Below are 72,089 nucleotides of genomic sequence, written 5' to 3'. Positions count from 1 at the left end.
CATGAACTGGTGAATCATACTAAGAATTATTTAAAACCTTATGTAGGTAAAATGCTTTGCTAGGTCCCAGAAAAGAACTAAGATTTAGAGGTGAATGTTATCATTTGCCCATCTGAATAAACCATAAGACACAATAAAAGAATTTGAGAGATAAAATATCTAGACTGTAAATGCAGATGGTTGATTAGTACAAAGGCAAAAACATGCAGAAAGTGTATTGCAAATATTGTTTTCTTTCAAAATGTTCCTAACACACATCCTTTCTGAAAAGGAGCAATGGAGATTTAGAAATTAAAATATTTTGTGTCTTTTAAAATGTAAGTATTAAACCTGGAACTCATAAAATTTTGGAATATTGTTTCTGTAAATAGTGGATGAACTCTTTCATGCAGTGGAGCTGACTCACTGTTCTATATGAGTAAGAGGGGGTAAGGATGTGATCAAAACAAAGCCTTTGGAGTTTTTATATTTATTCTGCATATTTACTGCTGCAGCAGTCTTGTTGCTGTATATTCTGCGTTTTTTGAGATTTTATACTCCTTCACCTGAAGGGGCCCATTTAACTCTCTTTGCAATGTTTGTCCTGTTGGAAGTAGATGAAAAATAGTTTTCAGATGTCATGAGAGGGACTTTTTACAAGTGTGTGTAGTGACAGGACAAGGGGCAATGGCTCACCTGTGGCAGGGGAGTTGGAACTAGATCTTTAAGATGCCTTCCAACCCAAACAATTCTATGATTCTGTGATCATGAACTTGTTGGACTGGGTCCAGAGGGGAGTGCCATGATGATCAGAGGGCTTGAGTACCTCCTGCATGAGGACAGGCTGAGAGAGTTGGAAGAGAGTTGGAGAGTTCTCCGAGAAGGCTCCAGGGAGACCAGTACTTAAAGGGAGCCTACAGGAAAGATGGGGAGGGATTCCACTAAGGAGTGTAGTGATAGGATAAGGAGTAATGGTTTTAAACTGAAAGGGGGCAGATTTTGATTAGATCTAAGGAAGAAATTCTTCCCTCTGAAGATAGTGAGGCACTGGAACAGGTTCCCCAGAGAAATTGTAGCTGTCCCAACCCTGGAGGTGTTAAAGACCAGGCTGGATGAGGCTTTGAGCAACCTGATCTAGTGGAAGGTGTCCCTGCTCATGGCAGGAGGGTTGGAACCAGATGATCTTTAAGGTCCCCTCCAAAACAAACCATTCTATAATTCTATAATCACATCAGATGGACTAAAAGGCATATAGGGGATGCTTGATACTTAACAGGACTCTGAAAGCTACTGTATTCAGAGCTGTAAATAGTAAAGCGTGGTGCTAAATAACTGGTTTTTATGGACCTGAGTTTTCTAGTAAATGGAAGGGCAAAATAGTGCATTCCTGCCATAGCCACTTGAGTCATGGCTTGGCTCTTTCCTCATTCACTAGGAGGCTAACCAGTGGACGTTGACTTTATTCACTGTCTTGTACACCCATACCTGTGGTAAATTACTGTATTTCAATAGACAGTAAAACTGCATGATAAGATCTGTAATGAGTGTCTCCCTCTGCATTCCTCAGGGGAAAATACCTGAGGTTCTTTCAGTTGTGCGGCTCTAGGAAGCAAAGGCTGCCAAAAAATGTCAAAAGTGCTTGGACTTGAGAGTGCTGAGGGTTGAAACAGGCTTTAATTCTTCTGTAAATGAATTCCCCACTCTTTGGACTACCTTCCAAGAAGGCTGCAGCCTGAGATCAATGCCTTCAGCTGGCTGCAGTTCTGATGAAAGCCTGTGAGGAGTGGGAAGAATAGCCCATATTACTTCATTCCTCACATGTTTTGAATAGTACGATTGCGCTTTGTCTTTGCCACCAGTCCTTCCCCTGGAAGATCTCACTCCCTGCATGGTATGCCAGTGTATGGAAAGCTGCTTCTCGTTTGAATTTGAGGTCACTGAATCAAAGGAAGCCGGAAGCCAACAGAGTAGTGGCTGGATGCTCCTACGATGTAGGTGCAGATATGGAGCCAGCTGTGCCTCCCACCAGCACCCAGCCACCCAAGCCATCACCAAAAAAATGCTGCAAGGCAGCCAGCACAGAGGGAAACCACAGGCTAGGGGAGGCTCCAGCAAGAGAGTGGAGAATAAGCACAGAGATGTTTATCTCAGCTATCTGAACCTGGAGGACCTACCTAACCAGTCTGTCTTCAGCTAATTGCATCTCTCTCTGCCTAGAATATTTCTATTAGGGAAGAGATGACCTGATGCTTTTGGTGACTGCCAGGGAAGGGCTGGCTTTTGTTTATGCATACAGGGCTGCAGCAACCCAAGGGCTTGTCCTTCCCAAGATCTGATAGTGCATGCAAGAAGTACAAAGGAGTGCTCTGCCTCCTGTTTGCATGCTCCCCTCGCTTCTGCTACAGCCCCATCAGGATGATCAGCGAAGGAGCACATCATGCTTCCTGCTGTCCTCTGAGAAGTAATTAAAGTGATTCTTGCTAATTTTCTGATTTCACAGGATAGGTTCAGGCAGCCAAAGAACCAGAAGCAACGCTGTATGACATATTCATCTTCTTCAACCTGCCAGACAGGACTTTTGGAAAAGTAATGTGATTATTCTTGATGTGGTGGGGCTTTTTTTTAAGATAAAAAGATACTACCTTTGAATCGAAAGGTAGTAATTTCACAGCAAGGAATACCCCGTCTTCTGAATATAGTAATTTTGTTAAAGAGCAAACGTTCACTTAAAAAGAGCCTAATCATTGATATTTCAGCCAGGCATTTCTGAAAATGAAACACCACGTTTGCAAGGGCACTTGGGAAGTTTAAACAAGTGTCTGATGGGATTCACAAACTCCAGAGCAAGCAAAGAACTAACAAGCAAAAGAAATTTTACCAGTCCCGCTTTGGATTCACTCATATCTTTTAAATTCTACACAATTTTTAGGAAACTTTAGATAATATGGAAACCCCAATTCTTCTTTTGAAATAAGTCAGTAATACACCTGCATCTGGTTTACATCATGTACAAGATACGACTTTTATGAGTTAACTCTTCTAGTGATTATTTGAAAATGGATTGACAATGTGATTTGTCATGTAGTTTATCAATAGGATATAGAAATGCAAGCCATTTAGATCTTTCTAGAAATCTTTCCGTTTACATTTTCTAACCTCCCTTTTCACTGTTCTTTTTAAAGAAACATTCGAGTGTCTTCATTGCTTTTAACATACTCCTGCAAATTATTGCCAACACTGCTTGAAACACTTCATGGGTCTTTATTAACCACTGTAAAATTTCAACTTGTAATATAAGTACTTTTTTAAAATTCCACATTTAGAAAACTGAACAATACTTTGTTTGACATATTGACTGACCAAAGACGAGACATATATTGGAAGAGATGCTTAATTTGGTCCTTTTACATGAGCCATTCAGTATAATCTCTGAAGTTGGAAACCATTCAGAAGGGTACATCTGAAAATCTGTTACACTAATTACTTATGCTGTTAGTGAAAAAGCCAAACTGATTAACTTGCATTCTCTTGTGACTCTTCAAATTCTCATATTTAATATCCTCTTTCTTCAGTTACTCTAAATGTGAGGTAGGGTTAAGGCCTAACAGCCTGTTATGACTGTGAACATGTAATACTTTACCTCAATGGAACCACCTGTAGAATATAATGCAATTTATTGCCAGAAATATTATTAAAAAAAATCAAACTGTTAGGGCCTTAGTTATGTTCAAGACTTGCTTCTGTAGATAGAAAAGAAAATGCGTTCTCTGATATGAGTTCTTTTAGAATCTCAAAACACTTTTGCTGGATTACTTTTCCAGTGGGCTTCCCAGTATGCCCCAGGAAGATATAAGAGAGTTCAAGTACTGGAAATACATAATTCCTAAAGCATATATGAACATGTAATCTTAATTCATTTCTTATGTGATCATAGGTACTCCCAGACACGCTTTTGAAAAGCGAAACTTTATATTGCTGCAGGAATAAGATGGGACAAACGGAAAGAAGGAAAGGAACTTTACATTATTCCCTGAGGATTCTTTTCATCCTGAAAAACGGATTTGCACTACATAATAGCATTAAATCACTTGTCTCTGCAAGTAAATTAATAAAACTCAGGTTATTAGCAATAGAGATTGTAGAAATTAAAATAAATTGAAAGAAAATATTTATTTTTAAATTATTCAGTTAAATGTAACAATTGCTGTAAAATATTCTGTCTGAAATACTTTGTCTCATGTTACACCAAGGGTCAAGGCAGAAAAGTGTAATTATTTCTATGAATTCCTACTCATTTAGCTCTACAGGGCTTTTCCTTGGCACAAAATAGTCTTTATCCATCCTTTACCCCTTAAAAACTACTGGCTGTAACTGTACTAATGGAATCTGATTTATGATAGCTAACATTTAAAATGATTTAGCAAGTTCATTTCACTATTGTATTTCACATAATGTCATTATATGACACTTATTAAAGTTTGGTTACTATTTCAAAAAAAGCTGGTGTGTCTAATGATGGTGTCAGAAATCTAATAGTTATAATAGAGGCTTAACGCACATGCTACACAACAAGTGGATTCAGTTCTGGGAAAAAGTGATCAGAAGATTTAAGTATAATCTTCAAATCTTGGAAATGTATAGATCTAAGGATCTTTATCTTTGACAAGTCAGTAAGTCACATTAAAAAATTATTTCAGAGCAAATGATTTATCTTGCACATTAATTTTCAAATGGAGAAAATGAAGCAATTCTTAAACTAACGCTCTTTTAAATGCTTCTATCAGTCTTCTATCTATGGCTGTAGATCAGGCATCTCTGCATGGTTGGTTGACATTAGGTAATCACGTTTCCTTAGCCTTGTCTTCAGATACTTTATTTACATTGGAAAAGGTGAGTATGTTTTGCTGCTTGCCTTGAAAAGAGGAACTATATTTATGAAAGTATGCACCTCCTTCCTAATGAGGCTTCTGAAGACAAGCATGTCTCATGCATTCAGGCAATCTTCATGTATGTATGTCTGCCAGTCCCCAGTTGATCACTTTTTGCCACTTTACAAAAGTGGCAACGGATGTGAATCCATTTGCCACTTTACATCAGATATGATGGAAGACTAATAGCCCTAGAAATGCAAAATTCTTGCTGGTGCTGTGGAAATGGCAAAATAAAGTATTAGTGTCTGCACTGAAGGCAGGGCTGTGGCGTGAACTGAACCCCAGACAGTTCTCATGGAGGACACATGAACGTCTAGCTGATGGGGAAACCTTTGGTTATTGCATTTTATTGGAAAGCAAAGCCATAGGAAACCATGTTTTCTCCTTCTGTTGCTGTAATATATGTGCAGTTGGCTACTTGATTAAAGTATTAAACTCTGCATTTGCTAAAGTACATAGGTCTCTCTCACTTCAGAGTGATGCAGTGCATGCTAGCTATTGCTCTGACTAGAGGTGATGGCTTTACATCCCAGCTCCGTCCTCTATAGTGGAAAAAAGGTTTGAAAGTACTTGTTCAAAGAGAATGGGAAAATGTTTGTGGAAGATGTCAGGCACAAGAACATGTGTGTCATCAGACAAGTAGAAATAAAGATATGAAAAATATATCAGAGTAATTGAGATGCAACATAATATCTATGATTATCCTTAGTGGTACGTTGAGGGGATTCCTCAGTGTGGTTTACTCTCAGACCAGCACAAATGAGATAAATTATATGTGTGAGTTTTTGATGAGTGGAATTGGGTAACTCATTCTCTGAGGTTTCATTTTTCTCTCCCATCTTGCACTCTGACTATGCATTTTGCCTCGAAGTCTGTAGGAATGTTGTGACTGATTTGCTTCCAGATGTTTGATTCAAAGCCTTTTCCTCCAGTAACTAGCAATACCCAACAAGGCTTAAAAGAAGACTTTAGCATGTCCTAGAAGTACCTGACAGGTTTCCTGATTTTTTTTTTTTCTACAATTAAATGGGTTATAGAATGCTTTCCTGGAAGACGTGGAGTCTGCTAACCCTAAATCTATGTCCAGTCAAATAATTCCTTCTTTCCAAGAATGAAACACACACACCAACACTGAGCAGCCAACCAGACATACAAGTCAACAAAGAAATTACGAGCAAATATTGCCATATCATTATCTGATGTTAGATATGACAAAAAACCTTAAATATAGAGGTTACCTTCTTATCCTCAGATATATAAATAGTGATTTTTTTCCCCCCCTGGACACAGCTAATTGCAAGGGACAGAACTCATGTCAATGAAAAACAGAAGGTTTGTTTTACTACAGATAGCTGAATTCTTAAGAATGTGACTAAGCACTTTACATGCTTAAAATGCCTCATTCATGAATGACCACAAATTTTTGCAGTGCTGGCAAGGTTATAAATGTACACATTTTTATAACCTTTCCAGACTGACATGTATGTGGGGGTAAATAATAGTTTTATTCCTCAGAGCTCCTACAATCTATTCAGAAAGTGCCAAATAACTTTCATTGCATCCCAGAAGTGCAAAGACAACTGTCTGAGAAAACTGATGCTGGAGATCTGTGTTCAGAGGTAGAACTGTTCTTTCATCACTATTTTTGTCACAACCAGCAGTATCACTGCCACCAGGCAAGGGTGGTTTTGCTCCAGAGCAGACCCAAAAGAGGTATAGAGATTATTACGTTCCAGTCACAGTGGGCTTAAGGAAATCTTGCATGTATTGTCCTAGTTCTCTTGTGTTCACTGATGGTCAGTGTCCTTCTTGTTACTACAGCCTTAACCATGCAACTCTGATTTAGGATGTGTGTATCTCATGGGATCTGCCCAGTCTCCTGCTTTTGTCATCTGAACTATTTTGTCTTGTCTTAATCTCATCTGCTTCCCTGTCCAAAGCCTGTTCCTATCACGGTTGGCGTCCTTCAGTCACAGATCACTGGCTGCTCCTGATTGTGGTGGTGTAACATCAGGACAAAGTTCATCAGAAAAACCCAAACTGAATAGAAATATGGCTCCAAGAAACAGTGAAATTCAAAGTGTTGACTAGCAAACAACAAATCTTTGCTATGTTCCCTTTCCCACTGCTTCAATGACAGGCATTTTCAAATGTCATCACCAAGAACCTGTTGTTCCATAGTTCAAAAATGGACACTTTTTGCCAACTTGACTGAAAAGACCCAGTGATGATTTACCACTGAGAACTCTGTTCAGATATGATTCCTGCATAAAGATAGCGAGCACGCTTTCTGCTCTTCTGGCTGACTGCTGTTTCAGATCACTTACTACTAAAGGCAGTGGACTAAGATCCTTGGCTAAAGTTTAGTAAGCATGTTCCTGCTCATGTTATGGATGTAGACACGTTTAAACTGCATGAAGAGTTGGATCAATGCTTTAATTGTGGTTAGGTACATAATCAGAGCAAGCGAATTAGTCTTTGCATGGGAAGAAAATTGTCCTGAATTGCCAAAAGTAGTGTCTGAGTTTTATCTGAATCAGGCCATTAGTCTGTTTTCTTTCCAATACCTCACTCCAGACCCAGGGGGGAAAAATAAACTGAGCCTATGCATCAAGATTTTTTAGATTTTTCTTGGATACCACAAAGTAATTTTAATTTTTTTATTGCCTTTGGGTTCAGCATAAGGAGAAGTAGTCCCACTCGGCATCTGTCAGAGTATTTTCCTCAGAGAAATCTGCAGGGCTGTTACCCAAAATTCTTTTCACACATTTACACAATTCTGCACTCATCCTTGCCTCTTAAAAATAATGATTGATTTGAAGGGCCAGTTCTGTGTTCTCTGTTTAAATAAAGCCAGTGCTGCCCTTCTTTTTTTGCTATACTGTCTTCCATGTCCCAGAACTCTTTGCAAAGTGTGTGATTGATGCCGTAATTAAATTCTCCCATTCCAGGATCTTGTTTCTTGCTATTATTAACCATATTTTTTCACCTCTAGAATGAAGCCTTGCAAATCCATTCATATCCTTTAGTATAGACTTCACATATCCCCACCAAGGCTTCCTTACTTCTCTCCCTCTCAATTTTCTGACTCCAAAGACCTTTGGTACATCAACAGCCTTGGTACACTGCTCTTGCCCAGACACACTTGTAGGACACTTGCTTGCCATTTTATGACCATAAAAAACACCTTTCCAGATATTCCCATATTTGGCTTCTCTACAACTCATCAAAATACTTGCCTAGACCCTTGACAGTGTTCGTAGTTTTTCGAGTCCCAAGTTTCTTTAAGATATCCATGTTCTCGATGCTGCAGTGCTGTATCTTGCCTTACCCCAGTGCACACTCTGAGCATTTTCCACAGATAAATGCATTTACCAGCATCCCTTTAGTACAAGAGTGTTGGTGTTCAGCAAGTGCTGGTTCATAAATATTTCTCGCTTTTGCAATGCTGATGTTGGTATGTTAAGGGACACTTGTTCTAAAGCAAAAATTTGCTGGTTAATAATCTTTTTTTCTTTCACCAAGCAGTTTTTAAAGTTTTCCTATTTGTATTGCAAATAGACTGTGACAGAACAAATTTAATATTAAAGTGATGTTTTAAAGGGCTTTAAATTTCAATGAAGATTCATAGTATTTTATGTATGAATATATTTAACACATAAAAATGTGAATAGCTGCATACACTAAATAGTAAAAGAAAAACACTTCAGCTTTAAGGATCGAATTTCTAATAGATGTCTAAGCCATCCACAGTATCTTCAGTACAGGTATTCTTTCATGAATAACCTGAGTTCTCACAGCCAGACAGATATCTTTGCGTGGCAGATAAGCACACATTAAATGTCTGTCCATGCATAGCTTCCTCTGGCACAAATACACATATATACTCACAAATGCTGGATGCTCCTCCACAGGTGAATATGTACAGAGCCATTTAGGGTACATAGCCAGATCCAAAGCCTTATGTGTGAACCTCATGTTCAGCTTTAAAGGCCTTAAAGTCCAATAGGACTCTGAGACTACTTGTTCATGCGGTTAGACATGTGAGTAAGAATTAAAGCAGAGAGGCTACAAAAACACAGCTCTGTGTAAAATATGTAAGTCAATTTTGAAAGTGAGCTGAAGCCTACTTCAGGCTAACACTGCCATTCTTCAAAATTAACTCCACAAAGGGGTCTTAAAATGCCAATTTTAATATGAAACCTTTAGGAAAAATGGCAATTATGCTATTTCTTTATATATTTTCAGACCCCTACACTGAGCACGATTAGTGTAGCTTAATCCATTTTTCATGCACTTTTATCTCTCTTCTGTAAGCTGGCTCATTACTTCATTATGGGAAAAAGATTTGAAGTTACACCATCCCCTCTGCTTTAGCTTCTACTCTAAATTTATACTCTGGTTAAGGTAGCGAAAACAACAAAACCAATACTGGACGTAAATATTAACAAATTTGAAATGCATCAGAAAAAACACTTTTTCCTCTCAAAGTATTCTATAATTTCGAAAAACTAAATATAAAAAAAATTATACTGTGATTGACAATTTCATTTTTTTCCCTCAATTTGCTAAAAGGCGCCTTTTCTAACTGCAGTGAGCCCAGCTCAAATAATCTGAAACTGATTAAAACAAAAAAAGTGATGTCTATTTCACTATTTTAAATGAAATATTTGAAGTATCAAAGGCTTAAATAGGAGAAAGCAGATTTAAATTAGCATAGATGCGACTCCTAATAGAATATAATTTTGTAACTTGCTGACAATGAGAATAATGCTTACTTATTAACTCAGCAGGATTTAGTCCAATGTGGAACAATATTATTTGATGTTTGTGTTCTACATATTGACAACTTCAAGGTGTGATTTGAATAAACTGAATTGTCACAATGTAACATTTTTTTTTAAAGAAATGCTGTTTATAATTCTTTTTAAGCCTGACATAGAAGAATCTTCAGTGACTGAGGCAGAATTTATATATTCATGACACCTGTTCCTCAAAAATAATGGCTAAGTTGAGGTTTTCCTCAAAAATAATGGCTAAGTTGAGGTTTTTTTTCTGGGTTAAGTAATCCAAAAATACCTGGCAACTGTGAAGAATGATATGACTGAGATTCCAGCTTCCCTGGGATTTTGCTTCTGTAGCTACTGTAATTAATAACTATGCAGTCATTAAGATTAAATGAAAATGTCATGTTGGTGTTATTCTTAAAGTAGATTTTCACAAAGGTGACAATGTGCCTTGCTTACAACCAGCGTGATGACAGCCATTATATATATAATTTTTCTGTGGCTACTGGTGTGGTCCAAATTTTCTATGCTCCTAGGAACAGCAGCAGCATTTGTTTGAGTCATCTGGCCATATAATCATTACATGAGTATAGTTATATACACACATGCTCTCCTCTGACTCCATAGCCACCAGGGCAGTGGTGGCTGCTACTGCTACAGTTCCTGCAGCATCTCAGGCCACCTCCTTGCTCCAGCTCCATGCTACTTCTAGGGCAGGGACTGCTTTTATACTGACATCTTGTCCCATTGTGGAGCTGGAAACAGTTCCGTAAGCTGAGGGAAAAATCTGGGTCTAGGTTCCTAAAATACTTGTGTTATGTCATCCTAACTCCGCATGTGCTCACTATCTCTCCTCCTTCCTGGATGCTGTCTGTAAAACCAGGCATTGGCTTCAGTGTATTTAGGAATCTAATTTCCTGGGTTGATTGCAATTCTAATATAGCTAATAATGTTCCTCAGAAAGTTGAACTACACAACTAATTATTATACATCTATAGTGAGCTAATATTGAAGCTGTCAGTCAGCGTCCAGTGATGTTGTATTTATTAAGAATTTACTCTGTTTTTGCACTCTTCAGCTTGGCTTAAAACAGTGATTGGAGTAGTTTTTTGTTTTAACTGCATAGCTTCTACTAATCTGCTTCTCATTAAAAGCACCAATGCAAATCCTTCCTTTCTGATTTGGCTGGCAGTTTCAGAGTAGTCTGCACATACAGTGCAAACAAATTTTGCCTTTTCAATATCAACCGCCTACCTCCCCAGCATCTGATTAATCCATCTAATCTATGGCATTCGACAAAACACCTATTGCCATGGTGTAATTAAATTTCCCGATTAAATATAATTTGATTTCATTTGGAGGGAATTACTCTTCATGGTGTGGGTGGGTCTCAAGAAGTGTTTAGAAAAATCAAGCTAGCTACTTGATAAGCTAGTAGGGGATTTAGTGGTTGTAACCCTCTGTTGAGAACACAGCCAAAATGCTAAAGAACATAACCAGCCCATGGCTGTTGTTAAGGTGCATGGCTTAAGAAGAAAATGTAAGTATGAAATGATGGAAGAAATATTTCTGCTAAATGAGAGGATAGAGTATTGCTGGTTGACAAAGCTGGGACAACTGCTGTGATCACCACTGCATGTGTATACTGTTCACATCTGACTTCAGCCTATGTCAACAGGATTATAAAGCAGTTAATACACATGCATGCTATTACTGCCAGTAATGAGACTCTGAATTAGTAGTAAAACACTAATCCTCTTCCACTGAATTTAATGCTGTGAATATAGTGCAAGAGAAAACACAGATGACTCTCAAACTCCTTGAAAACAGCCACTTAACTCTTCACTTTCTTTAAAAGCTGTTGCAAAGTAGAAAGTGTCTACTTGACCTTCTATCAGTGATTCCTGGAATGTGGAATGCTTGTCAGAAGGGGGAAGCAATTACTGTTTTTCTGTTGCAGCAATGCCACTAATTAGTGTTTTAACATGTGGAGTTAATATAGTGACTTAACACAGGGCCATAATTTATCATTCTTCATTAGAAAGTCATTGAATTTATTTTCTATTTTTCTGACAAAACCTGACAGAACTTCTGATAAACCTGGCTTTAACATGTTCATTTTGATTTATTGTAAGGGTAATAGTGACTACCCTCTTGATTAGTGGTTAAAGGGGAAGAAAATAAATACATGCTAAAAACTGTAGCAAAATGTGGCCGATACAATAATGGAGTTGCAGCCACCAAACAGATTCTTACCACTTGAGAAATACAGACTGATAGGAAAATAGTTACAAAAGTATTTTAAAATTAGACTCTCGGTGATGAGATTGAAAACCTGTCAATGTCATGAATACATAACTGACTTCTTCCAACATTTGCAGCATGTCTCTCCACTGTATAGGCAGCTTCCTCAGTTATCTTCAGGCTACTTTCAATCCTCTCCGTTACAGTGAGGTGGTCTGCCCTGGTGACTGCTGACTTTTTCCCTATGTATGACAAGGTTTGTCTTTCTGCAGCCCTTATGTTTCACTTTGTTGAGTCTCTAGTGAGACACTAAAGGTTCCTCCTCTTCTCACACTGAGAATTATTCCCCAGTCCTTAGATAATACATACAGGGATAAACACAGCTCCAAGCATTTCCACCACTGTGACCGTGTTGCATGAAGGGGAACTTATCTTACACCAGCAAATACAAAAATCCCTTTAGTCCCTGCACTTCCCCAGTAATTCACACCTGCTTCCTACCCAGATAATTTAATCTGTGGAGGCTTCAGGACTCCATTTATCATCTCTCCCTCTTCTCATTTCCTAGATAGCTAAAGTTATCTCCATCTCTTTCTGCCTGAGTCCCATCACCCGCTTAATCCATTTAAATACTTCTTTTTTTTTTTTCTTCTGCTAAATCCTCAGCTCCAAGGTCCTATGTGCCACCTCTTATTGTTCCTAAGGATACCCAGCACCAAGGTACTGGAGCGTTCTTGCTAAGAGTCAGTAGAGCCAGCAAAGACAATTTATCTTTTGCCCTTTGTCTGCTGCTTATGACTGTAACAAAATGGACTTTCTGGGGTTTTTTCCCAGTCTTCCTGCTGGTTCAGGATCACATCAATTCACCTATACGGAGTTGAATAGGTCAGATAGGTCATCTGTTTAGTTTAATGTCATTTTCAACACAGACTACTATTAATTTTTTTGTATCATCAAATTAATGCTTTTTTCTCTTTTAAATTCAACTCCACATGTATCACTTTTTTTACACTTTCTTTATGAGACTTGCTTTCAAGAGAAAGCTAAAAAAAATGTCTCTTGCTTTATATCTAAATATCTTTCAATCCTTTGGGGCAGTGTATTCCATAGTCATAAACTATCATCATAAACCATCTGCTGCATTAGCCAGATCTTCATCTCTTCTCACAGGTTTCAATTTCATTGTCTGCTTCACAAGAGCATTAACAGGACTTTTACAAAGATGAGATGCTCATGGAAACAACCTGTACCCAAACCCTTTGAGCTTTAAAGATGTGGCCCGGATTTGGACTTCAGTTTGGATTTCTACAGTGTGCCAATGCAATGCAGAAAAATCAGGATGTTTGGCAGGAGACAGTGAAGAACAGTAGGAGATAGTGAATAGTGAGCAGGAAGATACTCAGTAACATATCATCACACTCAATGGTGCTAAAGAGCTGTTTCAAAGCCATCATCACGTTTGTCTCCCAGGTTCCCAGTACACTGACTGGTCCAAAACAAACACCACTGAAATCCAAACTACTTTGGAAAAGTCCATGTCTGTTTATTTAGAACTTTTTGCCAGTTACTGCAAAAGAGGGTATTTGTGGAAACTGTTGCTGTTATTGGTAACACTACTACTATTTAGGTTGCAGTGGCCTCCAGAGTTACCTTCAGCTTGTAAAGTGTAAGTAAACGATGTGAATCCTGTATTTGGTAGGTGCAGAAAGATCTAATTTTACAATTATGATGCCAAGTTAAATTTTAGCCCATAAACCACCAATTTTGTCATGTTGGAAAATCGCAAGTGGAAAAGTGAGTTGCTTTGATATGAGTCTTCCCTTCCAGTATGCATCTAAAGTTTTGAGTTATTTTACTGTATTGCATGAGGAAACATAGTTTGATTCTTTCTTTTTTTAAATTTCTTTTATAAAACAAATTATTTTTGATTTTTTAAAATCTGTTAGAATAGATAGTCTGGAAGAAGGAAAATAGTCAGTTTCTTATTTAGGGTAAGTGAATGAAATTCTGCTTATCAAAGGACATTAATGATCAAACTAAATTCACTTCCACACAAAATGCAAATGTTATTTTTCCATCAACATTAACTTGTCTTTCTCATTTTATTTTCAAAGTCTAATAGGACATTTCTAGGAATATATTTTCACTTCCTCTTCTAGATCCAGAAGATCTGCTATTAATCTAGGCAAACTTATCCAAAATACACTCTAAAAATCCATCATCTTGCTGTGTATTTTCTCTGTGTTTAGAAATGTATTAGAAAAGGACTAATCAAGTTATTTCATAGATGCAGTGACGCAGATTTTTTATCTTTATCCCCGTTGATTACGATTTCTCAGAATAATTTTATTTTCTGAGTATCCATAACATTTTAGTGGCCTCAGACTGTAAAAGAAAAAGTTATGTTACAATATTTTTAGGGTTATGCCGACTATTTGAGTTTACTAACTTTGTAAGCATAATTCTACAAGCAATGGGTATGAATTTTCAAATAAACCTCAGTGCAGTGATGGAAGATGCTGAAGCAGTGTTTTACCCTCCTCTTCCCTGACTTAGCCCGGGCATGGCAAAGGCCAGAGCTGCCCTGTGACCATACAAGCAACGTTGCCATCAAGGGTCACCGAGACAGCCCTGAGCTTGCCCTCTTCTGCTCCCAGCTCCTCCAGTGCTCTCGCTGAGCTGTTGTACGTACTTTGTGTTACTTGCATCATCTCGTAAGAGAGGAGGATCTGTATTTGCTATTTTAAGCGTGCCTTATGTTGAGGAATAAAGATAGGCATGATTGCATTCCATATTATTTTCCAAAACGCTGATAACTCTGGGAGCTCAGCTTACAGATAAAACCAAATTTGCATTTGATAGATGTAGTAGTCTTGCAGCCGATGCAATGAACGGCAGAATGCCTACCCAGCTTCAGAGGGAGCAGGCTGCTCCCTCTTTGGGTGAAATTTGTTGAAAAGGACAGGCAAAATGAAATCCTGCCATTTTCTTACTTCTAAAATGATGAGTTACAGAGCACCTACATTCACAACAGTGATGTGCAACAGCAAATGCTTACTGACCGGGGTGGGGGGGGATGTGTCTGTCAAACGGGCAGCCTGCCTGTGTAAGGACTGCAGTACAGTGTTTAAAATGCATGAATTCACAAATAATAAGGAACTGTCTTGAGACAGGGTAAACTACACAGACAGAAAACGAGTTGAATTGATTCTTTATAGTATGCCAGCATGACTTCTCGCATAAAAGCTTATGAGCTACTATAGGCTTAAGGTAGAAGTTGGTAAGAGTGTATACAGCACAAAGTATTTTGGTTATATATTACTTACGGATAGCGTAACGCTGATTCAATGACACATCAGTCAAACACAGCCAGTTAGTGCAAATTTTCTGACTACCTTCTGTTACCCAAGTGGTACAAAATATTTTGTCAAAATCTTGCTTTAGCCTGCTGTTTGACCCCACACATAAGAAAGGAGATAGGAAAGATTTACTATTTTTATTGTCCTGATGGGGAAACAGAAGCAGGTAAGGTGACACAAGCCATTCAAGATTAGAGAGAAGGTCAGGGCAAGCATTCCGACGCTGCTTTTAACACAAACTGATGAAAACAGTGAGATTACATGAGGAATATAGAGTATGTACTTAAGCTATCTGTACACAAAATGTCCCCAAGTTTACAGCTTATTCATTTCTCATATAAATCAAATGTTTTGTTAGATTTCACTGAGTTTATACAAAATCTGGTGCCAGCATAAATTTTTCTGTTATTGCAGTAATGCTGATTATTCATGGAAGTATTATATTCTTAGGCAATTGGTTATCTTTTTCATATGCAGTCTGAGAATGATACTGAATATATTTCTGGTCCAACTCACAAAAAGTCAGATACTGAATATATTTCTGGTCCAACTCACATAAAAAGTCACTTTCTTCATTTAGTTTTCTCTTGCAGCTTACTGCTGCGGATTTTTTTTCTTTCCACTCCATAGACATTCTCATGTCATCATTTAATGACACTTAATTCTTCCCAGTGCCTCCTATGCTTTCATCCAACAGAACTGGTTGTCAACTGTAGCACCTGTTTTCCAGAATATTATACTTTATTATTAATTTTGACTGGCCTTGTGCATTGTCAACTGTTATTAACAGGAATGGTGATGTTATACTGTAATTCATATTGCATAAATCCTGGGTAACATGTTACTTCAAGGTAGGAGGAAGCTGAAGTATATTCATGTCCCTGTATACACAGTAATATTCAAGGTTCGAATGAACAGGCTGGGCAGACTATAGCACTCCAGAACACTACATCAACATGCATTTCTTAGATGCTAAGAGCAGTCATTTTGGACTTTCTTGTTTGTTTAGCTGCCTAAAATTGCAATGCATTTTCCAAACACCCGGCTAAACCCATGCCCAAGACGTATCAGAGGTTGAGTATCAATTATTAAATAGAAGATTCATCTCTTCCTAGTTCTGTGCAGATGCATACTTATGTGTATATATATTTTTTTTTAAAAAAGATGCTGCAGTAAATCTTGAAGGCCAATGCTTGGGGTTTTGCCCAAGGGGCATCAAAGTGTCTCCTAGTCTATCAGCTAAATTTAGTGTGCAATCCCGGTGTCTACATTGGGAGGATGGTGCTCTTATGTCAAGAGAGAAAGAAAAAGGCTACGCCAGAAGCAGTCTAGAGCATTTAAACCGGGCTCCTATTTCGAATTGCCATCTGGAGAAGTGTTTTTCTTGACAACGTAGTGGTGATGAGCAATTGTACTACTAGGATGATAGTATCATGTAGTAGTAGATGTTAATCCCAGTTGTAACTAGATGGGATTGATACAAAAGATACCCAGGCTACCAGGCATTCATGTAATCATGGTATCTGCAATACTGCTGCTGTGTTTTGCTCTCTTTTTGGCAGCTCAGCTTGGCTGTACTTGGATGTATTACTTCTTGCTGATACTTCAGCTGGGTTAAGGTCTAACCGCCCTGCCTCTCTGCTCCTGTTCTGGGGAGGAGGGCAAGCATCCAACTGGGTAAGTGCCTTAAGCCATGCAGTATGGGTGCCTTTTCCTGCTCACCTTCTCTTCCCACCCATGGTCTTTCCCATGCAAGGGCAGCAGGTCTTTTGAGTGTCTTAATTCAGTTTTAAGCTACAAAATGACCATTTCTCCACTGCTGGGATATTCAATGCACATACATACTTGCACAAAGGATGAGGATACGTGGATGCAAACCTTCTCCCTTTCTCTTTCTATGGCTACAGGACAGACACTGTTACTTGAAAGAAGACACACATCCCAGCCCTTGTTTATCAAAGAGCAGATAATTGCCTTTTCTAATCCAAAGCACAGCAGCCATTTTTCTACTAAAGTGCAACTAGAACACGTTGTGGTGGCAGTTCTGTAATGACCCAGAAATTAATGCTGTCAACCTGGAAATGGGAACAATTTCCTTTTCAGGGTGGAATGAGAACGCACCTCCCTCATCTCCTGGCCAAGTCTTCCAGCCACCACATTATCCTATCCAGGATCTTGTGTTTAATTTTACTTCAGCTCAATCATTCTTGCATCCTTTGTTCGGAGAGATTCAGTTTCAATAGATGGGATAGATAGTACTCCTACCCAAATTACTAGGTAATGACGAAGGCTTGAGGAAAGAGCTGAAAGGAACTATTATACTTCCTAGCTATATTCTTATGTAAAAGAACAGTATTGCCTTCATCTATTGAAAATCACAATGATGAAGGGAAGTCCCTGATAACTAGAAAAAAAACACCAAACCAGCATTATGTTCCCCTTTAAAAAAGGCAAGAAGGAGGATGCAGGGAAACTAGATGGTCAGCCTCACCTCAGTTTCTGAGGATCTCATGAAGCACATTGCCTTGGAGTCCGTTCCCAAGTATGTGACAAAGTAGTCAGGCAAACTGTGCTTTACCAGCCCAACTGACTACGGCTGACTCTGTGGGTGATCAGCAAATGGTGAATGTGATCTAACCAGATCTTAGGACGGCTTTCAACATCCCTTGTACCATTCTCATTTAGCAGCTGAAGAATTATGGCCTGCAGGAATGGACTATCAGGTGGGTTGGAAACCAGCTGCACAGCTTGATTCAGAGAATAGCAACCAGTGGCACAATATCCATGTGGCGGCCAGCGACTAGCAGGGAGGCTCTGAGATCAACACCAGGAGGCTGATGTTTTCCAATAAATTAGTTGCTAGCCTGGATGATGATGCAGTGTGCAGCTTGTTGAGGGTGTTGCGCTACACAGGAGAAGTCGCTGGCATGGCCAACAGTACCGAGGGAGCTTGTTGAAATCCAAAACCAGACCAGCAGCAACTTGGTGCCAAGTTCAACAAGGAGAAGCGCAGAGCTCTGTGTGTGGGACAGGCTGAGAAGCACCCAGTGGAGTGGCAGCCCTGCCGAAAGGGACCCACAAACATTGCAGTGGATTCCAGGCTGAACACGGGCTGCCCACATACAGGACTTGCCTCCACAAAATCATCTGGATGGATCTTATATAATGCTGAGAGGCCCAAGAGGAATGTGCATCTCACCCTAGATTTTAGGACAGAGACCTGAAACATCAGTATCAGAGAAACGCCTTTGCCTAAATATTTCCTGCCATAAGACTTCCACTATTTGCTTGGGAAATTATACAATTTTTATGTTAATGTTCTTCTGTTACACTAAGTCTACACTATCTTTATTTACCATCAACTTCACTAATTTTACTTGTCAGAGAGTGAAAGTATCTGAATTAATACATAATTATGCATGAAAATCAGTATACTTAAAGTTAGAAAAATGACTACTACGTGTTTAAGTAGATAATCACGCCTCAGGCCCACCCTTGCAAAACATTTATTTTTGAATGTGAATCACTGCCTACCAACAGCTTTCCCAAAGACATTACTAGCTTGCAAGTATTTGCAGCTCTGTTCCCTTCGCGTGCAGAGCTGGCTCCGAACTGGCTGGAACGTGCGGGCATGTCGACCGCAGGACCCACAGCCGGTCGGAGTCACGCACGAAACAGAAAAGAGACAAACTGATATGAAAATAGACCTCTGAACTACAAACAAAGCAAACAGAAGTTTACACATGCATCTGACGGCTCAGATTCGGATGGCTTTAAGTATCAGCCTCATGCTGCTGCCTTCCTCATTGTAATCAATTACGTTCTCTTGCTTATCAGGATTGACGATCAAATCCAAACATCATATTGAAAATGCTAAAAATAATTGAAAAACACGTAATAGTCTTTTCTAATATTCTGAAAAAGATGCGGCAAATAATTTAGAAAGCCTAACACATTTTTGTTTAACCTACCCCTTCAGGTTTTTCAGTGTCAACGCAGACCTCGTAACGTTACATCTTTCTGTGCAATCTTTTTGCTAAAAGTTTCTTCTCATTTTCTTGGCCTTAACTAGTATTTAAGTATAAAACTGTACTTAAAATCATGCACAGCACAAACGTCCACTGTATCTTAAAACCAGGTGCTGCAACATGGCTCAGGTTCAGCAGGAAGGTTACTATGGCTTCAGACTGCTGAAGCAAAAAGAAGAGAGAGGGTTTTTTTTTTCAGGTAGGAAATTTTGATCTGTTTTATCTTCTTCATGTCTCTTTTAGGTCTTATCTGTCAGTCTCGTAACCTGCAAGGTTGCATCCAATTATATCATGGTTGGTTTGCTATCTATGTCAAACTAAGTTATATCAAACCACAATATAAGGTTTGGTTCTTATCCTGATACTGTCTCATCAACTAAGTGTTGCACAATTGTATCAGTAATATCTGACCCTTAGCTATAATAATTCACTAGGATGATGTCATCTAAGCTGTCACGTTACATATAGGAGGTACTATGCAAATAAACTTGATAACAAAATGCTTTCCTTGCTTTTGAAGGTTGACTTCAGGGTCTTAGTTTTTTGTGTACAGATGAAAGATCCCAGCCTACGCGGCTGTGCCTCCTACTTCATGACAAACTCGGGGTTTTAATCCTTTGAACTTTTTTTAGGATTTAAAAAAAAAAAAAGGATTTATCATGGAAAGTGTCTATATGCTTTTGCTTCCTAATAGGAATTTGAAGGAGGTCAATGCAAGGCCACTACCAAATTTCACCTTTAGGTTGTACATACACCCTTTTGGAAAGAAGCATGCAGGTCGAATATTGCAGGATCTGGCAATATTTTGCCTTGTTTTGAACGAAAGACTAAAAATCCTACCAGTGATATGGATATAATTATGTCATAGGTCTGCCACATTTTTTTCCCACTTCTATTCCCTGCTCCCTTCCCCTCTTCTTCTCCCCCTTGTCATTTCCACAAGTATAATACTCATGTTAGCTGTAGAAGTGATATCCTGAAGGATTTGCTCAGAGGCAGTACCTGCACATTAGTTTTGTGGGGAGTAGTTATTTGTCCCATGCTAAAATCAAATTATTGCCAGCTGTTCAGTTGCAGGATTTCCGTACTAGCGTGGAAAGGTTAGTATTTTTACAATTGTTATCTAGAACTCCATGGTGATTACATTTAAATACCACTGATTGTAGCAAAGCATGCTACTACTCCTCCTGCTGCGGTATATTCATATGGGATGTCGTGAAATCTGACAGCACCTTTTCATGGAAATTCAGTTTTAATTTGTATCTTGGTCATCAGAAAAGCAGAAGCTGCACTTTCCCCTGAGTCTCGCTGTTGTCCAATTTAATTTATTTTTTTATTCCTGAATCATCTACCAGTCTAATGTTTGTGCCAACATCTGTCTCTCAAGGTGTTGAATCTGCAATTATTTCTTGTGGTGTTTTTACAATTTCTTTCCCTCTGTCAACCTCTGTTTTGCCTCTAGCCAACTCAGCTGACCAGACCTGCAATTCCTTTTTATCTATTGCTATTCCTTTACTGTTAAAAGAAAAAAAAAAAAAGAAGAAGAAAAGAATAGATTTTACAGTTCAAAGTCTCTTGGAACTTTTATTAGCATCAGTTTTGGAAATACTGAGTTTTCATATTTCAAAGTGGTAAGGCAGTGTAGCTGGAGGGAAAAAAAGCCTAGAGAAAGACTATTTACCTAAAATTCATGGTTAAGAAAACCCAACCAAGTAAGAAAGCTTAAAAAAAAAAATAATAAACCAATCACAACTTTTTCTTACTACTAATCTTATTTCTGTTTCTCCTCCACTCCCAATTGCTTTGCAAATTTGTAATTCACTGCTTCCAAAGGTTCTTCAAACTTGTTCTACTGGTTTTCAGAAGCAGGCAGACTTGTTTTTCTAAGCTCTTCAGTATACCAACTGAATTTATTTCATTTTTCATTTTGCTCCTACAAAGAATCTCGGGACACTCCTTGAAGGGCCCTAGAACACTGTTGTATCATATGGATATATTCAGTGTGCTCCACAATACTTTAACTACATGGTATACGAAACCATATGGACCTGTGCTAAAATGAAGGCACTATTTAGCAATAGTAAAGACCTTGATCCACCAGTTAATGGAAAAGTGCCTTATTATTAACTAATGCTCCAAGGGAAGCAAATTTTAATGAAAACCCTTCCCTCGCTTGCCAAAATAAAGGAGAGCTCTCCCTTATCCTCTCATGAGTGGAGAGGACTTCAGAGAGACCTCCAAAACGTGTCCAGCAGTCAGTTCTACCCTATTTCCCCCATTGTAAAGGCCCACGTTTCCAACGGTTTGTTGGGATGCACAAACGGTAAAGCCCGAGGGTCACTGTACTGCCGCGGTGTAAGACAAGGGGCGGCTCTAAGTCCCTCTGGCTGGGACCGGACCGCGGCCGTGGCTGAGCCCCGGTGCTCTCGGCAGCCCTGGAAATAGGATTTTCGCTTGCGTGCGTCACCAGAATGGGGGAGGGGAAGAAAAACGTTTCAAAATCGCTGCACGTTCTTTTGTGAGGCTGCGCTTCCTCCATCGGTGTAATAAAATTCCGTAGAGGACCCGCGCGCGGTTTCTCCGCCAGAGCCGGGCTCAGACCGAGCTGTCCCGGGGCTCCTTTAACGGCTCGTTTCCCTCCAACCACAACCTTTATTTTCCCAAGTTTTGCTGCTGTCGAGCGGCGCCGCGCCCACAGGTAACACCGGGCCGCAGGCAGCGCGCTCGGCCGCCCCGCCCGGCTCCGCGGGGCACGGCACCAGCCCCGCCGCCCCCCGGGGCGCTCGCTGCGGCCGTGCCCGCGGCCCCCGCTGGAGGCAGCCGCGCTGCCGCCCCCTGCAGGGCCGCGCCGGGAGCGCTGACGAGAAGCAGGCGGCCCGCGGAGACCGGGACAAAGCCCGCGGTGGCGGCGGGAGAAGCGGTGAAGGGACCGGCGCGCCGTCTCCCTCCGCCCCGGACTACTTCGCCCCAGATGTCGGGCAGCATCTGCCGCCGCCGCCGCCCCCGGCGCCGCACGCGCTGGAGAGGAAGAGGGCGGGGCGGGCGCCGGAGGGGGCGGGCCGAGGCGGGGCGGCGGGGCGGGGCCGGGCCGGGCGGAGGGAGGGGGTCAAGGAGGCGCTGAGGAGAGTAGCGAACGGGCTGAAGCAGCCGCGGAGCGGGGTAGCCGCGGCCCTGGCACAGCGGCGCCCGGGGGCCCGGAGGAAGAGGAGGAGCGCGCCGCGCCGCCGCGGGGGGAGTCCGGAGGAGCAGCAGCGTTACCGGCCGCAGCCGGCGCTGGGGCGACGGCGGAGGTGAGCGAGCAGCGGTGGAGAGGCCCCTCGCCCGGCTGCGGGGGAGGTGGCGGCGGCGGCGGGTTGTCCGTGTTGGGGCGGCGGTTGGCGGCGGGGCAGCCGTTGCACGGCGGGCGGGGCGGGCTGTACCTGCCGCCCGAGGTGGGCAGCGCACTGACACCGGTGCGCGGGGCCGGGGAGGGGAGGGGAGCGGGGTTGTCTGCCGCCCGGCTGGCAGCGGGGTGCCGCGGCGGGGCGGGGGTGCGGTGCCCGGGATCTTTGTGCGGAGCCGGGCGTGTGTGCTGGGGGAGGGGAGCGAGGGACGGGGCGTGTGTGCTGCGCGCCGGGGGTGTGAGAAGCAGATGAAGGGCGGGAGGGGAGGGGGGCGCTTCCCAGCTGCTCGCTTGACTCGGGGCTTTTTTCAACGGGAGACGATCGGGCTGCCGGGGCGCTGCCGAAGTGACTTCTGAGCCGTGCGTGTCTGTGTCTGGGCTGAAAGAAAGCGGAGCGTGAGGTTAAACCTCAGCCCGGGATAAAGGGTTGTGGTCGAGGGGGGCCGGGGGGTGTCAGGGTGGGGACGGAGCCCGGCGAGGGGGACGGAGCGGTGGCAGGGGCGGCTGGGGTGTGAAACCGTGACCTCGAGCCGGCCGGGCGCCCGGCTGCCGGCGAGCCGTGAACAAAGAAGTGTGCCAAGAGCCGTCGGCGGCTCTCCCGTGTAAAATAAACTTAAAAAAAAAAACCCTTAGCCGGCAGTGGAAAAACTGGGTGAAGAGCGAATTCGGTGATGAAGCCTCGTTAGGAAGAGTGTTTCTAAGATGAAGGGGTGTATTCAGTTCTCCTCAGGAGAAAACACAAGACTTACTGCTCCTGTGATTTTGAAGCCGCTTTCATATCTGTTTGTTGCTTATTGTTACGGTTTTTTATTTGTGACCAATCGTACCTTGTAACAACAGATTTTTTTAAGGCAGCTTTTTAGATTAATTTGATTTAATAGTGTAAGCAAAAATAGTAAGAGCCCTCGATGGTATTCTTTGTTGTCTGCATTTGCAGTTGACTGAATTACGACTTGCATGTAGGGTTAAAAGTGCTGTCTTCTTTATTTCAGAGCTTTAGGGGAAGATGTTGTCTCCTCTGACATCTTGCGATTAAGATACCTGAGAACAGGTTGAGTAAGAATCCGAGTTCCTGAAGAAGAAACTTACGAATGTATTGAAATAAGAAGCTGTAAACATTTTTTTTTTTTTTCCTGTCGTGTATACTGCATAAGAAACCGTAATCTGAAGCACTTCTCAGACACTCACCCAGATGTATGAAGTCTGCAAAGCTTGCTGTCCAAAATGACTGTTTCTTAGTAAGTGGTATTCATCCGCACTTGTGTGTACGTAGTACTCTGAAGAAAAATCACTTTATAGAATTCCCAGAAGGAACGTTTTGTTATGGACAGCTTTTTCTGGATGTATATCCAGAGAGATTAATGCCTAGAGTTGAAAGGCATTTTGTATACACTGAAAAGTTGGCTTTCCCTCAGTTTTTCCAGATGTATTGTCTCCCCTGTATACTTGGAACACACACAACTGCCTAAACTACAGATGCAGCCATGGAGCTGTATGAACTTTGAGCCATATGAGAAGTAGTGTTGAGCGTTGGTATCAGACACCGCTTCATGATGTCAGCTGAACTGTGATTGTGTTATGCTCATCATCATAAAGCATACAAATGGAGTGACACCTTTACTGAGAAGAGGCTGTCAAGTTTTACGAGAAAGGTTAACTGATTACCATAACCTCTGTCAAAGTTCCGTGTAGAAGACTTTTTTTTTTTCCTGTGCAAGATGAATGCGTATCTCCCTGCTCTGAGATGCTGAAGGTGTATTGCTGCTTATGACAAATCCAAGAGAAGCAGCTTTATAAAATGGCTCAAACCAGCTTGCTGCAGGGAAAGCAGTTTTACTGTAGGGAGTGGGTTTTCCACAAGCTTCAGCACTGCCTCCAGGAGAAAGCTAACTGCATCGGTAATGCTGCCAACAAACCATCTCTTGTAGCGAATTCTGGGAATAATACCGGTGTTGTCTCTGGGAAAGGAGCTGCCTGGGGTGTATTGTTGGTAGGAGGGCCCGGTAGTGGGAAGACGGCCCTCTGTACTGAGTTACTGTGGCCAAGCTCACCTGCAAACCTGCAAAGAGGCTTACATCGTCAGGCTCTAGCGTTCCATTTCTGCAGGGCCCAAGACTCTGACACACTGTGTGTTGGAGGGTTTATTAGAGGTTTGGTTACACAAATCTGCCGCAGTGGACTGATCCATGGATATGAGGACAAATTAAGAGATCCTGCTATTCAAAGTCTCTTGCAGCCCGGGGAATGTGAGAGGAACCCTGCTGAAGCATTTAAAAGGTAAAAACAAATTAAAAAAAATATCAAAAATAAAACCCAAATTAAAAAAATGCTGGCTTCTGTTTAGGTCTTCCTTCCAAAAAGTCTACGATGCAGACGGTTTAGAACATATTTGTTTCATGGCTTGTTATATCTGTCAGAGCTTGCAGACCTACCATGGAAAAATCTAAGTTTGTCCTTATAGCTGACATAAATAAATATTTACTTTTGAAACAAAATTTATTATTAATAGTGAATTTCTTTGCACTTGTGTATCGACACCCTCAGTGGTAACCAGTGTTTTGGAAAGACTTTAAAGTAATTGACTTCAGAGTGAAAGATACTTAGTCAGTGGCCTTCACATGCTAGAAAGGTAGGGCAGTTGTCCTTCATAGATCTGAAACAGACCTTTCAGGACCCTTGCAAAAGCTTCCAATATCGTGCTCTGTCTAAGAGGAAACTGGACTAATGGATTTCTGGGTCTGATCCAGTACATTGGTTTTATGTTTGTCTAAAAATATGTGGTAGGAAAATGTCAATTAACTCCTTATGTTACTTCTCGCAATATGCACAGGTTATGTCAAATCTTTATTGCTACTTGTAAGTATTCCAAAGTGTTGAGTGGAACAGAAATTTATCAAGAGGACTCACCTCACCCCTTAGAATATTTGGCAGCTAAGCTGAATGAAATATTTCTTATTTTTTTTTACTTAGTGTTTCCTAACAAACCGAAGTCACTATGTCACTGAGAATTGTGTTTCTGTAACGATGCTAAAGTGTATGTAAGACCGTATATCCATGGATCCCTTAGGACAATGTGATATGTCTTGAGTACAGCCTTCACAAGCACGTGTCTATCAGTCTATATGCCTTTGGGTCACAATGATGGAAAATTCAGAAAGGATAAGACTTGTTTCTAGCAACAGAGCTTCAGTTGATGGTGTTGCCAGTATAAAACTTTCCTGGAATATTAGTTAAACTGAAGTTCTTTAGTGTTGTGTAGTGATGTAACTTATCGTAGTACTTAAGGGTTTGCTGGGTGATGTTTGCAGTATAAAGAAAATTCCTGTTCCTTTTTTTTTTTTTTTTTAAATTTTCTGACTGCTAAGACTGGGTAGACAAGTACTGAGGTTGGACTGTAGTGCTTGCTCATATTGTCATGGTGGTGTAAAAGAGCCTTCCAGTTCTGATGGCTGTTATATCCTTGTCCGCTGAATAAACAGGATGCGTGTGTACATTGTTCTCAGTGTAGTGTCTTAAATCAAGTAGTCTAAACCAAGACTAATTATGGATTTTTTTGTTTATTGCTAAGTAAAGATACATCTTCTAGCAGCTCTTAAGGACCTAATTTCAGAAGTATTAAGCCCCCTCAATTTCTAGTGACTGAAAACTGGGTGAAATTAAGTGTCTAGCTGGCCATCTAGCTTTAGGCAGTTTTAAAATCATGGAACTGGATTAATCTGGTGAGTAAGAGCTGTTTATGTTTAAAAATCCATTACAAGGGAATCTTATTAATTTAGTACAGGCAAGTTCTCTAAGAGCTGTAATCCTTCTTCTATTCTAAACATGATTGTCTTCTTCCAAAGAACAGGAGATAGGTAGATATCTTTAGACAAAAATACAATATAGAATTAGAAAAGATACTTGTGAGTCAGACTCAGCTTTTTAGATAAGATTGCTTTTTATGAGCACAGAGTTTAGTGATGGGCTGTTTTAGTGTTTAGGTCAAATATACAGAGTTCTTGGTTTTGTGCTGGAAAAAAAAATTACACAGCATCTGGTACTAGTCTTTTCTTTCTCGAATTTTGCAGCAGTGATTGTGAACTCTTACTATTACACTAAAAATACTTATGTTGTAGTACAATGGTTTTGATCAAAATTATTTTTTTCTTTTGGCCCTTCATGTATTCTCTTGTTGCCCACCTATCCTGATCTCCTGCTCTCAGAAGCAGCTGTGGTAGATAGTCTTCATTCTCATATTTCAGATTTAAGGGAGATGAAGTGTTAGCGATAAGGTGCTGTAGTGGGAATATAAGTTTTCAGTCCTGTGGCAGGGGACCAGGAGATGGCTGTTGACAGCAGTACTGGGAGCTTGTTCTGCTGCTTGTATGACAAAATCACTGTCCACAAACAAGAGGAGCTTGACAACCCCCTTCCCACCATCAAATACCTCAATCATTTGTTAATTGAACTTTCATTAATACATAACGCATGCATGTTTAACAAAAATTTAAGTTCATATTTTTCAGACTTATCACTGAGCACTTCAGTATTCTAGTCCGGTGTATTTATATACACTTTCTGTTAAGTGAAAGTTGTAAGGTGAAATGAGTTCTAGGAAGACTTAACAGTCAGCTGATTGCCTTTTGCATTGTGTACAGGCACCGAAAGAGCATAAAGCTCTCGGCTCAATGCTCCATTGATTTTACCATATTTTAATTTTCTTTATTCAGTAGAAGAGGGGGAAAGATCTTTCTTTAAAGACACCATCAAATTTTTACTCTGCTTTTCATGGCCACTCCAGACCCAGCTATGTATTCATGGCCTAAAATGGGAAGACTTCATAAGCACTAAACAAGATTACACCATACCATTTTTTTTGCTAATTGTCCTAGAAACAGTGAGAAAGACAAGCTTTCTAATGCCTTGTAACGTGCCAGTTTATAAACAATGTAAAGTTCATTAGTTAAATAGTGAATCTTTTTCCGAAGAATGTTTTCTAAATAGGTTTTTCAGCAACCCTGATGGTCATAGTGATGCATATGAAAGTGATGACCTGGAGAGTTTCTCCTCCTGTTTGAATGTCTTCTCAAAAAAATTTCTCATGTGTTTATAATCTTAACATGCCCTAAAAATTCTTTTGGGGCCATATCTTGCAGATTTGAAGAGCTGGAAGGGCTGATCTGTACAAATGTATTTAACAAGCATTTGTTGCTACACTGACGGCTGAGAGAAAGAACTGCTGCTTACAGCACCGCTTCTGAGGCACTTCTCGTACGTGCAGTACTGGAGCAGAAAGCATTGTTAAACACAAGGCAGAATGCTGAAACCTCACATTCAAATTTTAGGTGAAAGTGAAGCAGAGAGTATAAAGGAAATGGCAGTGTTACAGACTCCAAAAGTAAGAAGAAATGATGTGTTAAACTGAAAGGATTTAGTTGAAAAGGTCTGTTAGGCTATTCTTCCCTATTGAAACAGAAAAGTCAAGATCAGAATAACCCAAATTTTGCAATCTAGAGTTGTGAATGGGGGTTGGTGTTGGTTTTGGTTTTGCTGCAGCAAGTTTGAACTTCCAGCGAATGGTAGGAATACAGGTGGCTATCAGTTATTCAGGGCCATGAGGACATAGAGGAACTCTGATATAAACCGTGGATAATACTGAAATTTGTGCAAACTAGGCTGTAAAAAGACATTTCCCCTTATGATCCTGGTTTATGGTTTTCATACAAAGGAGCTTAAAGACCTTTAGACAGTAGGGGAAGACAATTAATTCCCATGTGTTGTGCTACAGTTAGGATTAGTGGTGGAAGGCAGAGCTTGGTTAATTCATAGCCCAAAAAGTGGACTTTACTGGAAGTGTAGACCAAGTTTACCCTGCAGAGTGATTTCTTTTGCAGCCCTTGCTCTGAGTTTGAAAGATACTCATGACCAGAGCTCCTGAGTCAGTTTCAGAGAATTTAGAGATAGAACATGTCTGTTAAATAACATAATGATTTTAAGCTTGCACTAAACTCATCTTTAGTGTGCATTGGTCTAGTACAAACTTAAAGCAAAATCTGAATTTTGCTTGGGTGAATTGCTGAAATGAAATTCCTGAAAATGGTGAATTTCCACATCTCCCAGCACATGGGTGTAGAGGGAGCTGCTTTGCTGACGCTCACAGATTAAGTTTCTTGCTGTCTTGTGCATGTCTTTTCAAGAAACTTAAAATCTTGTGAGAATTTTCACATGCTTATTTCTCACATATTGAATTTGGGTCAATGGTCTTCAAGTGTTTTTTACTTATGAAGTGTCCTAAAACTTTATTACTACAATATTTCTAATACAGTTACTTTAATGTAAGATGGTCTGATCAAAGAGATTTTTATTAGGGGAAAATGAATCTATGAATTCAGATTTCACTTATTTGCATTGCTGAAATTGCATTCCTATGCACGTACCTTTCTCTGATCAGTAGGGACCCAAGAAAAGAACAATTTAAAAGAAGAAAAAAAGGCTGCTGAACAGATTTGTGATTGTGTAAGAACTTCATAGAAGTTTTCCCAAGCTGATGTTACATTTTGTTTACCAAAAATGAATATAATGGGAGAAACTATGCCCTAGAACTTAAGTATCCTTTTTTCAGAAAGAATACCAGATCTATTTCTGTATACATTGGTGCAAAATTCAGTGTCATGGTTCCTTTTGCAGGTTCCCAGATAGTCACAGCTTTTTTTTTGATTTCTAACTCCTGATCTCTGCTACTCATATTTGAAAAGGGAAACTTGAACAGGCGACACAATGCATCCACACCAAAAATTTAAAATAATGGCAATAAAGAATTGTTGGATGTTTCAGTTTCTCCACAGCCTAGTGCTCTGTGAAGCTGTACTAAGTATCTGTGGTATAGTTCCTATGTGTCTGTGTGCACAACGGATTTGCATTGTAATGGAACGTGACTAATAATGTTAAGTGATACAGAAAGTAAAGCAGTTTTATAGTTCTCTAGAATATGCAAATATCTGCAGACTTGATTGTAAAAAAAAGTGAAGGGTCATGTAAGGTTTTATGCTGACTGCAAGTTTGAAGCAGGAGTTTATGTTGATTAAAATTGAAAGCCTTCTTGTATGAGTCATTCATTTGGACAGCATTAAAGTACAACAAATCTTGTGCCAATAGCTGTTATCTATGTAAAGTTACTTTTACCTGTTTGGAGAACTCCAAAGGATTGAGCCTCTGGTGTTTCGTGTTTGGCGATGTGATGGAAATCTCATAAACAGCAGAATTAGAGGAAAAAAAAATACAGTTGTCAACCAATGCTAACAAAGATTTCCTCCCCTCCCGACCCTTCACCTATACGGACTTTCCATGCTACTAATTTTTTTTTTCTTTTTTTCTTCCCTGTTTCTCTCAAGAGTGGTGTATCATCAGAAAGTTGCAAATTGCAGGTGATTGAGAGAGCTTTTGCCTTTGTGTTAATGATAAGAGGAAGCAAGTTTTATTTTAAGTTCTGGATTGTTTGTCTGACAATGTAGAAAAACACAGATTTGTTTAGCAAATGTTCTGTGGCTGATATCCGGGAACTTTAAATCTGCAGTACGGAAGTGCCGTTTTTCGTGCCATTTGTTCAGCGTAGATGAAGGAACAGGTTTAGAAATTGAGTTGTGTGTGATAACAGATGAAGTGTGAAGAAGCTGTTCTTTTTAGAAATCATTATATGATCTTTGAAGCCAGTAATATAACTAAAATTATCATGGATTGTGTAGGCTTTATTGAACAATTAATTAGTGAGCTTTTCACTGTTTTGGAGTAGCTTATTCTTGATTGCAAAAACGTTAAGTGGATTTTGGAGTAAATCTGAGTTGAAGGCCAGTTCCTCTTTAGTTCTTTTTCTTTCTCTCCCCCCACCTTTGACTGTTTACTTTCGCTTTGTCTTTAGCTGACTGAAAGTTTCAAATCCCCTTTAATGGCTGAGACCTGAGATTAGAGTATCCTGACTTTCATGGGGTTAGTCTTTGATACTTTACCCTACAAACTTTGAGTTTTCTTTGCTAATGAATTAACCACAGTACATGCTTCTGCTGCTGTTGCAGCGCCCAAAGTTTTGTGACTCCTCTGAAAATAAGCAGTATTAATTTTGCTCTGGGAGGGTATGAGGTGGTAGCATGTGATATTTGGGCTACTTTTGTCTTGCTTTTATATTTATTTTTAGTTTAATGAAATTCATTTAAAAGTCTGGTTTTACTATGAGCTTAGGAGGAATTGAAATAAAAGATACACTGAAAGGCAGCACATTAGAGACAGTTATAGGTGCCTGAGCTTGGGCTACTGGAAACTCAAAAGCTGCTGGGATTTCTATCAATTTATTCTATAAGACATTAGTATTTCAATATTAATCTTTTTATAGAAAAGAAATGCCTTGACTTTTCTCATCCAAGTCTCAAAGACCATCTGGAAGAGATCTACATCTTTTTCTCTCATCTTTTTTCTTCTGGAGAGGGCTGGTACACAGCCTTTCCTTCTGCTGGTGCAGTTCCAGTACAACTTTGGTAGCTGTAGTTTTGCAACGGTTACAAGGAGAAGGTGAACATCGATCTTGTCAGACTCTGTAATTTCGTAGAGCCATAAATGGTAGAAGCAAAGCCAAGGACTAACTGTATCCTCTTTCACGTGAAGAAAGATCTGAATGCGTAATGAATTAATTTACAAGACCCTTTAAAGAAGAAAGTTGTTAAACTTCCAGTGTGTTTATTTGTTTATCACATGTAAAGTTCAGATGTGCAAGTGACTGTTTTCAGCCTTGAGAGAGCAGGTTGGAAGGGGGACCTCAGAAAATCAAGTCCAGCGTCTCCTTCCCCAGGTAGAAGAAAGAAACCAAGTCTGTTTCTGAGATTCTTGTTTAATCTGCTCTTACACTTCACAATTCTTATCAGAAAAAAATGTCCGTATATCTAACCCGAGGGTTTTTTTCCTTGCTATAATCTAAACTTGTTTCTACTTACGATGTGCTCCACAGACATGGGGAATAGATTCTTTCCTTCATTTTGGGGACAGCCTTTTATGTATTTGAATATTGCATTATTCTCTTTCATCTCATCTTTAAATTAAATAATTACAACTTGTTAGTCTTTCTTCAGAGGTCAAATCTAAGAATGTGACATTAAAAAAATCCCTTAGCTAAATAAAGTTTTCTGTATCTAAGGGAGTTTTTCTTAGCAATGTTTTAGATGTGTAAATATGCAATATTCTTCCTCTGTGTTTTCCCAGAATTTTGTCCATTCCTCCATCTTTCACTTACGCTTGACTAGAATCCTGAAGCTAGTTGGGTCCTAGCCCAGATGAGCTTGATCTGGTACAAGATTGAATTCTGCTTTTAGTAGGAGCCATAACTGTTTTCAGTTGAAAGCATGTTGTTTTGTGTTAGGTACCTTTTTGTAGACTTCCTGTGGTGCATATATGGGTTGTTCAAGATCTCAGCACCTACACTGTGCCAAAGGAGCAGCGCAAGCACTGCTCAAGCAAGGGAGGTTCTCAGTGGTCTCTCCTCTGTAGTCTTCTGCCTATTTCTAGCTTCAGTTTGAGATTCCACAGAAGCTGGGTGTTGGAATGACAAGCTCTCAATTCTGTGTGAGTTAAGGCTAGATTCGTGAGAGGATTTGTGTCTCTGCTTTTTGAAAAACTTAAGGCTGTCAAACATAGTCATGCCAAAATGTAAGGAGCACATGCCTCTCTCTATCACTCACAATACTAAGTACTCAATCATAATGGAATAGTAATAATATAGTCAAAAATATGTACCTTCAGCATCAAGTGGCTGAGGTAGTTGTTAATTTAGGAAAGTTTACTCCTGTGGATTTCATCAGAAAGACTAAACATTTTTACAGTCTTTAGCTCCCTAGTAGATCGATCTTCATACTGTGGAGGCTTACACTTAGTGATTGTGTAGCGAGAGACATAAAATATTAAAAATAGCAGACAGACTTCACAGCACAAAGCCTTTTATAAGTCTTTATAGGAAGCAGCTACATGTAAGCTGATATCTGCAAGATCAAAAGATCTTTTGAGATCTAATGAAGAAAAAGAGTGAACAAGACAGTCTGTATGAAACAACTAAGAAACAGTACCAAAAAATGTATTATGCTGAACCTTAATACTGTCTCCCATGTGGTGGTGTACTGTGAAGATGTGAACTGCAGTGTATGAATGCTAAATGGCTGGTTAAATGCTACTTGTCCTCAGTGTAGCTAACTAGTTAAAACAGTTCAAGTAATTATGATTACAGTTTCTGTGCTAACTTTCACTTTTGTGTGGTATGAGTCTGTTAATTTATAAGTATTTACATATTTGTCATGTATGTTGTAGAGACTTCTAGTAAATACAATATTTGTCTGCATTTTAAGTATTCAGAAACATAATTTTATACCTAAAAATGATAGAGGCAAGACACCAACTGAAAATCTTACTAATTTATGGGTGAGATGAGAAACTATTTCTGTAAGAGCATGCACAAGAGGTTAAAATGAATCTGCCAACTCAACTTCTATTTCCAGCTGAGTGAAAGTGACGTTACAGAAGGTAAACTGGTGTTTCATAGACTGTCTCTTGTGAGAGCATCTTGACTCTGGAGCTTCTGATTCCTAATATGCACTTGTAACGTGTAACTGATGCTTTAGACTTTTAACTGATGCTAGGTTTCATACAAAACACTGTTTTCTGGTGCTCTCTAGACTATTAGAAAGTTCAGCATTGCCTGAAGCTTAAGTACTTGGTCGCATGTTTCTCGTTAGGCTTTTCCCTTAAATCTGTGGAGTTAACGGGTCACATAGCAACAGTTAGTGTTTCTGCAAGAGCAAGTTGTATGTTCTTCTTTCATTGTATGGAAGCACTGCATATGGACTGAACATAATACCATTTAAGGTTTTAACCTTTTCAGTTTAAATTACCATTAAAAAGTTTCCCTAAGGCATTTTAATAACGACAACTTACATAGACCTTTTTGTCTTCTGCTTCTATAGGAATTAACATTTTGCCTTTAATCTTGTGTAGCTCAGTCTTAAACCTTACAGGTTTTCCTATAAGCTGTTTAGTTAGATGGACCTTCATAGCTATTCTCACTTGTTAATTATTTCCCTTCCTTCCAGTTTTCTATGCACATGTTCATAGCTTGTGCAAGGGTTTAAGTTTCTTTGCTTCCTTTTTAACGAAAAAATGAAAAGGATTTGGCGGATTGTGAAGTAGAAAGGACTTAGTGTGTCTAACACACTGGGAAAAGATAGTATTGAAATACTGCCTTCTGAAAGTGGTAGTGAAGCAATACATGGAAGAGGTTTCAATTTCTTTTGTGTGATGATGTGTACTATACACTGGGAATGGTGAGAAATTTTCTGTCTTTATCTAGGAGCAGGAATGTTTTGAGTAGTTAGTGCAGAAACATTTCATGATTGAAGAGTTACTGCTTAAAAATAAATAATTAGGAAAAAAGGCAAGTGTGATGAAAAAAGTTAAGAAAATAATTATGTGGAAATAAGAGTTGTGTTGTACGTAGATGTCCAAAGGTATTACAGAGAAGGAGCTGCAAAGAATGTAGGTGGGTGAATTCCTGGTACGCTTGATGACATGAAAACGTGACGCAACAGCATGAAAGAAGAACTGAAAATGAGATCAAGAAAAGAAGGCAAATGGAGAAATTTGCATAGCTGACGAAGTGAAAGGGGCAAAACAATTGCCAAGTCTTCTCTGTGTTGCATGTTTGCTGATACCTTCACACAAAGCAAGGACCAAAAAGTCTGTGTTGTTGATAGGAGGCAGTCAAACTTCTTGGCTCAGTTTTGGATGCTGTTGTTTAAATTGATGGGAGTGGGAGGAAGAATGGGATTAAAGGATCATACATGAGTGGATTTTTGATCTGCGGCCCATCAATGATGTCTTTTCCTTGTTGTTTTTTCTTTGTCACACACTAATAACAGTTGGTAATACTGATGCATGTGTGAAGAAGAGGGGATGAGCATCTGGCTGCACAGATGCAAGCTTGTGTGCTAAAGATCCGTGATATTTTAGTAGACAAAAGAGATTAAGGGGAAGGGGGCATGGCAGCATCTTAGTTAAGGTTATTTGAAGAATCACGGAGTTGTCCTGGAAGAAGCAGTATAGAGATGACAGTAACGGTCAGATATTAATGAACCTCATGAGGAAAAACTGTTAAGAATGGGATTACAGCAGTTAATTAACAAATCTAGGTTTATCTATGTTAGCTCTCCTGCAGTGATGGTGAGCATGATACAATCGCTAAGGTATCTTGTCCTTTTTCTACGCTTTCAGGAAGCAGAGTTCAACAGGACTTTTTTTTTTTTAAAAAAAAAAAAGCTTTTGTAGGCAAAGTGCAGCTGATCCACAGTAAGAGAAATTATGTCCTATATGATTTTAAATTACCCCCGAATTAGCAAAGGAGTATCAACTCTGCCTTCTCTAACAGATGACAACTTAAGTAGTCAACAACGCAAAGAGTTTAAGTAAGAAGAATGTTCCAAACTCTGCTGTGTTGCCTTGCTGTTGCAGTGGTGTACGTGATGGCAGTGGTACCAACACACATTAGTTTTGACAAGTCTAGAAACACTTCAGTAAACTTTTGCTATATCCTGTGGACAACTGTATGCATCAGTTTGGTTTCAGTTGCTTTGTTTTGTATTGGAGAGTGTTGCCACTTCCTTTGCTTCAGCTTTGTTCCACTTACTTTCTCTTAAAAAAATGAAGAAAAAAGATTATTGTTTTCCTCAGAAGATTTGTAGCAGATACTGCACATTCATGTTAAGTTTGTTTTTTATGACTTCAGGTATACTTTTTTCCTTAGTACCTCCTTATATTTTAAGTTATGATAAAGTTGCCATCCGCAGTAAACATTTTGTGTATCAATTGTTCTGGGGGGAAGAGGAGGATGTAGTTTCTGTCACTTGTTTTATTGTAGTTAAGGCTAAAAGTAGACCTTACTAAATAGAAAGCTGTAGAATCATTTCCAAAGCTAAACACATCACTGCTGTAAGATAACAGAATCAGGTTCTCGTGGTGCTAACCTAACAGCAGTTTGTAAGGTAAGTTACGCAGAAGATACAGAAAGGATCAATAGGAGATTTACAGTCAGATTAAGAGAAACTGTACCTGCTTGGGGTGAGAGGAGAAAAAAAAAAAAAACAAAAACAAACCACAAGGTAACTAATACAGACCCAGAGTGATGCATGAGGAACATATGCTGTGGATCCTACTTTGAGGAGGATGGGAGCATAATTTTGAATGGGGCACATGAAAGCTGCTCCATCTGTTGCCTCTTCAGCTAAGATAGTGCAATTAAAGGTTAGGACAATCCCTTTAACTTGAGAAAATAAGATGGAAAAGGATATGTGGTAACGCAAACATAGGAGAAAAGCTGTCTTAAGTTCTTGACCAGTAAGGTAAAATCTTAATAGCTTTTCATCCGGTATTTGTGCAGAGGATTATCTGAAAATGAGGTTGAACAGTATAATCTGGCAGTCAGTTCAACAGTTGAGGTGTAGGGTGCTTTATGATGATGTGCAAGAAATAAGAAAGGCTGGTATAGAGCAGCTTGATTAGGGAGCGATCAAGATTTCAAAATGTATATTGTTTATCCTGGTTCCTCCAGGCAGGCAATTCAAGAACCCCCTGTTCTGAAGAAACAGCTTACTGCTGAAATAGCCACTGCAGTACCTCTTCTTCCTGCTTCCCAATCAGTAAAGTATTGTTTATTTTCTTTTGTAATGGTTTGTTTGTTTGTTTTCTTTTGGAATCCAATGCATAGGGAAAATCTAATTAATTTGGGGATTGTCAGACCAAACTGCAGTAATAACAGTGACTGGTTTTGTCGTGTGTTATGCTGTTGTCTTTTGTTTCATGGTCATGGAATAATAGAATGTAGGACTGGCTGCATAGTAAACTAGAATATAGCCTAACAAAAGCCACACAATTGAATGTATTCAGTGCAGTTTTTTACCTGTCTCATCTGTTTGGGGTTTTTTTGGTTTCTTTTTTGTAGCTAGCATTTCTCTCATGTCAACAAATACAATCGTATGCATGGAAAGCAGTATCTGTTTCTTCAGTTGTGTTTACGCTCTGCATAAACTGAGGCAGAAGAAAGAAATGGATTTTATATATCTCCAAAACATAGAATAATACCAACAAATTCAAATGCCTGTAAAGCTACAAGAATTTCAATTTAGCTGTATACTAATGTGTTCAGGTAACACTGCTCATAGAAGAAGATATATTTTTGTTTAACAAATAAATATTAATTTTTTTATGGCTAAGGAACCAGGTAGTTAATTAGGAAAGCTGAGAAGACTATATATTTAGCTTTGCTGTACCTTTGGTTTCATAAATGGTTTAAAACTACCTTTGTAATTTTAATACATTCTGTTGCATATATAAACTTGCTAGTTTTCTTATTGTGGTACCCCAGTCCTACATGTTGCATTTCAACCACAGACTTCTGAATATTTACAAAGTAAGTTATTATCCTAACTTTACAAGTATGGAAAATAAGGTGCAATATATGTAATTGTCTCATTGCAACTAATAATAGTTTTCAGTGAGTCTGAGTTGATGCTTTCATCTCATGCATTTGATGTAAAGTGTACTGTCTTTGACACCCCTATCTTTTTCTTTTTCTTTCTTTTTTTTTTTTGAGAGAGATTGAATTGAGGATATAAGCTATGAGAACTTAACTGATGCTTGATACAAAGAAAAGCAGTGAATTCTTGACCTTAATAAAAGAGACCTTTTAAACAACACTTGGTGGATGACAAATCCCAAGGGTAAATAAAATAACAGCAACTTAGAAAACAACTCAAAAACTGAGAGTGGAGGAGGAGAGGAAATAAGGTTATTCATATAGGGTCATGGGACGGACAAAGATGAAGATAAGTGAGGTAGTAATCAAATGCCTTAGGTGTCTTTATACTAATGGAAAAAAGGTATGGGGTAAACAAGCAGAACTGGAAATATTAGTACACAGTCAAGACTGATTTAAATGCTCTGAAAGATCTGTCAGAATAATTTGTATAACTGGTATGTTTAAAAAAAAAAAGCAGCTTGTTTAGGAATTGCTTTGCATATTGTATGCTTGCTTGTAGTTATAGAATAAACTACAGAAGTTAAAGCCACTGAAAAATCTGTGAATAACAGGTAACACGCACGTGGTGACAGTTTTATGTATGTGGTATCTAGTTAAAGGTTTGTTAAGTATTATCTTTTATAAACTGTAAATAAAACAACCTACTAACTACCCTGTTAAACCATCTTGTGTATCTGAAAGTTTGCCTGCTTTGGAAAAGTGTAGTAGTTGTCGGTAACTGAAAGAGATTCCTACACCTCTAAACCGTGTCTTTCCTAAAATACAAATGTTTTACACTACCAAACCAGCAAGATCATGTGAGCTAAGCTTCTTAAAGATATCAAATGGAATTATCCAAGGCATAGAATTTGGACAATAATGTCTACATAGTTGAAAAATATGAATAACAAAACAAATGAACATGAGATGAACATCAGCTGAGAAAGCATGATATAAGCAGGAGGCTGTCAGGGACCATATTTCTAATGTCAGAGAGGAGAAAATAGCTAGTGGGACGACATAAATTTACTTCAATCAGATTGGAAAGAACTAGCTGAGAAAATGAAGGACAACTTTTGGAGATAGTGACTATGAAATGATCTTGAATGCATGATGTTTAGAAGAGGAGGATAAAGAAGGACAAACTAAAAGTGGTGGACTTGGAGATATTGGTGACCTCAGATAATTTGTGAGTAAGATCGCATTAAGACAAATATAGAGAAAGAAGGGAATTAGCTGGAAAAAATACTGAGGTCTCAAAGCAGTGTGTTAAATGTCCAATTTAGTGGAACTGAGCTCCTTATTCATGTGTTAAACACTAGAAGGAAGACTGCAGAAAAATAAAGTAGATCAACTATTGAACATGAAAGTGAAAGAGTAATGTGAAAATGAGGGTAAAACTGGAAGTTCAGGGTGTGTTGTTCATGTTTCCTGCGAGGTGGGTTTTGTTTGGTAGTAAGAAATAGTTCCATACATGTGCTAGGAGGAAGACAATATCAACCAAGTGTTGTCCTGATGCTTATTGGGGAGGAAAAACTAATAGCACTGGGAAAGTTAAAATGTTCAATGCTTGTGTATATTTCTTAAAAACAGTCATTTTGCAGTCAGCTAGCATAATTAAAACTATCAACAAAGAAGTAAGATTACAGAAAAACAGCCCAGACAAAAATAATAGAATAGGTGAGAAGTTTTCAAACTGTTCAGTCTATGAACTGTTACTGATTATCTTCAAAGGACAGGTTATCAGGATGGCTGAAAATTCAGCCTTGAAAGAAAAAGATGTATATTTAGTGCCTTGCTTTAAAAAGGGACAAAAAGTCATTGAGGAATTAAAAGCGTGTCAATTGAAGTAAAAAAAAAATGCTAGAACAAACAATCAGACAAACTATTCGCAAGCAGCTGGAAGATAACAAAGAGTTGAAGAACAGGTAATGTGGTCTGTCATGGTTTGGTTTTGACAAATCTAATCTAACTTCTTCTTGTAGGAGACAGAGTGATAGTGCTTGTGGATAAGGGATGACCATAAATGTCATTTCAACTCCAGGAAGGCTTTGATGCTTACGTGAGACTAGTGCAAACAGGCTATGTGCAAGATAGAGCTATACTTGGCTACGTGCAAAAGAGTTGAGTAACTGTACATAGAGATTAATTATCAGTAGTTCATTTTCAGACTGATACAGCACATCATGTTGGGTTTCATAGAAGTCTGTCCTGTTCAGTGTGTTCCTTAGTGGTCGGGCTGACTGAGTAGAGGGAAATGGTTATAAATTTTGGATACTACTGACTTTCTTGTAATGACTGTTGTGTTATCCATGGGATACAAGTAATAGGGCAAGAAGTACAAGTTTAACTGCAGGAAAACAGGTTAAGGTTAGGCACATGGAGGGAAGAGGAAAACTTCCGAATTAAAGAATATTGAAGCACTGGAATAGATTGCTTGAGGAGACAGAGTATTGATCAGTGGAAGTCTGTAGGAATGCCAAGACTAGTATCTTTTAGGGATGACACATGTAGAGCTGATCCAGCTGTAGGCAGGGACGTGGATTAGATAACCTCTCCATCACTAAAAAACAGAATGGGGAGAATTTGTGTAGAAAACATTATTGTTTTATATTGCATGTTCAGGAAAACGTTTTCATTGTTTCCTGTATTCTCCTCCTCTTTGCCTTTGGTAGGGCTGCAGATTTTTGTACGTCAGACTGAGTAGTTTAGAACATATTGTATACGTTAGCACATATGGCAAATAAATTCCATTTAAAAATATATAGAGAGAGTCAGCCTGTTCATGGTAGCAAGTGTGAATGGTTTTCAAATACAGTTATATGTCCTTTATAATAGCTGAGTTGTTTGCAAACTGTCGTAGGCAGCCCAACTATTATACCAAAATGTTTGCTCTTAACGTTTCTATTTTCTGAGATTTTTGAGTAAATCCACCAGTAGGTCCGCTGGGAATGCTTTGCAGACAAAAATTGCCTATATATTTCTATGTGACAGTAGGAGGTCTCTAGTCAATACACAGGGGTCCAGTGTGCTCTGTTTACGTGTGACCGATGGTGCTGGTTCCACAATAAACTCTGCTTTTGTAGGGCTGATGCCCTGGAGCTAGCTTTTGTGCTCTCCTTGTGGGACTGCAAGTCTGCTTTACAATTACAGCTAAAATTCAGGTTGCTACAGGACATTGCAAAATCAGGTACTGAATTGCACAAGACTTGCCTGCTGTTTCTAATTCACCGCTTCTGAAAAGAGCAGACCCGAGATTCACATCTGTGTACCATACCTAAAGCTTTCCTAATAGGTGATTCTCAGTTTTTTTTATTCTTTTCTGCTTTCTGCTTCTTCCTTCATAAGACTAAGTGTAGTTGGGTAGAAATGCTTGAGCCAGTTTGTCTTTCTGTGCAGTCTGTAAATAAATAATTTACTAGAAACAATAATCTGTATTATACTATAGTCTGAGAGTGTGTATAATTCCAGTATTACACTTTGTCAGAAGGTCATAATCAGTTGCAGTACGCTTTATCATGTTGAAAAATTACAGGATGGCTACCTTGATAACCTGATCGAGTCCGCCAGCGTGTACACAGGTGCGCACACATCAAACTGGGTCACTTCACTTCCGCTGTACTTAGCCGTATGTTTTACTTTGCAGCTTTTTAAGTGTTAAAATGTTCTATGTTCACAGCCCTTGTATTTCTCGAATCTTTCCACTGTTAGTTAAGGGCCCTGTGTGTGTGTTTTTCAGGATGTTGTTACCAGTATGAGCAGCTGGCTGATTAGTAAGAAGCAAAGGCCTGTATTAGACACCTATATAATGCCAAGAACTGAGGTGATGTTATACAGAAAGCAACTATTGGACTCGACCATCAGAATTTCGCTTTTAATCATTAGCCAGAATGAGGCAGGTAAATCAGCTGGTTACTGTCAGTCATCCATAAGACATGCCTTGTCATAGGACAAAGTAAATAAAACTCACTGATCTACAACCAGTACTGCAAATAGTTTGTAAAGATGCTCTGATTTTTCTTTGTGTGTGAATATAACTGCTTAAAGCCTTCTTGGAAAGAGGGTAATGTTGTGTCAGCGAGCAGCAGGAATTGTCAATTTTATTAGAAGTGAAATTTACGTTTTCTTCTTTTATTGTGTTCATATAGAGTTTGGAAAACAAAAGAGAAGAATTTAGCTATTGGTGTATGTCTGTCTTTGCTGAAGCTTCTAACAGTCTTTACCAGCTTTATCTTCACTGGCTTCATTCTTTTAAATGCAAATTGGAAACTGGAGGGGGGACAGCCTTAACAGATTGCACTCTGCGAACCAACCCCTGGATTATTATAATATACGAATGAACACGTCTGTAAACTCATGAAGCAGTGGGGAGCATGGTGGAGTATTTGCTGTCTACTTGTGAGAATTTAAGTGCAGATAATTTTAAAAAATCTGGAGTTTTGCATTTTGTTTTCTATTCTTACATTTTTAAAGCTTTAACGTTTGTTCCATGAGCATTGCAAGTAGTGAAAACTCTAGTGTGTGTAGATTTGTACTCTTAGGTACCTATGTCCTTAGGTATCTTGCAACGGCCTGGGCTCCCCTCTGCAATGTCAGTATAACAGAATTCCTTCCTCTTTTCCTGTCATGCAGCACCTCCAGCTCTTAGCTGCCCATGAGAGCCTTCTCCTTCCCTGCGTGTCCCCCAGCAGTGGGCTGGGGAAGATGGAGCTTCTGCTGCACCTGATATAGAGCTGGCAGAGGCAACATCAGGTTTCTACTTACTGGTTAAGATTTTTGCTAGGTCTCTGTGTGTGGTTTTTATTTTATTTTTTTAAGGCAAAAATCCCGCAGCTACTTACGTTGCTGGCAAAAATTACAGCAACATTCTGTAAATATAGTTGGCTTATTTGCAGTTTCACTATGTACTTCATTTTCTCTATTTTCTGATACAACATAAATGGAAATGAGTATCTTAAAAATTACATGGTAAACTGCTGTGATACATCATGTTGTAAACCACCCATAAAAAGAAAGATGCTTGTTTGCTTTTCTGGAGCTTGAGACTAGTGTTTGCAAAGATATCCATCCTATATATATATAGGCATATTCCTCTGTTACTTTCATCTTCAATAATTCTTTAGATCAAATGTGCAAATGAGGAATTTCCTTGTAAACTCTACAAGGTGTTCAGATCTCGTAGAGAGGACAGCACTGCGTTCTCTCTCTCTCCCTCTCGTGTTTTATGAAGTTCTGTTGGCAAATTTTTTCCAATAGAATAATAAATTCAGGAAAAAACGCAGTGTAACCTCGATTGCTGACAGCAGTTGATCAGCTCCATCATGGAATCATAGAATGGTTTTGGGTTAAAGATCATATAGTTCCAACCGCCCAGACAAGGACAGGATCATTTTGCTAGTAATCGCCAAAGCTATTCGTTCAAGGTGTTTTTAATACATTTTTTCAGCATATGTTTACAGTCCTCAGGGGATTACTTGAATTCCAAGGAATTACAATCCTCATGAAATTTGCAGCTATTTTCTGTTATTCCATGTGATTGCCTACTACTGTTTCTTGTGACACAGAATAGTGGTGTTAATATTAACTTAATTGTAAATATCACATAGGAACTGCTTGGAGGCTCACCACAGGCTTGGGGAAAGTAGCACTGAAGCCTGGAAGAGGACAGGAGGCTTCACTCTGTAACACTGGTGAAAACCTTTTGATTTGGGTCTGCGGATGCAAAATCAGTTTTTCGCTCCACCTTTGTGAGAGTGCGGGTTCGTGCCCACTTTCAGCATGAACACTGAAGCTGGCTCCCTAGCCGTAGCTTACAGACATTGTTTCCTCTGAATAAAAATGTTTGGAGGCATCTAATGTTTTAAAACGAGGAGGAAAAGTTAATCCTTCAGTAATTTAGGAACGAATAGGGGGGAAAGAGGCTAATGTAACATGCAGGGATTAGACATATGGCAAATAGCTGGTGAATTAGCTCAGGGACTATGATGTAGAAGCATTTGCAAAAAAAAAGCAGGAGGAGAAGGTGAAGAAGGCTATGTGTGGGATAATGATATTGTCTGCTTTTTTACAAACCGTCTTTGAAAAGAGCACAGTTTGGAAATTCCCAACGCAGACCTCTGGAGTAGTTCTTGGCATCAGCAGCTGTAACTGCAATACAAGTGCTAAACTAGAACCGTTTGGCGAGAAGGTGACTCAGAAGGCAGTTTGTTAAAGAGTTGTCATACTGATGTAGAAAACGAAATGTAAGAGCTGTAGTAGTAGTTTAGCAGATTTCCAAATCAGTCATTTCTGTCATGAAATTTGAAGTATTTTGTGTTTTGCTAAAAGTAGCAGCACTTTTAGCAGGACTTTTAACAGTTGAGGGCGGAGAGGATTGATGGCTTTTTTTTCTTCTTTTTTTCTGTGCCTCTTCTGACTTGCTTTGAAGATGAGGTTTATACACTTGTTCTGTGTGTTTGTCAGTAGCAAATGCTAGCAGCTGGGTAGAGAAAAGGGAGCCCTTTTAGGGATAAGCTACATTCACGCTGTGACAGGCATCGAGCAATTTAAGTGCGCACATAACTGAATTTCCTGTACACCAGGGACAATCCAATATGAGGAACATATTCATAAAAAAATAGAATTTATAACTTCTTTTGCTCCTAGAACCACTCATTAATTGTTATTTGGCATGTGTGTGTTTGCTTTTTTTTTTTTTCTTTAAGCAAGTATGTGCATTCCACTGTGACTCTTTTCAGCCTTTGTGGACACCGCTGCTATCTTTCTACTTTGTTCTGTTGTGTCTTGGTGTTTTTGTGGATCCAATCTAAAAATCTCAAGGATAATCATAAACAGAACTTCAGCCTAGTCTGTAGATATTCCTTCCATATGTGGAAATCGTGTTTGCGTGGGTTCAGTCAACTCAGTAGCAATCCTGAAGAATTCTGTGGGATGGTTCATTCTTCTGAGGACTGCTTGTTTGCTAGAGACCATGTAAAACATCTTTGCTCTGCATAAATAACTCATTACATTACAGTGCCATTAAAATGAATTCCATCATTTAAAATAGCTAATTGTGCTGTTTTCTCTACAGTTTTTGTATTTTTACTAATTAATTTTGTTGTTTTACAGCATGATTGCTATTTCAGAAATTTTCTGTAATGATAACTGCTTTTATATCTGTATTGAATAGAAAAGTTATAAAGATAAAGCTGTTATCCTTTCAAAAGGTAAAGAAAAGCAACTTCTAATCTTTTGAGAGGCACTCTGCAAATTAAGCAATCTGTTACAACAATCTGTAGATGAATCACCGTTTACGGAAGTACCTGAAGACATTGTTAATTCTGTGTTGATTTATGTAATTTTCCTATGCAAGCAAGAAATTGCAGGGGAGTGGAATTACTAAGTCATGTTATAGAGGTAAACATGACGTGACTTCTGGCAAGTTAGCACAGCACTTACCATCTCTGGAATGTTTCACTATTCTGTTACTTGGCATCTACTCTGAACTCAGGAGATATAAAATGTCTAGGAAGAACAGAAGTTTATCAAACTGTTTCTAGGGGCACTTTAAGAGAAAGCCTTATCAATGTCTTATCAAAGTCAGACTTCTAATAATATTGCTGTAAGCTGGGAGAAGTCATTGTGCCTCATTTTCTTACATGCATGTGTATATTTATGTATAGTTGTGTATGTTTTTCCTAGTGGAATTTGTTACATTAAGGTTCAGAAATACAAGTATGGTGAAGTGGAAGAAAGCAGAGCATAGGCAGACAAAGGTCTGTGCAATAGCTTTTTCTGAAGCACTGTCAATATGCTAGGACTCTTCTGCCTGGAAAAAAAATGGCTCAGAGAGGCTGTGTTAGAACTCAGAAGATTACAAATGGCACGGAGAAGGTAAATGTGATAGCTCACCATCCCTTCCAGTACAGAAGCTGAAGGATATCAGATGAAAAAAGAACAATTTGGATTTTAAACTTTGAAAGGAAGAAGTTTTTTCCTGCAATAACTAAGCTGCAGAGGGCCGTACTGTGGGTTATTGTGGATGCTGAAGGCTAAAATCAGTTCATTGAAGGCTTGGACAGACCTGTGGAAGTGTGGCAGTTAAGGGATGTTAAATGCAAAGATTGAGCCTCTGGTTCAGAAAGTCCCTGGAAGCACTGTTTGCTGCAGTCCTTGAGAGTTCTGGGAAAATGTGGTTTAGTGCTTGCTCAGTGCTTCTGTTATTCCTTAGACATCTGTTGTCAACCCTGTTTTGGAGACAGGGTGAACCTCTTGATGTGACCTACTGCAGCCAACTGCTACGTACTGCAGGAATTAATAAGAATGATTTGGGACTCTTTCCCAGACATGACGGTGAGCTTTTCTTGGTGGGCTTCCCAACAGGTAAATATTGACACAAGAACCTTGTCGAATGCTCCTGAGATTTTTTTGTAGGCGTTTTGTTAGAGTCACACAGATTTTAAGTGAGATTTTAGTTTGAGAGACCGGTACTATTTCTTTATATCTCATAGTAACATTCAGACTTGAAAGTAATTTCATATAGAGAACTATGTGAAAAGAAAATTAGTTTTGATAGAAAAAGAAGTGTTGCAGGGAAAATGCCTTGATATAAATAGCTGAGGGGGCAAGGCAGCATTCTGTTGGGGGAAGGAGTGGAAAATGTGGTCATTTCCAACTGCCTCCTTTCATTGTGGGATTGGCATCGCTTAGGAAAATAATTTTAACCTTATGGCTACTTTAATTTCCTGTTCTGTAAATTGGTAGCTGCTTAACTTCCCAGCTTAGTGAGCAGTGATTTTAGTTGTTCTTCAGGCATCTTCTGAAAGACTAACTAGCTGTGCAAGTATCAAGGAATTCTCAGTAGTCTTGTGCATCTGAAAAAAAAAAGTGGGGGGAGCAGTGTTAGGGATTTAAAATCTATCTAATAGCGAGTACTTTCAGAACACAAGTATATTGTACTTCCTTTTTATACTTTTGTGGAAATTTCTTGAAGTCTATTAGATCACCTAGTCTGCTCTGCTAGATTCTGCTCTTACTGTCAGATATGAAAGGTGCACCACTGTTTCCATTTTGCATTTTTCTCAGTCAACCAGAAAATAACAAACCTTCCACTAACAGGGCTTACAAATAATTTCTGAAGTGGGTTGCGTTCTTCCATTGACAGGCAAGATTTGCCCATGTTCCAATTTGAATGCTTGGTAGGTAACAATGTGTTGACCAAAGTCTTCTGAAGATAATTTTTTTCAGTAAAATAAATTTTAAAAATATTATTATAGTCTTGAGTAAAACAAAAAACACTTAATGATACACATACCTTCTAGACGTGTAAATAGCAAATCTACAAAAGAGAGTAAACTGTTAGATGCATGTTTTTCTTACCTCTTTGTTTTCTGAATCTTTTTACTAGAAAGTCAAAGTTTATTTGCCAAATGTATTTAAAGATTATTTAGTTGGTGAAACTTGCAGGCCTAAATCATTATGAAGTTTCTCAAAACAAAATAGTGTAGTAGCATGGAAGTACTGGATAGACACGACAGTTATGTAGTAGCTATTTAAAGATAAATCAGAGTTACATATATTTTTAAGGAATACTGTTAAGGATGGCAACAATACATGCAAATTTGAGATTTGTAGCTGCACAATCAGATGCATTGATATCAAAGCTAGCATCCAGAGGGTGCAGATAATCCTTTTCCAGTAATAGGAACTTGACAACTTCGATATAAATAAAAACTACTACATCCAAGTCGCTACGAAATGCCTCAGTCTGCTGCTAAATTAATTTGCATTTCATTTGTGAAGGGATGGAAGAAATTCTGTTCTTTGTAAGACTGTTACTCATTCAGACTTTAACTCTTTGAGCTTTGATATTTCATGTGTCTTTTATGTAGACTTTTGTTTCAGAACCAGCAATAACAGCAGCTTTGGCAGACAACAGTAATGAAGTTCTTAAACTTCAGGCCAACTAGCTTCTAGTGAGGCAACAATTTTTCCAAGTCTTCTAATCAGCCTTGAACAACATTACATTGTTTTAAAGTATTGTTATAAATTTTAAGTTCATTAAAAAGTAATATTGCCTAAGCAAGAATTACATCACTGACTGTTTAATCTGTTTCTGTTAGTTCAGTCTACGTCAGTATTTTCTGTGGTAACTATTTAAAAAAATTCCATAGACTGTTTAAAAAAATAACTTTGCATTTTAAGTTGATCATAGCTTCAACCTGAATGACTATACAATAGTCGATGTATTGTTAAATGTATTTAAAATACTGATTTTTGTTTCATGTTCCTTACAGGTGTGTTCTGCTCCCTCTCTTGGGAATGAAGCCCCCTCAGCAGAGCCTCTTCCTGCTTGTAGATTCGGTTGACGAGGGCTGTAACGTTTCTGAGGGCGAACAGACTTCTTCAAGTTTATCTGGAACAATAGCGGAGCTTTTAGCTGGCCACTTTGAGTTCTTCCCTCCCTGGCTGCTCCTCCTGTGTTCTGCCCGCAAGCAGAGTAAAGCTGTTACAAAAATGTTTACAGGTGAGTGCAGAGCGTAGGAGGTGTTTGTTACCTGTGCCTGTAACTAGGACGCAGGGTTTACAAGACCCTCGGGGATGGTTGAAGGCACGGATGCGTGCTTAGTTCTAAAAAACTACAAGCACAAAAATGGCAATTCTGTAAAACACATATTCCAGTTTACTAAGGACTATAGAAAGCTTAAATCAGCCAAGTGTTCTAGAGGTGAATTACGTCTTTGCAATACATCTGCAGAGAATATGGCTGCTTTGACTTTTCCTCTTGCTTTGCTGGTTTTAGAAAGCTTTGAAACAGCATAGGTGATGTGTAAGTAGCTAAGTACGTCAGCTGCACACACGCATTCCTTGCAACTTCAAAAGACTTTTTTTTTTCATCTTCCTTTTAAAATCTCTCCCCTTATTTTCAGAAAGCGGGGAATAGTCTTCGAAGGTGGAACTTGAGAGGGGACCTATGTAGATGCGGATTCTTGGAGTATACTTTTGGCAAAGGTTGCACAGTAAAAAATTCTTTACAGCTTCTTCATTCAGGCTTTACTGTGACATGAGAACATTTCTTCACTATAATGACATTGTTACTGGAAGTTCTCTGAAATTTAATAAAGGGCAATATCTAGACTGGATGCCAGGCCTATGTATAAAGCCTCTGTGTAGTAAGGACACAATTAGGACAAAAATGTGATTATAGAATGTAGACCCATAGGCTTGCTCGTTTCCACAGTGGCAAAAGGTCAATGGGATAATTGCATTTTGGAATGAGGTACTGTATTAATCAGTGGCAGACATGAAGATTGGTATTTGAGAGTATGTGAGAACTAAAGGAAACTTTGGAGTAGCTTCACCGGGCTCCTTTGGACGTTCATATGGGAATAGTTTTGTCAAAGCTTGGCTGATTAGATACGTTGTCGTTGCCAAAAAAACAGACGAAACTCTTCAGAGGAGTTTTATTTCTTTTCCATTGAATTAGATAATGTTTCAGACTAGTCCTAAAAAATTGCAGTTGTCTTCTAAGTATGTTTCCAGATGGAATTCCTGACAGGAAAAATCAGCAGAGCTAATGGATATGCCTTTAAAATAAATCTAATTTGAATGAGTTAATTTCTCATTTCCACAGAGAATGACTTGATAAATAGCGTAAAGGAAGTTGGCTTGTGATATTACAATCCCATCTTCACTGTGGAAGAGGTACAGCAAAGAAACAATGAATCCCAAAATAATTGGATACAAATTGAGAAGAAATTTTAGGGTCTGTTTGGAGGAAGTGGTGTCTTATCCACTCTGAAAGGAAATTGTGACATTACAGCCAATGTGACAGCTGCCTGCTTAATATACTGTTGGATGATTCTCCTGTTTACAGCCAGTATTTAAGTTTGTGAAAGGTACAGTGAGGATGTGAGGAGTGTGGCTGAAGCTTCTGTTAGCTTGGATACATTGCAGCTTTGTGTTGTAGAATTTGAGATAAAGTTGGTTTCTTTCTGGGTTCTATCCTGAAAAGGATAGACTGTCATTAACGCTGCTACTGGGACAAACTCTTCTCCTCCTTTGTGGTATTTGAATGTTTAATTTTAGCTGAGCCAATTTATAAATCTATGTAATTGGTGGGCAGGCAGAATTCACGATCAACAGTAAGTATTTTTTTGCACTCGTGACTGAAGAAATAAATGGTGTATCGTGTGCGCTGCACTCAGGGACACTATTGTACTGAATTTCTAATACTTCCAATTTCCCAGCAAATAAATATTTGCAACCATAACGATAATACAATCACTGTATGTTTTCTTCAAATGTGTTTCTTTAATTTGGAACAACAAAAAAAATCAGTTTCACTGTAACTTAGTAAGATAGATTGGAACCCTTTTAGGATTATTTTAGGGAAATTTGTCCCATCTGCAGTTTTTTCTGCTAATAATTTTAGATTATGTTATGAAATACATATTAACCAATATTAATTTGTTTACAATCAGTTTATATCAGTTTTCACTTAAAATTTTCATACAGTGAAAGCTTCCTTCAGATACCTGCTGAAATGAGAGCTAAACCTATTTGTTCAGAAAGTGTTACCAACCAATGTCTGAGAGCTGGATTGCTGCAGTGACCTGGTCCTGGCGATACTCTTTTTTTGGGTGTCTGGTACAGATGAGAGTTCTGCAAGCATCTCCCTAGCCGAAAAGAGTGATGACATGCAAAAGAGTGTCCAGTCTTTCTCATCCGCTGTCATCTCGCCACTGCTGGTGGTGAATACATCATCCCTACCACCCTAAGAACGAGAAAAGGAGGAGGGCTGTGTATTCTGGTCCTCTTTGTTCCTTCACGTTTGTTGGTGACTTATTTATGAAAGTTGAATAGTTGTGCCTGCATCTGCTGCAGCTTGTGTTCTGGGCCCTTCGGTGTTCCCAGATTCTGTAGTAGCACAATGTGCTACAGATTTTTCCACTTACTCAGATTCTCAGCTTTCATTAATTAAAAAAAAAAAAAAAAAGATTTTGCTTCTTGTGGCTACAGAGACAACCTCAAAAACATGAACCAAATGTAAAATGATGCCTGCATGAGTCTGCGGTCACCCTCCACAGTGAGCAAAAGCCAGCCAATTGAGTAAAAAAGGGGAACAGATAATGTGTCCTCTTCCCTTCACTTGGATGTGCACTGTCACCAACTGCCACATCATGCCTGTTTGTTTTTCTTACGGACTTTTTCCCTGAATTTAACAATTCTCTGTCTTGCGCCCGTAATTATGCACATTATCTCCCACATCATCGTTTGCGATCATTTGGCTTCAAATGTGGACAGTCAAGCAGCTAAAATAAACAGTCTTTCCAATCTTTGTATTATAATCTTAGAAAAAGTTTCCTTATATTTCTAAATAACTGGAAAAGCCCTCTAACCTGAATACGACACAGAACATACAATTTTATTTTTTTAATGCTTCAGCTAATAAAAATGCTTCTTCTAAAATGAGACTAAATCTTGAAAGCATAGCAGTTGTTCTTACAAAACTAAATTCCTTTTTTTAAAGATCCATCGTATTAGTTGAAAAACTGTAGATGTTTTAAAATCAGGTGATTTTATTTAGATAAGTTTGAGTGAAAAGCAGATAATTTCTCATTAATGGCATAAAGGTAAATAGACAAAAGTGCATATGTACAAATGCTCTATTTATTGGTTTAGAGAGGCTTTTTTGTAAGCTTTTACTAAATTTCTTCTTTTTTTTGCTACACACATAAATCAAATATCTGTGGCATCTGGCTTGATTATACCCCTCAAACACTGACATTCTTCATTCAAAGAATTCCTTGTCATGTGTGAGGCATGAGTGCACCAGTGTGATACAACCCATGCAGATGTCGCGTCTCAGGGAGCTGTAGTTTCCATAAAGTTAATGTTAGATGCCAGAAAGTTACTTGGAAACTACAATAAAAAGAATCAAAAGTGGATGTGAAATGGTTCAGTTTAGCCTCAGAGGCGGCTTAAACTCCATTGACCCACTTATCCGTACGCAAAAGCAGACAATCAGTCATTGAGTTTTCACTCTTCCTTTTATCTATCATTCAGTTCCAGAAAGCTAGATATTATTAAAAGCTGATATTTGTCCAGACATACTCTGGATTAGAAATCTTGGGAGCATGAGTCTTTCTCATATTTCTGCTATTTGCTGGTTCTGATCTGAATAGATGTGGAGGATTGTTTTTCTTGAAGCCTTTCCTCAAATTAAAAAATAAGCAAAAATGTGAAAACTTTAGAGAGAAATATAGTAAAAATCACAACCCAGCTTCTCTGCACCCAGGAAACTCATACTTTTTGGTAGTTGAAGCTACTCAGGTAGTCAGTCATATTGCTGAATCCCCAAATCAAATCAGTTGCCTGATTTGGGACAGAACCTTTTCTCATTAGCTGCCATTCCAGAAAATAAATGACATGAGACCACTTCAGGAGAGATTGCTTCAAAAAAGAAAATCTAAGTAGTCTTCTAGTTTTTCGTTGTAGATTGGAATTCTTTGGGTGGTTTCGTGTTACTTTAAAGTCTTTATGGGAAGTGGATTTTTACTATAAATGACAATGTTTATATATTTATGTAGATGTAAAATTTACTTCTATAATATTAAAGCTTTGAAAAAGTTTATTTGTTGTTTTGGTTTGGTTTTTAAAAAAACAATTATTTAGAAGGTTTGAGAAATAAACTGGGAGCTTTTAATTACTGTTCCCTTTCTTCTCATTACCACTTTTTTCTGAGTACCTCTTTGAAAATATGATACAAGGGAATTTTACGTTTCCTAGTAAAAAGTTGTGTGTGAATTTTGAACTTATTTGCTGTGTAATTAAAGAGGGAAGACTAAATTGTTTTAAATGCACTGTTACTTGTAAATCTAACTAAATAAACTTCTGTGCAATGACATGGACCAGTGGGAGCACCAGATTTCAGCTTCACTGTCTCTTAGCAGCTAGGGTTGATGGAGTGAAATTTGTAATGTGTAGTGTACTGCAAATGCACTGAGAGCTAAGCGTTCTGCTTGAGTTTTCAGGTGCGTTTTACTCTGCTGAATACGTTATTCTTTTGGAGCAGGTGTGCATAAATGGCCATAGAAATACCTAATTTAATACCTGCTTAGATCAGCAGTGTAAGTTATTACTGCCCAAACCTTGCCATGTTTTTAATCATTTAGATTACTGTGAAGTTAACAATTTGGTTAAATAAAATATATTAAAAGGTATTTAAAACTTTTGTAATTTACTTGTGTGTATGTGTTTAAAGATATGAAAGTACAAAAATATTTTTAAGCATTTACTGGAACCTACTAGTTAATAGCTTTTTTTTCATTATTAAAGTTTGAAAAGCTTGACATACTGTAAAAGTAGTTATATAGCCAAGATACTTTTTTTTTTTCCTTTGAATGACCCTAGATCTTGCCAAGAAATACATTTGGAACTGATTTGTTTACAGAACTGCCAGGAATTTAATAAATCAGGAAAATCTATATTGGAGCTCCCATTGGGTTGAATGTGATATGTTATAAGAAAAATTTTAACAATGCAAAAAGCAGGGTCGTGGGACTGCAAGTTCTATCTACTGCACTCATTTTGCTGAGCTTAAGTAGTTCATGGGAATGCATCTGAAACAAAATGAGCTTTTCTTAATGTTTTGGTACTTCTTGTCCATGAAAGTGACTTATTGTTTCTGTTAGGGTTGAAAAGCAAGTTTGCAGGATTTTTGTTTGAAAATGTAAAATGACCTCACTTAGATAGATGTTTGGGCAAAAAAAATGTGGCTTTGTTTTCCTCCTTCAAGCTAGCAACAAGAATTTGAGATTTAAAAAAAAAATAATTCTTTCTATAAGGGCTTTTTTGAATGATTTGCTTATTATAGTATGGCATGGTGCAGTGGTTAAAATTAACAACCTATTTCTGTTCAACAGTCTGTTACAATGGCAGTTTGTTAATTCCAGCCCTTAAAGAGCCCTATCATCCCTGGGATGTGGGAATGTCTGTGTGAGCGTAGCATGTTTCTTGCTATGCAAACTTGTCTTCACATACGAGATACAGGATCTCATTAACAAGGAATACTTGGAAACATTGCAAAAGAAAAGAAATTTTTAGCTTCCATGAACATACACCAAATCAAATTATTAATTACTGGCTTCTGGAATATTCACTGCTCTGAAGTCTTCTGAAATTTATTTGCTTGGCTGAAGTGCTTAGACATTTGGTATGTCCTGGGCAACTGCAGAGTAAGGCAGTATTTTTAACCCTAACGTGGAACAAAGTAATGATACAGCCTCATTTAAAGGGGAAAAAAACCACACACACTCTTCCTTTTTTTACCTTTTTTTAGAGGGCTTGAGGGTTTTTTTTATCACACCCAAAATGGTTTTGTTCACTTTCCCACCCATTTTGGGAAACAAAATGAAAATTGATATTCAAAGAACTTTGCAAGATAAGTGTTTGAAGCACGCGAACAGGGACTGAGACACTTAAAACAGTTACACTGTGCAAGTTTTCCTGTGAAGGCTGGGAGTCAGGGGAGGTGAAGTGTAGTCATTAGGCAGTCAACACTGAACATCAGCTGAAATCTCAGGATTGCTGTCATGTGAGTCAGTCAGGGCTTTTCTCATTGCGAGGAAATGAAATTGAGTACTGTAAAAACTGGAAAAAAAAAAACAAAAAACAGAACAAAACACACTTGAGTAATTTTAAAATAAAAATAACTTAGAAATGCAGATACATATGAGAAGGAAGGATGTGGGCATGGGATTAATGTGAGAGATTGGGGATGTCATGACCAGAGTCGCTTATGACTAAACATATCAGGAAAGAGTTTACAGAGCCCTGTATCTGTATTCAGCCAAGTGACGGGGACAAATCTGTACTAGGAAAAGCAAAGAGGTTCAAAGAACTGGAGGGTGAGTGAATGTGGTAGTTGTGTTTGCTCTGAATTGAGTAACACAGAACTGTTCCCTGTGTGCATGAGCCAACCAAAGGGACACTTGTGCCTAATGACAGCTCTGTGCATGCCTAAGACTGAACGCGTGCACCAAGCGGTGCCTTGGTTTTAATGCCTCCTGTTTTCACTTCTATATCTTCTGAAGAATCATAACCTAGAAACAGCCTTTCATATGGAATGGAAGCTTGGAATCTGCAGAATCGCAGGGCATTGTCTGTTGTTACTCAGCAAAGTTTCTTATTTGGCAAGAAGGGCTTCACAAAGTTGCATACAGAATATTTTAATCAAGTGCATAGTAAATGGTGAATTATGCTATTCTGCAGGTCAGGTAAGGACATTACTTGAAGTCATAACAAATTACGGTGGATGAAGATGGTTCTGTGTTTCTTTTGAGAGAAAAAAAAAAATGCTTCTGTGGAGAGGAGAAAGATCCTCCCAAAATAATTATTTTCTGCCTCCTGGCCTTCTCCTCCAAAAATCAAGTAGACAATCTTATTAGTGTAGTTTTAGCCTGAGAAGTGACTGTGCAAAAGTGTCCTATGCAGTGATTTTATTTTGGGGAGAAACATGATTTTGTTTTAGGTATTGTTTTGGTTTAGTCCTGTTAGATTTGTAACACTACCCTAATTAATAAAGGGAGCAGAAATATTTTATTAACACTGCCGTATTTTGCCTCTCAGTTCTAATCTGTTGTGTTTGTACAATGCTCATGTAGACTAAACAATTAGTAGAGTGAGCTTATCGACATTCAGAACCTCTGCTAAAAACACTTGGGGAAAAAAACCACAGCTCTCTTAGCAGGCTGAATTTTCTGTGAGAACAAGCTCACAGATGGAGGGGTTTGATCCACACAATGTTTAAATACAATAAAAACACAGATCTGAAAGTAACATTCTTCAGAGTCTCACTTAAAATTATTTGTTCCATAGAGATGGAGCCAAAATGGCATCCAATGCATTGCTCTATGGTTGCTTTTCCTTCTGTATAATTTGGAGGTTAGTAACTGCTCTGGTTTGAAAAGCAAAGTTGGTGATATTTTTTTATGACTCGCTGAGCTGACTGTAAGGAAATTTAAGGAAATTCCTCCTCTACACTGGAGGAAGAGATTACAGCCTGTCCCTGGAGAAATGAGGTACAGTTCTGGTCTAAAACACAGTAGTTTCAGCTGTGGCTAAGTTTAACCTCTGCGGTTTTCCCATAGCTTCTGGAAAAGTAGTGTTCAAATAATGTACTGTGTCATTAATCAGAGAGAGTAGGTCTTCATCAAATGCTTAACTTGGCACTATCGAAGCAAATGTTTTAAATGACAGGTACAGCCATGTAGTCCATACGACTATAGCTTCATTCCACCTCATTCTTGAGAGCGTTATGGCCACTGAGGTTGCCCTAGGAGCTTCTTTGCACGTGCTGCTAAGAATAGTGTTCCTTGCATGTAGGGACGAGATGTACGCGATATGCATGTATGAAAGAATTTCCCCTTTTTCCTCTAAAGAATAAGCAGCATGGAAAAACTATGAGATCACATGACTATGAGAAAACCTGTTTCCTTATACACTGAGTCACCTACCAAAGAACCGAGGGTTTATCTAAAACTCAGTCCTTACTTGAAAAAAGATGATTTTCAGTGCACAGTGGTGTAAAAATACTTAAAGCTGTTTTTAAGCTTCTTACAGTAGATGATGATAAAAATGTGTTTATTATCAAAGTTCTCTGCTATTATTAATTTACATTCACTATGTGTACACAGAAAATATATTATTGTGGGTGTTCTCTACCCAGAAATGTCTGTCTTATATTTTTTCTCAGCATTGAGTTAAGCGAAACTAGATCAGGAGTAATTATAAGTTTCTTCTCTTTTAATAGGTTTTCGAAAAATAAGTCTGGATGATCTACGAAAGGCTTATATTGTGAAAGATGTGCAACAGTATATTCTACATCGTTTAGATCAGGAAGAAGCACTGCGACAACACCTCACAAAAGAAACTGCAGAAATGCTGAATCAGCTTCACATCAAAAGCAGTGGTTGCTTTTTGTATTTGGAACGTGTCCTAGATGGAGTTGTGGAGAATTTTATTATGTTACGAGAGATCCGTGACATTCCAGGAACGTTAAATGGCCTATACCTTTGGCTCTGTCAGAGACTTTTTGTGAGAAAACAATTTGCGAAAATCCAGCCTATTCTGAACGTAATTCTTGCAGCCTGCAGGCCGTTAACCACAACAGAACTGTATCATGCAGTGTGGACCAAGAATATGACGTTGACGATGGAAGACTTCCAACGCAAATTGGATGTCCTCTCCAAAGTCCTTATTGATGGACTTGGAAATACAAAGATCTTGTTTCATTACAGTTTTGCAGAATGGTTGCTAGACGTGAAGCACTGTACGCAGAAATACTTGTGTAATGCAGCAGAGGGGCACAGAATGCTGGCAATGAGTTACACCTGCCGGGCGAAGGATTTAACACCCTTAGAAGCTCAAGAGTTTGCATTGCATCTAATTAATTCAAATTTACAGTTAGAGACTTCAGAACTGGCTTTATGGATGATATGGAATGGCACACCTGTCAAAGACTCCCTGTCAACCTTAATTCCTAAGGAACAAGAAGTATTACAGTTGCTGGTAAAAGCTGGTGCTCATGTCAACAGTGAAGACGACCGCACATCTTGCATTGTTCGGCAGGCTCTGGAGAGAGAAGATTCCATCCGCACCCTGTTAGATAATGGAGCATCGGTAAACCAGTGCGATTCCAATGGGAGGACGCTCTTGGCCAATGCAGCGTACAGTGGCAATCTCGATGTCGTTAACTTACTGGTTTCAAGGGGAGCAGATTTAGAGATAGAAGATACTCATGGGCAAACAGCACTTACCTTAGCTGCTCGGCAGGGACATACCAAGGTTGTCAATTGCTTGATCGGATGTGGGGCTAATGTTAATCACACCGATCATGACGGCTGGACGGCATTGCGATCTGCAGCGTGGGGTGGGCACACAGAGGTGGTTTCTGCACTCCTTTATGCTGGAGTCAAAGTGGACTGTGCAGATGCTGATAGTCGAACGGCACTGAGAGCAGCAGCTTGGGGAGGACATGAAGACATTGTGCTGAATCTGCTTCAACATGGTGCTGAAGTTAATAAAGCTGATAATGAGGGCAGAACAGCTTTGATCGCAGCCGCGTACATGGGGCACAAAGAGATCGTGGAGCACCTGCTGGATCATGGTGCAGAGGTAAACCATGAGGATGTGGATGGAAGGACTGCGCTGTCTGTCGCCGCGCTTTGTGTACCAGCCAGTAAGGGACATGCCTCAGTGGTTAGTCTTCTAATTGACCGTGGTGCTGAAGTTGACCATTGTGATAAAGACGGCATGACTCCACTGCTGGTAGCTGCTTATGAAGGACATGTAGATGTTGTTGATCTACTTCTAGAAGGAGGAGCTGATGTCGATCACACAGACAACAATGGTCGTACACCGCTTCTGGCAGCAGCCTCCATGGGCCACGCTTCAGTTGTAAATACTCTCTTGTTTTGGGGTGCAGCTGTTGATAGCATTGATAGTGAAGGGAGAACAGTTCTGAGCATAGCCTCTGCGCAAGGCAATGTTGAAGTAGTACGGACTCTGCTGGACAGGGGACTAGATGAAAACCATAGAGATGATGCAGGCTGGACACCTTTGCATATGGCAGCTTTTGAAGGTCACAGGTTGATATGTGAAGCTCTTATAGAACAGGGTGCTAGAACAAATGAAATTGATAATGATGGACGTATACCTTTCATACTAGCTGCGCAAGAAGGTCACTATGATTGTGTGCAGATATTACTGGAAAATAAATCCAACATTGATCAGAGAGGCTACGATGGGAGAAACGCTCTCCGGGTTGCTGCTTTAGAAGGTCACAGGGATATAGTTGAACTACTGCTCAGCCATGGAGCAGATGTAAACTACAAAGATGCTGATGGCCGACCAACACTTTATATCTTAGCATTAGAAAACCAGCTTACAATGGCTGAGTATTTTTTAGAAAATGGTGCAAACGTAGAAGCAAGTGATGCTGAAGGAAGAACAGCTCTCCATGTCTCCTGCTGGCAGGGCCATTTGGAGATGGTACAGGTGCTGATAACATACCATGCTGATGTGAATGCTGCAGATAATGAGAAGAGATCTGCTTTGCAGTCTGCTGCATGGCAAGGTCATGTGAAGGTAGTGCAGCTTCTCATTGAGCATGGAGCTCTGGTTGACCATACATGTAATCAAGGTGCTACTGGACTCTGCATTGCAGCCCAAGAAGGGCACATTGACGTTGTCCAAATATTACTGGAGCACGGTGCTGATCCAAATCATGCCGACCAGTTTGGGCGCACTGCTATGCGTGTTGCAGCTAAAAATGGACACTCTCAGATTATTAAATTACTGGAAAAATATGGTGCATCTACTCTGAATGGTTGCACTCCATCTCCAGTCCACACAATGGAGCAAAAACCCTTACAGTCAGTCTCCTCCAAAATGCAGTCGTTAACAATGAAGTCAAATAGTTCAGGGAGTACGGGTGGAGATATGCAGCCTAGTATGCGTGGCTTATCTAACGGGCCTGCTCATGCCTTCAGTTCTCCGTCAGAGTCGCCTGATTCTACAGTTGACCGTCAGAAGTCATCTTTATCAAATAATTCCCTGAAAAGTTCCAAAAATTCTTCTCTCCGCACCACGTCGTCGACTGCGACTGCTCAGACAGTGCCCATTGATAGTTTCCACAGCCTGTCGTTCACGGAACAAATACAGCAGCATTCCCTGCCACGCAGCAGAAGTAGGCAGTCTATCGTTTCTCCTTCTTCCACAACTCATTCCCTAAGTCAAAATCATAATTCACCAAGTAGTGAATTTGAGTGGAGCCAAGTGAAACCTAGTTTGAAATCAACGAAAGCCAACAAAGGAGGGAAAACAGACAACTCCAGCAAATCTGGGTCAGCTGGGAAAAAAATGAAACAAAGTAGTTCCTCCCAGCCGAAAGTGTTAGAGTATGAAATGACTCAGTTTGATAAACGAGTACCTATCGCCAAATCTGGGACAAGTGGGCCACTCAAATCAATGCCGCCAGAGCCACAGTGCAAAATTTTGGTCCCGCCAGCTCAGCAAGAAGTTGGTCGATCTCAGCAACAGTTCCTGATTCACCAACAGAGTGGAGAACAGAAGAAGAGAAACGGAATTATGACAAATCCAAATTACCACCTTCAGAGCAATCAGGTTTTTCTCGGTAGGGTTTCTGTCCCACGAACAGTGCAGGATCGAGGGCATCAGGACGTGCTGGAAGGCTATCCTCCCGCAGAGACAGAACTCAGCCTTAAGCAAGCCTTAAAACTTCAGATTGAAGGTAGCGACCCAAGTTTCAACTACAAGAAGGAAACACCATTATAAAAGGTAACCTGTCCAGTCACAAAGGAAGCACATGCCTATGTTTCATCACGTGCATTTCAAATACACTAAAATTATGTTTCATCGCCGTTTATCGTCATAATTGCTTTTCTTAATGAAAACCATGAGTGTTAAAATTTTAACCGGGCAAGTATTTGTTCTCCTGTCATTTAAAAGCATCAACTATAGAGGAATTGGGTCACTGTCGTGTTTTCTGTTGAATTCTGATTGTTCAAATCATAGCCCACTGTCTTTGACATGTGACCAAAGAAACCAGCAAGTTTCATGTAGCATTGATTTGGAATTTTCTTCTCAAGCATAAAGACAGCTGGGAATTTTAATATGTGATATTTTCAGATGCAGTAATTATTTCACCATTTACAAAAATGCTCTCTAGGAAGCTTTTGAAGATTCTTGTAAGTTACAGGCAACCACTTTACTTTTGTGAATTAGGAATTAAATGTGAAATCTCAGTAGCGTAACTAACTAAAAATTAAAAAGTTAGAATACTACGCTAAAGTTTCAATTTTAAATTTCTGTTACTGCAAAGGTAACCCTCCTATAAAAGAGAAGGCATTCCTCAGAGCAAGATCAGAGTCCATGTTAATGGTACCAATTTTCTGACCATGCTATAGTTCTTAATCAGTAGAGTTCATTTAGATTTCTCATTTTCTCTCTCATACTGAATTTTAAGCTGAAAAAGGAATTTTACGTAGCTTTTTCAGACCTGAATTGTCAGTGAGTCAGCTAAAATAGAACCATTTTTCTCCCTCTTCCTGATGAGGTTTATCTTTTTTAGGGTATTCGGAGTGTGTTAATAATTAATATATTTCTATTTGAATTTCAGAGAAGCAGCATTGTTATGAAATGTATGCACATCTTCTACTGCTTATTTGCTTATTTTTGAAAACGTATTTCTTGTTTGCGTAAACGCTGCGGTTTTGTCAGATCAGACTGCTGCTCCTTAGAACAAGAATGTTCTTGCTAGCTGACTCAGTTGTCCTGCAAGTCATTAAAGACTGTAGGCTTCTAGGACAATTGCAGGTGGTTCAGAATCCACAAATGGGAGGTTTTCAGCTGTCAAAAACACAGGATTTTTCCCAAAATGTCCTGGAAATGAATTTCACTTTAATGGAATGTATCTCTCTAGATATAGCTGAGGTCTCTTGTGAATTGCAGAGCATTAGAATATTGTGCAGGACTCCAAGGCGTTTCCTTGGGGTTGGCATTTTGGTTAAACTAAAATATTTGAAACAATACAGTGTTTCAAAAGGCTATATTCTGGAACTTGCATGTTTGTAAAATCTAAATATTAGCAAAGGGTCAGATGGGCTGTAGGGCAGGCAAAAGTGAAGAGGCAGGACAACAGGAGCAGGTATAGAGAGGAATAAGCAGGTGAGAGAGAATAAGCCCTAAATCTTCATAAAAGTCAAAAGGACTTTAGATTCCCACGGTTCTACAGCGTGTCCAAACAGGATTTAAATTGTTTGTAATTTTTTTGCTGCCTCCATGAAACATACTAAAATGTATAATTAAGAAATGGATTTCCTAACTCTTTTCTACCTGCACCTGATGTTCAGTGCTTGCTTTCTTGTTACACTTTATCGTAAATAAATTCTATGGTTCTGATGCAGCATGTATTGATTTGACCTGACCTATCATCAAAAGACTAGTTTTGATGAATTTTCCATCTTTGTTGTTTTTAAAATGCAAAGCATGTAAAAACCATGGAACATTGCGCATATAATTTTGAAACTTGAATTAGGCTTTGCTTTATCTGGAACAAATAATGCTTTAATGAAAATTCAGGGATTTTTCTCTGTGAAGTACTTGTTTATGCAAGTGGCCAAGTGTATGAGGTGATGTATAACTAAATAGTTCCTTTTGCTTTTTCTCTTAACAATTTTTCGTAGTGTCCTTTTAAACATGGAAATTTAAAACAATTTTATGTGGATTATGAATCGCTTGGCGCAGGCTATAATTTACCTCCTCTTTTGCCAAGTCTCAGGCACAAAACCAGTAATTTCCCTGACCGGTGAATAAATCAGCCACCTGTGGAGAATCACATCAGAAATACCTTACCAGAGCACCTGAGGAACGGTTTTCCTTCCCTGGCTGCTGCTTCTGAGCTCTATTTGGGAAATTCCTGCTGTGAGGACCTTGTAGCTGCTTTGGATGGTAGAGAACACAGGGAATCAATTGTGGGATATGGGTTAGGCAGGAAATACTTTTCATCATTAGTTACGTTGTTACGTGCTTTTAACTTTAATTAGAAATGACATAGCTCTCTATCTGACAACACTGTTCATATTACGGAGTATTTCAGAACTTAATGTTTGTATTTTGTGCTTTCAGGCCAATTCCACGATGCTATAAACAGAAGCGCTTCTGCTCCAAATGATTTGTCAGCTGGCTGGGATGAAAGCATACGATGCTTGTTGAGTCCACCTGGAAACTCAAGAATGTGATTACTACAGTACAGTTACCTTAATTACTGTAACGTGCCTACATTTTCAGGCTGCCTTCTCAGTATAACCCTCTGTGCTTCAAAAATTTATTTTGTGTACTTTGTATTTAATACACAGAATGAGCACTTTTTTAATTGCAGAAAGATATATGCTGTATTTCCCTGACAACAGCTGAAAATGGTAAGAACAAGGAATTCCAATTTCCTATTCCAGAGCGCTTGGTAGAGGTGCATGTGCCACAGCGAACTGTGTATGGAAAAGCAGTGGGTTTTGTATTCATTTTCCTGTGGCTAAAGAAAATAAGCAAACAGTCTGTCACATTTGCATTGTTGTAATGTATGGTCAGTTCCCTGTGTACTTCAAAAAGTTCTCTCCAGAAATACAAGTCTTGTAACAGTATTTTATAAATACTGTACTTATGTGTTCTGTCTGTGTAACAGCTGTTCAGTGGTAGCAAAGGAGTCGGACTGCAACCATCTGCAGTATCTTGGGGATTTTTAAGAGACAAAACCCGCTCTGTGGTACTGCAGCACCAAATCCGGATGGCGGACTGCGACCACTGAAAGCAATAGGCAAATTTGGTCTGGGACGCCTGATCTTAAATCGCCTCCGTTATTGTTACGGTAATGAGGTAACTGAATATGGTTTAGGTGCTAAAGTCAAAGGTCTGATCCTGCTTTCGTGTATGTCTTTTTACGTTAGAAGCAGCTCTTTCTTTTTTCCAAGGTAAAGGTCTGTATTGAGAATGTCAGTAAAACAAACCGTGGAAAATACAGACGCTTTGTTAATGAGGCTGAGAGAATATACAGTGAGAGTACAACGGAAAAGCAAACAGTTAGTAATACCGTTGTCTGGGGAGTGCAGAGATTACTGAGGTAGCCCTGTCCTGAGACAATAACTCTTTAAAGCACAAACTTGTATGAATGTGGTTACTGCGTCGGATGGATTAGGTAGAGCCAGCGTGAGTATCTCTGTACCTGGGGCATAGTTAATGGACAGCCTGGATAGTCCGTCTACAGATGATAATAGAAAGCTGGTTCCCCACTCTTACAGCAGAAGAATTTTTCTTATATGAAAGAGAGCAAAATCAAGGCCATTGTTGTGAAAGTGAACAGTATGATTTTTTTTCTTTGAACGTGCACAACTTACTTGCACAGCTCTGTGAGTGATAAAATGAAACAAGTGGGTTATTTTCTCCTAAAAATGCAAGCTATATTCTACTATTCACCATTACACAGCCTTGCTCTTTAGAAAATAAGCCTATTTTTATATGTGAGTATTTCTTCTAAAGGCTTGGGATTCATCTTTTTCATATTCTAATTCTGATCATTCCACAAATAAGATGATAGAAAGCTGAGGTTATTTTTCGTAGAGGATCAATTAGATGTATGGCTATCCTTAAACTTTGATAAATGGCCCCTGGATGTATATGTAGTGCGTATTCTGAGGCACTAAAGGGCTCCGTGTATTGTTAGTATGATTAACAATCATCAGAACTTTTTTTTTTTAAATATCTTGCACCTCCATTCTTATTTGCTTGTCACTAAATATAACAAGAATCTTTTCTAGTCAGGCATTCAGCATATAGTAAAAATTAGATGTTAAAAGATGACACACGGCAATATTGATTATTCTGAATGTTTCATGTATTGAATTTCTTGTCCCCATGGGACAATTATAAAATAAACATAACAGGAGTCTCGCAGAATGGCCTTAAGAGGGTTAGTGGCTCAGTAAAGAGAGAGTACCAAAATGTTCTCAGCAAACTTGTTCCAAACCTCAAGTACAGTACATTTGCAATACTGTGCAAAAATACAGCTTTTCTTAGTTACTAGATGTATGTTTTGTTCTGTAGAAAGGGATCCCTGAATGCTGACATTTTTCTACTGACCTTGACTGTCATTGGGATTATATTTATTTAATTTTATTGTGTTGTTATTAACTGCACCTTGTGGACAGAGGACGTAAAAATATGGCCAGTTTCACAAGGGGCCACAACTTATAGATAGCCTGATGGGTTTTGTGCGAATAATATTTACATTTGAAACAGTTGTTGGGGAAACCTCATCTCCAAATCAGCAGAAAGTAGACATGTTGAAAAGGTTTTTCAGAATGACAATTCTTACTGATTTTGACTATCACTTTGGAACGGAGCATGAATTGCTTTAAAGCATCTACTTTCTCAGAAGGTCTGTGTAATTCCACGTTGCTGTTGTGTGTGATTTTTAATATCATCGTTTGTGAGGGTTTTGCGTACAAAGAAAAGTTGCTTTTTCCCCTTGTTGTTTGCTCTGTTCTGCTCTGCTCTTTCACATCTGTACAATCAAGTGGAGGTGAGTGGAGTTGCATAGCTGTGACTCAGCACGGTTTCTTCTGGCAATGTAACAGTTCTCCCAGTCTAAAAAACCTGAATAAAACATGAATCCTCTTTCTCTTCATCCCGTTTCATCTAAGGTCATCTCCACAAGACATCTAAAATCCTTGATGGGAGCACTAGGGAAAAGACTGGTTTGTGAACACTGATATCAATATGGTGTGCATGTGGAAAAAATCTTCAATGAAAATTGAAGAGAAATGCATTAAGAGATACAGAGGCACAGCTGATGCATTATTGTCTTCTCTGTGATCAGTATTGAAAGCGTTACCATTTATTTTAAAACAAAAAGGTATTTTCCCTCATCAGTTACTCTGCTATGCAAATGTCTGTTATGCTTAATATTCCCCATCTGAACTCTTCAGTTAACTTGGTTTGCAGATAGACTGTTTTTCCTGCAGTGGGTTGTAAATAGCCTTTAATGTACATTGAATGAATTTCACATTGTAAAATTTTTATTTTATTCCTTGTATTATATTAAGCAAAAATCCCTGTGTATATGAAAGTGCATAATAAATATATTTGCTTTTCAGCAGACATCTAACTGTTTTAATTTTACTACCTCATTTCCTGGGACATCTCAGGAAAAGGTTATTAAACTTGATTAACATTTATATAGTACTTAATGAAACATGATGTATGTGTCCAGTAGGCAGTCTGGGCTAACAGAACTCAGACCTCAGTGTTAATTCCTATGACTCTGCTTAGCACTCAGCTGACCTTTTTTACATTAATCTGAGTCAACTCTCAGCATTTGCTGCATGTTCTTTTGTTTAAAATGACCATTATATACTATATGTACCAGGAGGGCCAATAAATTAATTATTCCAGTTGCTATAGGTTCTTTACCACTTCAAATAGTATTTGTTAATTATCTCTTTGATCAGTGTTTCTCTGTAGTATTTTCAGTTTAAGCAAAAGTTCTTACTGATGGTGGCTACTCATTTTTCTTAAACTTGTTACAAAAAGTAGGGGGGAGATGTTTTCTAGTCATTGCAATAATCCCATTTGCCCCTGTGATCTTGTCTCACCTCTGCTTCCAATTATACACCCATCATAATTTCTCTGCAGAGCAAGGAGTTGTTGAGTGTAAAGGAGGAGTTTGGCTGTGCCTTCTGCAAATGATGGTTCAGGTTCACCTCCATGTATTCTGGTCCACGCTGCTTCCAGCTGTTGGTGCTCATGGGTCGACTGATTTCTAAAATTAGGAAAATGACAAACAAAATTGTTGGTAGCTATTGACTTGTTTTATTTATATTTCTGTGGTTTCTCAAAATATTTATTGATGCTCTTTTGCTAGATTCTTTATGTCTGAAATAACTAAGTATGAGATACATTAGTTCCGTGGCTATTCTTCGTTGAGGCAAAGAATCATTTTCACTGAATTAATCTTTGAGTGAGTTATATTATGTTCCAGAGACACACGTTTTCTTCAGATAATCACTGTAATAGTATTTAAATAAAATTATTCAACACCTGGGTTTAATCTCTTGTTCTGATACCTGAAAAGGAAACTGGACTTTCGAAGACTCGTTTTAAAGTTTTAGAAAGCAGGTATTCTTTATCGCAGCGCTGAGTGCACGGGGCATTTCTCCTCCTAGCGTGCACACCGGCTTCTGGACAGAAAATTAGTTATACACTACAATCATGCATAATTCATAACCTATTTACATATTTTTAAACAATTGGTTAATTTTCTCTTGCTTTTCATGTAAATTACTTCGCATGCTCAGTTTTCCTCCTCCGCCCCTTTCTTTTGGGTCTAGGGTGTAATTAGGGTAGGTGGTCCGTGAGTCAGTGGTCGCGATCTCCCCCTGCTGGAATTACCTTTTCCCCCAAGTCACTGCATGTTCACAGTTTAGAAAAACATGATAACAAAGTTTATGCAGTTTCTGCAGTTTCTGGAATGTTCCCTCCAAGGGCAGACAGTTCTTGATAAAGAGTCTCTGTTTTAATCACTGCTGACACCTTCAAGGATGGACGTCTCTTTAGTTTCTTTAGGTATGTGTAAATCACCTACTGCCGACTGAACCCTTCATGAAACTGTTACACAAAACTTTAACCCCTTTATTGTTGGGTAACAGTTCTGTGGAATATAAACAATCACATTGAATAATGCTTCACATCTTCTATGAGATCTTTACAACAATTCAGCGTGTTACATGTATTTTCTAAAAGAAAGCTGGGACTAGTTGGCACAGTGAACTAAGGCTTTTCAGTTGGAGGCCCTTTGAGAGACAGCAATGAGAATTTGGCATTGATATAAATCCTAATCATTTTACGCTACAAAGAGTCACAGAAATAGGGTATGGGACTACGAAATCTACTTGGCAAATCATTTTATGAAAGAAGTCTCTGAATTTATATGTAAGTAATATAAACAAATTGACCTTTAGAATGAAAATCTAATTTACACTTGTCCCAGAAAGACCTACTGTTCTCACTTTATTTCTTGTAAATTTGTATTGGACTAGCCAAGTCACAGAATTACAATTACAGGTAAGTTTTAAACTAGAGAAAAATAACTTCTAACAGACTCCTGTGATAAAATCTCCAGTTACTTAGTTTGTGTCCTGTAACTGTTTATGATGGTTTAAGAACATGGTAAAGGATTTTGTGGTTTGGTTTGGGACTTTTTTTTCATCTCTGTGCCTCATTAGCTCATCTTATTGCATGTTAGTCTGCTACAGAGGGTCTTCTGTTTTACTTGCTGTTGGTCTGTGTTAAATAGCCCAGGTTCCAGAAACCCTCATCTCAATCTGTTCACTATTCCTTAAGTTGTATTAATATTTGGGTTTTTAATGATGATAGGTCACAGGGTTAAGATGAGAAGTCGGACTCAGATAATGCGGGCAAGCTCCTGCCCCTTAAATAGTGGCTTTGCAACTGCGGTCTGCAAGACCCTCATGATTCATGAATGAATTTTAAGGGCTTCATAAAAAGAGAAAAAAAGAAAAAAAGCAAACCTATTATCAGATGACTTGAGTTGATAAAGGGACCTTGGGCATTTGCAAATGAAAAAGCCTGCGAGCCACAACTCCAAAGTTTCAACTAAATAAGTTAGTGGGTTTAAGGCTAGAAATTTTTAATTCACAAATTGAGCAAATAAAAATGCAAAAAATATGAAAGCTGTTCCAGGTGCCTATTGCAGTTTCTCCAGTCAAAGCCTGGAGGTTGGATTATGGTTTGATTTAAAGGCATAGTTGCCTTTCCAATTAAGTTTTGGTCATTACAGACCTAGGGCAAATCATAAACACTTTGTGCTGAGGAACAACACCTGTACATCGGCTGATACATTTACTTCTTTTCTGCATTGCAAACCTGGTAGTCCCAGAAGAGAAGGAAGTATGGAAGAAGGTCAGTCGCCGAAGGAGCTGCGCCGGAGCCGGACCGACCCGCTGCGGAGCGGCAGATCTCGGCGCCCACGGGCTTTTCCTGCAGAAGTCGGGAGACGGCGAGGGAGAGAAGAGACACAACACCCCCCCACCCCCACCCCCATCCCCATCCCCCCCAGGAGCCGGCAGCTCCCGCGGGAGACGCTAATGTGGCCCGGGCGTTGCCAGAGCAACGGCCATCCCCCCCCCCCCCCCCCCCCCCCCTCCGGTAAAACACGGGCCGAGAGAGCGCGAGCGAGCAGCAGGAGCGCGAGCGGGCAGCGCGCGGCGCGGCCGTTTGCGCGGCCGTTCGGTGAGCGAGCAGGAGGAGCGCGAGCGGGCAGCGCGCGGCGCGGCCGTTTGCGCGGCCGTTCGGTGAGCGAGGAAGCGCGCGGGAGAAGGGCGCAGTCAGTCAGTCGGGCTGCTGCTCCAGAGGGGAGTTCAGTCGGTGGCCGTCACCCTCTCAGAAAAAACTCAGCCATGGTCACCACCCAGCGGAACGCGAAGACCACCGCACCTGGCAAGAGGGATGTGGGAGCACAGACACAGCTCCCACAGAAAGACGCAGCTGTTCAAGTCTCAGGCTGCAGGGAGTGCCTGAGCCTCTCCATGGTCAGTGGTGAGAACAACTGTGTGAAGTGCGACCAGGTGGTTGATCTGCTCATCATGGTCGCAGAGCTGTGGGAGGACGTAGAAAGGTTGAGGAGCATCAGAGAACCTGAGAAAGAGAGAGATCAGTGGTATCAGGCTCTGTCTGACCTGAAGCAAGAGCAGGAAAAACCATAAAAGGAAACCCAAAATGAAGGGGATTCTGGTTCCTCACCCCACATGGCAAAAGACAGTAACTCAAATGTGAGCCGCGAATGGAAACAAGTCTGTGCTTGGGGCAACAGGCGAACCCCCTCCTCGCCTACCATACCTCCCCAGGTGCCCCTGCACAACAGCTGTGAGGTTCTGCAGGTGGAAGGCCCGTCGACGGATGATGCGGCTGAGGGACTATCTGCACTGGAGGTGTCACCAGGGTCAGACAGGAATACCCATTGTATTCAGACCACCTCCACAGGGAAGAAAAGAAGGGTAGTAGTTATAGGCGACTCCCATCTGAAGGGGACGGAAGGTCCAATATGCCGGGCTGGTCCTGCTCTGAGGGAAGTCTCCTGACTCCCTGGAGCCCGGGTTAAAGACGTCACTAGGAAACTTCCTAGCCTGGTACAGCCCACAGACTACTATCCTTTATTGCTCTTCCACGTGGGAGGTGATGAAGCTGAAACACATAGTCCGAAGTCAATCAAGCGAGACTTTAGGACCCTGGAAAAGCAGGTAAGAGGATCTGGGGCACAGGTAATCTTTTCTTCTATCCTTCCAGTTGCAAGCAGTGACGCTGGAAGAAGCAAATGTATCCAGTCAATTAATATGTGGCTCCGTGGCTGGTGTCATCACCACAATTTCAGCTTTTTTGATAATGGGATGGGCCACATGGCACCAGACCTACTGGTACCAGGTGGGATTTGCCTTTCTCAGAGGGGAACAAAAGGGTTTTAGTGCAGCTATCAGGGCTCATTGACAGGGCTTTAAACTAGATTCGAAGGGGGAGATGGGTAATATCAAGATTGCTAAAGATATGCTGGAAGGACCTGAAGAGCAGCAGAAAGGAATTCCAGCCAGGAAGTTAGATTCATCTAGGGTCCAACTTAAATGCCTCTATGCTAATGCGCACAGCATGGGAAACAAGCAAGAGGAGTTAGAGGTGCATGCCTGCCTGCAGGGATATGATCTTATTGACATCACAGAGACATGGTGAGATGAATCCTCTGACTGGAGTGTCAGAATGGTAGGACACAAGCTTTTTAGGAAGGGCAGGCAGGGGAGAAGAGGAGGAGGTGTTGCCCTCTGTGTCGAAGACCAGCTGGAATGCATGCAGCTGCACCTGGGGACTGATGAAGAGCCATCTGAGAGCTTATGGGTCAGGATTAAAGGGAGGGCAGGGACAGGGGACATAGTAGTGGGAGTCTGCTACAGGCCACCTGACCAGGAAGACCGAGTGGATGAGGCCCCCTACAGACAGATAGGAGCAGCCTCACGTTCATGAGCCCTGGTCCTCATGGGGGACTTCAGCCACCCTGATATCTGTTGGAGTGTGTGGGCATAGGCACAGCAGGGCACAGGCAATCCAGGAGGTTCCTGGAATGCATGCATGATAACTTCCTTCTCCAAGTGGTAGAGGAACCAACAAGGAGAGGTGCTTTGCTGGACCTTGGTTTCCCATAGAAGTTGTGGCTGCCCCATCCCTGGAAGTGTTCAAGGCCAGGCTGGATGAGGCTTTGGGCAACCTGGTGTAGTGGAAGATTTCCCTGCCCATGGCAGGGGGGTTGGAACTAGATGATCTTTGAGGTCCCTTCCAACCCGAACCATTCTATGATTCTATACAGAAAAGTGTTGGTCGAATTAGCAGCCCAGGAGTGTAACGGAAAGGCCAAGTTAAAATGAGTGTTCATAATATTTCATTTGACCATGTTCAAGACTTTCCTTGTTTTTACTGCTAGCATGGTGATGATAATGTACATTGCCAGATCTGTATTGAGAAAGGCCCTTTGTTTTATTTGGAACTGCCGGAGGACAGAAATTTATTTTAAAGAATCCTTTGCGAGATGCTTGGTGCCTTTATTAAAGGAGCTTGCCAGCAAAGGAACCTCATGGTTCCTGATGACATTACAGGTTTCCCGGTGAAGTTAATACTCTCAAAATACCAAGATTCCAAAAAGGAGTTTGGGGGACAAAACCAAATAAGCTGTTGGGGTTTTGGATTTTGTTTGGGTTTTTTTTTTTTCCCCTTTAACTTCTTTGATGTCACTTATTTTCAATCTGCATCTCCTAGGGGAAAAGAGATTTAAAAAAAAAATAATTCGGATAAGTTAAGAAAATTCTCTTCCTTCCATTATGAGTTAAGGCTGTGAGCACAGCTGTTGTGTACGTGCTATGTCTTGGCGAACATTAAGCAACCTCATAGGGAGACTGTTTAAAATTCAGAGCTTTATTCATAGATGATGAAGACAGAGTGGACCTTTATTACAATTTATCCTGTTTCTTCCATTATACTGGCTATTCAGTTTGCTGTTTGTATTTTCCCCAAGTATGAAACAATCCAGTTTTACTCAGCAGTGTATCTGGACAAAATGCAATGCTACAGTGCTCGAGATTTCTTTAATAATAATAATGTAATAATCACATTGCTCTTTTTCCATATTGCTCTTCTAGAGGGTGTTCCTTTTTCCCAGTAAATCCCGAAACACTTCACAGAAAAGATGAGGATTATTGAGATAAAGAAATGTTTGCCCTCTCAGTCACTTAACAGGCCAAAAACAAAGTCAGGAAAAGCCCTTGGGTCTCTCCCAGTGCTGGGCGACTCTGCTGCCTTGAATAACCTGTTGTCTGGCATTAACTCATATCCTGCTTTTTTCAGTTGCTTTCTCTGCGTTTGCAGGCTGACTCGCTGGAGGCGATCCACACAGCTGCCTGCTGCCAGTGCAAGCTCTTTGCCCAGCGGTTTGAGCTGTGTCAGGGTTGAGTCGGCTCCAGTTTGGAGACCTCAGCGAGTGGGTCGTTATTAGGTTGGGCAGAGGACCACCTGCCTGCGTCTGGCCTGAGCTTGAGTAGCACAGCACGTGGGAGAGCTCGCTGAGCTCCGGGTATAGTCGTGCTCGGTTTTTTGCTATAGCCATCGGTTCTTTCAAAAGCCTCTCTTGGAATGAAAAAAAAAAAATAGGCTTGTCCAGGAGCTTGATTGACAAGTATGGAAAGACCTCAGAGTTTTTCAAACTTTGTGAGAGGTACTATTGAGCACACATCCCAGCCTTCATGTTCTGGTGCTGGTTTTCTCTTAATGTAATGCTCTGAATTGAATGGAAGATAAAGCACCATGAATGTTTCTATCTCTGGTAACGTTTAATGTCTCCCTTGCGCCTTGGTTAGCTGTCAGTCTTCTGACAAATGAATGGGGCTGTCTGTTTCTGAAGGTTGTCATTTGGTGGTATTCATGGTATTGAGAGACAAGATCTTTTCACAGGCACAATGTTCAAAGCAGAAATTTTTTCAGAAATTAGATAGGACCAAGCTGTCTACGTATCTTTCCGGTTACGCTTTTCTGAAAGGCAGGAGGAAAAAAGCAAAAGAAGTGTTGATGTAGAAGATTTGGTTGTATGAGAGAACACATGGCAGTGGGGGAACAGGTTCATGTCATCTTGGAAGTCTTCAAA

The 72,089-nt window shown here is 39.6% G+C and overlaps 1 protein-coding gene across 1 annotated transcript; it reads left to right on the top strand.

Moving 5' to 3' along the window:
* The first annotated feature begins 24,499 nt into the window (after nt 1–24,499).
* On the top strand, nt 24,500–59,623 carry ANKRD50 (ankyrin repeat domain 50). The gene is made up of 3 exons (XM_009991650.2): nt 24,500–24,987; nt 47,560–47,789; nt 56,079–59,623. Exons 1-3 carry the CDS (start codon nt 24,509–24,511, stop codon nt 59,621–59,623), a joined length of 4,254 nt encoding a protein of 1,417 aa, XP_009989952.2. The 5' UTR covers nt 24,500–24,508.
* Nucleotides 59,624–72,089: the final 12,466 nt, after the last annotated feature.

The sequence above is a fragment of the Tauraco erythrolophus genome, chromosome 5 (genome assembly GCF_009769465.1).
Source record: "Tauraco erythrolophus isolate bTauEry1 chromosome 5, bTauEry1.pri, whole genome shotgun sequence".
Taxonomy (NCBI): domain Eukaryota; kingdom Metazoa; phylum Chordata; class Aves; order Musophagiformes; family Musophagidae; genus Tauraco; species Tauraco erythrolophus.
Note: the sequence above shows the minus strand (reverse complement) of the source record. Positions and strands in the feature narration are given on the sequence as shown.

Bases quoted from the DNA above. Each gene is read 5' to 3' on its own strand.
- ANKRD50 (XM_009991650.2), top strand. From the start codon at position 24,509: ATGGCTCAAACCAGCTTGCTGCAGGGAAAGCAGTTTTACTGTAGGGAG. The intron at 24,988-47,559 runs GTAAAAACAAAT...TGTTCCTTACAG, and splicing joins CCTGCTGAAGCATTTAAAAG to GTGTGTTCTGCTCCCTCTCT. The intron at 47,790-56,078 runs GTGAGTGCAGAG...CTCTTTTAATAG, and splicing joins TGTTACAAAAATGTTTACAG to GTTTTCGAAAAATAAGTCTG.